Source organism: Fundulus heteroclitus, chromosome 22, assembly GCF_011125445.2.
Source record: "Fundulus heteroclitus isolate FHET01 chromosome 22, MU-UCD_Fhet_4.1, whole genome shotgun sequence".
Lineage (NCBI taxonomy): Eukaryota > Metazoa > Chordata > Actinopteri > Cyprinodontiformes > Fundulidae > Fundulus > Fundulus heteroclitus.
In genome coordinates, this window is record NC_046382.1 from 22,211,165 (window position 1) to 22,283,106 (window position 71,942).

The 71,942-nt window shown below is 40.4% G+C and overlaps 3 protein-coding genes across 3 annotated transcripts in view; all 3 read left to right on the forward strand.

Annotated features, from left to right (window-relative positions):
- Positions 1-15,998: 15,998 nt before the first annotated feature.
- Positions 15,999-25,632, forward strand: pyroxd2 (pyridine nucleotide-disulphide oxidoreductase domain 2). The gene is made up of 16 exons (XM_012880647.3): positions 15,999-16,247; positions 16,510-16,529; positions 16,655-16,748; positions 17,635-17,708; positions 18,236-18,391; positions 18,539-18,692; positions 18,791-18,852; positions 18,935-19,032; positions 19,129-19,270; positions 19,357-19,491; positions 19,562-19,634; positions 23,215-23,368; positions 24,201-24,352; positions 24,583-24,689; positions 25,035-25,155; positions 25,362-25,632. The coding sequence occupies exons 1-16, from the start codon at positions 16,019-16,021 to the stop codon at positions 25,439-25,441; spliced, it is 1,851 nt and encodes a 616-aa protein (XP_012736101.3). The 5' UTR covers positions 15,999-16,018; the 3' UTR covers positions 25,442-25,632.
- Positions 25,633-27,934: 2,302 nt separating this feature from the next.
- zgc:123010 (RRM_SF domain-containing protein) lies at positions 27,935-41,786 on the forward strand. The gene is made up of 16 exons (XM_012880560.3): positions 27,935-28,175; positions 32,597-32,676; positions 32,768-32,848; positions 32,922-32,978; positions 33,070-33,276; positions 34,039-34,152; positions 34,349-34,394; positions 34,592-34,682; positions 36,919-37,060; positions 37,169-37,273; positions 37,393-37,480; positions 37,603-37,636; positions 37,896-37,973; positions 38,108-38,210; positions 38,313-38,434; positions 39,677-41,786. Exons 1-16 carry the CDS (start codon positions 28,118-28,120, stop codon positions 39,810-39,812), a joined length of 1,542 nt encoding a protein of 513 aa, XP_012736014.2. The 5' UTR covers positions 27,935-28,117; the 3' UTR covers positions 39,813-41,786.
- Positions 41,787-48,177: 6,391 nt separating this feature from the next.
- The window catches only part of loxl4 (lysyl oxidase-like 4), a 34,431-nt gene continuing 10,666 nt past the window's right edge, over positions 48,178-71,942 (forward strand). The window contains exons 1-13 of the mRNA XM_021307591.2: positions 48,178-48,284; positions 49,268-49,600; positions 51,526-51,827; positions 51,913-52,127; positions 57,483-57,521; positions 58,626-58,839; positions 58,935-59,112; positions 64,516-64,670; positions 64,757-64,924; positions 65,226-65,388; positions 65,474-65,717; positions 67,898-68,013; positions 69,673-69,809. Of these exons, the coding sequence (XP_021163266.2) occupies positions 49,288-49,600; positions 51,526-51,827; positions 51,913-52,127; positions 57,483-57,521; positions 58,626-58,839; positions 58,935-59,112; positions 64,516-64,670; positions 64,757-64,924; positions 65,226-65,388; positions 65,474-65,717; positions 67,898-68,013; positions 69,673-69,809 (2,244 nt within the window). The 5' untranslated portion in view covers positions 48,178-48,284; positions 49,268-49,287. The remainder of the gene's footprint in view (positions 48,285-49,267; positions 49,601-51,525; positions 51,828-51,912; positions 52,128-57,482; positions 57,522-58,625; positions 58,840-58,934; positions 59,113-64,515; positions 64,671-64,756; positions 64,925-65,225; positions 65,389-65,473; positions 65,718-67,897; positions 68,014-69,672; positions 69,810-71,942) is intronic.

Below are 71,942 nucleotides of genomic sequence, written 5' to 3' on the forward strand. Positions count from 1 at the left end.
CTAAGCGCATCCGCCAATGTGTATGTTTCTAATGTGTGTTTCGTGTTTTAATTATGTGCAGGAAAATCTGATGTGAAATGCAGAAGGGGTGTCTGCCAACTCATCTTTGTTTCGTGTTGCGGTCCATTGAAGGCTATCCGATGCCTCTGTCTTTGCCCCCGCAATTAGTTGTCCATTTTCAGTCCTCATGTCTCAGTTCAACAGCACAACATCGTTCCAGGACAAGCGTTGTCCATGAATATTCTTTCTCCAATCGTTGTGTCTGAAACCACAAGGAATTCTGCCAGCATTTTGCCAATATGGATTTTGTCCAAAATCAAATTGTCCAATACAAGAATTGTCTATCTTCATCCGTAGTGTAGTGTAAATAAGTTGAAAAGAAAAAAATCAAAACAAAAATTACAAGAAAACTGTCTCAAAACAAAATCAACCACATCGTTCCCTCTAAAACAAAATTATTCTTGAAGTTTTTCACCTTTACCCCAGATCTTGATCCCTTAAAAATTTATCCAAGCAAAATATTTTACAGACAGTTCAACCTCTTTGTATAAGTTCATTAATAAAAAACATTTCTCTTAACCTTGTAGCATCACATTCCCCATTAAACCTCTATGCAGCTTCTGCAAAAATTACTGATTTTTTTTTTTTTTTTTTTTTTCTAAATTTGATTAAAAACTGGATTAGGCAGGAGTCAAGTACATCACCTTTTTCTCCGTCCTCTGGACCACTGTGGCACCGCTTGGTACTAACTTGTCTCTGAGAATGCCTAAAAAGAGACTAAAATCTCTCCGTTAGCACATTCCAATTATATATGACCAGGTTTCCTTGCAAGAAAAAAAGCAGAAAACAGGATAGAAATGTTAATGTGAGTCAGTAGAGAGGGCAGCAGGGGTACATGAACAATTTCCAAAGCCACCTTCTTACCTCTAGAAGGATACTGAATACTGAATTGTACTTTATAAATAAATTTGCCTTGCCTTGCCTAGAAGGTCTCGATATTACCTGCCATAAGTTTGTTAAAACTTAGCATAATTTAGTCACTTTTGTCAATCCCTGCACGTCCATTTTAGATCATGACTTCTTACCATACGGCCTGAAAGAGCTCACTTTCCAGAGACTTCTGTTGGAACAAGGTGGCTTTACAGTTTCATCTCACATCATCTGAAAGAAGTAACTCAGAGAAAAACAATTCTGTTAGTGTATTAGGTGACAAAAGAAAACCTGGTCTTTCTAGTGTCTTGGTTCTTAACGTGATGTGTCTAAGTTCTTGGTTGGTCCAGGGGAGGTAGGAATCTCTTGTTCCTTTTCTTTCAGCGTTTTTGTATTAATACTTCTCCTTTTCTTAAATTATCTGCCGAACAACCTTAAATATTGTCACTTTTTTGCCGCTGGTGATGTAAAAATTAAAGCAAAGGAATCATTTAACAAAGAAATAATCAAAATACACAAAACAATAAAAACCCGAAAGTAAAAAGTCTCCCAAAGCGTGCATTATGTGTGTTCCAATATCTTATAGCATTCTTTTGATTTCTTTCTAGCTCTTTCGATCATGCAAACTTAGTTATTAATGCTTTTCAATCTTAAATGGTCAAGGGTGAAACTTTAAAGCAACCATTTTCTCTTTCAGGCTTTTGAGCTTCTAGTGTTTTTCTATACATGATAAGAGTTTTCCCCGTAATTCAGCACATTGAGAAAGCTACCCAAAAACAAAGAGATTAGAAGTAGAATCTAACTCTTCACAAGCTGGCTTTATTTCATTCTTTCCCTCTGACATAGTTTTCGTGCCCCCAGGCTAGAACACACAGACCCAGCCTTGCCATAACATTCAGATGTTTACATCATGGTCAGATTTGTTTATCATATCTTTTGTCCTGCTTCAGGTTAAACTGACCCTCTGAGGCTTGCCTCAGCTCAGCATAACTAATAACATCAGATGCTTTTGTAACCGATGACATGCTTAATGTGGCCTTGTGATATCTTAACACTTCTCAAAATTTCTCATTAGCTGCATTCAAATCCCCAGTAAAAAGAAATAAAATAAATTAATACAGAACCCTTAGAAAAGCAACCATATTTAGTCCCATACAGTTTGTTTAAAGCACAGTTTGTCTCATCTATTTAAATCAAAAATCATGTATATCTTAATGCTCTTAAATTCTTCTTTTTAGGCAGCTGTAAAATCCTTAGTTAAAAATCTCCCCTTTAAACATATCCCATCCAGTTCCATTTCTCCCAAACATTCTCCCATATGCTCCCCATATGCTGTTTGCCATTTTATTAATGTTCCAAAATTACAATATAAAAGCTTTTACTCTGTTATTATTTCAGCTGTCATGAATTCATTGACAAACACAAGCCAAACGCAATCTAATAGCATAACTGAATACAGCCCTAACGCCTCTGGTTGCTGTACTGCATATTTAAGCTCCAAACAACAAAAAACTTTTATCCCCAGTCCCAAGTATTTCTTACAGCCCTGGGATATTTTCTGTTTAAGACACGTTAGCATATCTCAGTGTAACAATTTAATTTGGCCAGATATTTAATGTTAAAAAAACTTTGTTATTTAAATCTCTCTTTTACTTTTACCTTTTTGTTAACCTAGTCCATGCTTAAAATGTCATTTGAATTACGGAGCTGCAGTTCTCCCAAAACAAATGATCATCTTGAAACCATGAACAATAATTTTAACCGAATTAATTAATTCACACAGAAGAACGTTTAGTTACAAACGACACATACATACGTACAGTTACATACAGTCACATACATGCAGATACATAGAAACTGACGACATTCAGACAAACAAACACACGCAGGCCTTTACTTCTGACAGGGAGGAAGGGCTGGTCAGATCCTAACGACGGTTAGGGCAGCTTCTTTCAAAATGCCCTGGGTAACCACACGTCCAGCACAAGGGCACATCATAACCTTTGGTTGGTCCCTTTCTATGATTTCTGTACTGCTGTGTATCTCTGCTGGGAATTTGTCCCCATGGAGGATTCTGATACATCTGAAATGGGACTTCTGGATGGAGGGATCCCACAAACTGGTCTGAACCAAACACAGGTGTCGGGGCCATAACCATCTGAGCTTTTGCAACATTCTTCTTCTTCCTCCTCCTTTTACTTTGATTGTCTCTCAGCTGTTGTAGCTGTTCAGCTACGAGTTGTTTTTTTTAAGTTCTGTATATCACTGCTAAGTTGCTTCATGTTTTTATCATCTATATCCAGCTGATGAACCAAAGCTGCCATCCATTGATCTAAAGGCATATCATAACTCGCAACCATTCTATACATGTTCTGCTTAACATCCTGTACCTGGCCCTTTAACATTGCTTGTTTAAAGAGTTGCTGCAGCGTGACTGATAACGGGCAAGAGCCTGTGTGGTTTTCCCATACTTTCAACATCCTGTTCACATATGCTGAAGCCGACTCCCCTGCACAACGTGTAGTGTCGTTTAAAAGGGCAGAATCCGTACTTACCGGATAAAACGCCCTCAGTGTGCTCCAAAGTTGCCGTGCCACCGGGGCCAGAGGGGCAGCTGCTTCTAGTCCGTCAGTTCCAGCAAAAACTTCAACCGCATGTACCTCTTGTGGTTCCAGGTATGCTGATAAGCCAGTTCTCACATCACCAATAGCCAATACATACCCGCTTAAAGTCTCCACGAATGCTTGGATCCAAAGGTGCGCCCCTTTTCTGGGATCAGGGAACATGTGCCTCAGATGAACGTTGTCAGCACATGAAAGAGGGCTGTAAACAGCTGCATTCACCTGTCCTGTAGCACTGCGAGTCTGAAACAATGGCAGTTGCACACTTTGTTTTGTTGCAGGTAAAGAAAGATCAGTTTCGCTAGAATGCAGGTTACATCTGGGTCTTACGTCACAGCTTATCTGTCCCCCACATAACACCATACCAGGCACCTGCACCGAAGGGTCTGATGAAGTCACCACACTCCTGGCCTTGGATAACAGTTCTCCCTTATCACCATGCAGATTGTTTTGCATAGTTGTGTACTTACCTTCTTGTTTGAAAGAAGATGATTCCCTTACCCCTTGCAGATTTTCACTCTCTTGTTGTTTGTCGAGGCCTGAGAAGCACATGCTGAAATACAGTTCAGTTAGTTTTATCAAGCCTGCTATTTTGATTTCCTCTTTTTGGTATTTTTCTCGAGCAAACTCACCTGCATCACCCGTTTCTACTTGTGCTAGGGCTAATCTATTTTTTAACATCTGCAAATAGTAAGTGCACATTTGGGCCTCTGGTGGTGACCCTTCTGTATCACCAAAAACCCCGTCTCTCCTCATTTTTTCACACCACTCCTCAAATTGTTTTAAATGGTTTTCAGCATCTTTGTGTGGGAAGTTTGCCATTATGCTCCTTTTTCCTGTCTCCAGCAGTGTTCCTAAAGAACCCCCCTGGAGCTCATTTTCTGCCTGATTCTCAGCCATTCCAGCACTCACACGTCTTGGCCAACCTGCTGGGACAGCGTCCTGACCCCGGTCCAATGAGAGCTTATTTTTTATCTCTCAGACACCAAAACTTATTATGTTCCTATATGCCTTATTATTGTGTTTTTACACGGCAATTTCAATGAGCCAGTGTACTCAGGATGAGAAGGCCCTTACCCTTCACTTCACTTCCACGGCTCAATGACAATAACGTGTCTCACACACACACACACACACACACATACACTCACACTCTCTGGCCAATCTTTAGTTAACTCAGTACGTACCTCCGGTCTTGCTGGTTGTGTGTGCGTCCAGCTCACGGGTATATCTCGGCATTGCTGTCTCTACGACAGGTTCTCGGCTTCTCAAACTAGATATCTTGAACTCACTGGCTGATTTTCTATATTTGTCTGTAATCGGGGTTTTAACAGAGCCACCCTCCGTCAAACCTCCGCATTCATACTATTGTGTATTTGCCAGGTCTTGTTCTCAATCTCATACGCGCTCGTTTTTCGAAAAAGGCCGCTTTTATATTACCGCAAAAACGAAGATTTTTTTTTTTTTTTTTTTTTTTTTCTTCGTCCTTGCGGAAAATACGGGACTCTAAACCCACATTTTCTAGGCTACACGATGTTTTAGAAGCCACGCGTAATGGCGTGTCTTGTCAGAATGGCGGCTTTTATGTTACACACAGAGGAACACGTATTTTCCTCTGTGTCTAACACGAGGACCTCTAAACCCCAAATTCTCAAGGTTCACAATATTTTCAGAAGCCTGGCCAAGGCTTCCCGGACTCTCACCTCTGTGACCGCACGCAAATCCCAAGTTCTTATCGATTATCGACACGTTTGCAAACAATTATCCTCAACTTTTCTCTGCCTTTAGGAGTACAAAAAGTCGGCCCTCCAGGAAGAAAAAGACACTGGGAGATAAATGGAATCTCCTTACCTTTTGTGCGGCCGCACGCTGTGTGTTTTTCTTCCGGAATGGCGTCCTGACCGGAAAACGGAAGGTGGTACGTCGTCCTTTGGGTCCGGGCGGAAACACCAATTTGTTACTGTTTCACCGTGCCGTGTCTAAGGTGAAACACCCTCGGTGGACCCAGTTCGTTTTACCCAGTCAGGCGACCCCCACTTACTTATTACCTTGAATGTAGGAAGCATAAAACAGACAAGTATGCTTTTAGTTATATTTTATCTAGGTAAAGACAGAGAAATAGTTACAGTCACACCAGCGCTGATGGGCCCCTGATCGGCAGGAGGCCTCGAGTGCTCATCACACAAACATTATAAAGGGATCTCGGGACACACCCATACAAGGGCGGTACACATCCAAACTGTGACATCAGCAGGGAAGCTGTGTCACCTCCGGGGTGGTATCTGATAGATATGTGCCAATCTTTTGGGTCAGTGCCATCTAAGTGTGCCATGCAGTTCTGGGATAAACAGCTCGTTCCACTTGACCTTGTTGATATCCTAACATCACTATACATTGTTGGTTTAACGTTTGCTCAATTGCGCAAAATATTGTAATTGGTCTGGACAACTTACTAAAGTAATTATAGCGGGGTGTAGGTTTTATTCGAGAGCGGGATTGCGGCTTGTAAACGGACAATTTTACGAAGAAAATCGCCGTGGTCCCTGCGCCTCCCGATGACGTCACCAATTCTCCGTGGGCCTTGCGCCTCCCGATGACGTCACCTTATGGCAACACCACTCAAACAAACTACATAGAGCCCGCGGTCTGCATTTGTAACGAATCAATTTTATTAAGTTAATTTAGCGGTTTCTTTTTTCTCAAAAGCTTGAACAAATATTCAAGCCATTTTACAAATAAATAAAAAAAACAAAAACAAATATTTGACAATTGGCTCAATGTTTGGAAGAATATTGTTAACAAAAATGGAAGGGCTAGCCAGACTAATTTATCCAGCATATATCTTAAATGTACCAAATACCACAATAAAAAAATAATCAAATTCATCACAATTTCATCTGGAATAATAAAAAAACATGTGATCAGAAAGAACAACATCAGTACAAAAAGGAGGAATGAACGTTATTGATTTTACAGCGATGAATGCCGTGATAAAATGAAATGTGGCTGCTGACTTTTATTAAAAATGAAATGAGTTTATGGTTTAGTTTCCCTTTACAACTTAAAAAAAAATTGGAGGAATTAAATTTCTCTAAGGTTGTAACTTCTTTGATCCTGCAAAATTACCGATTAAATTGTCAGACTACCACACAAGTATTCCAAAATGATGTTAAAAGTTTTCATGCCTCGACTAATTTACAGGAAAATAACCGTAAATTAACAAAATAAAATTGATTTGTAACAAATGGAGACCGCGGGCGCATAATCTAGTTTGTTTGAGTTGAGTTGCCATATGTAGACGTCATCGGGTAGCACCCGAGCCAATCTGGCAGCCCGAGTCAATCTGGTACCTACACCGGGATTCACGTGGAGTCCCCCACGCGAGCTAGGCGCTTGCCCGGGAACAGACTCAAAGGCAGAGGTTTGGCAGGGCATTAGCAGGAAAAGTTTTAAATGGTTTAGTTTCAACGTATTTCACTGTGTTTTAAGGTTTAGTCGAGGTAATAGACCGAGCGTACAAGCTAAGCTCCCGCTGGCGTTCTCGAAACCAAGCTTTGCTGATGTGTTTTGAGTCTGTTTTTTATGGTTATAGCAAACTTTACCTTCATAAGGGTTTTATACACCGATGAGACATTAATGTTTGTGTTTTCTGCTCATTACGACAAAATAGAGATTAAAAGTCATTTTGAGTAGCACCAAATACCGCTAGCATTAGCAATATTAGCTTCGGCATTAGCTTCTTTGATAACTTACTGCTAATACATAACCATACCTCTCAACTTTTGACGACTGCTGAGAATGAGATTGTTGCGGGGGGGGGGGGGGGTTGCTGTTGTTCGATTCAACACTGTCCAACAGGGGGGGGGGGGGGGGGGGGGGTCTGTTGTTCGATTCAAGACGGTCACTATTTTAGACGGACTTTGCTTTTCATCAATAACACATGACGACTTAACATTTAATTCGCACACAACACGGACCGTACAAGTGTTTCACTTTGGATGAGGGAAACTTGTTTGCTCGGCGGCGGCATAGACATAATATAAGAGTAGACGCGTCATTGGGCGGGATCTGCCTATGCTGCGATGCGTCAGAGCGTCCGCCATCTTAAATGTGGCAAATCGGCAGTTACTCAGTCACTTAAACAGTATCAGAGGGACTTTAATCTCTGAATATACTTTGTATTCGTAGTATTTCTTTTTTGTAATATAACAAGTTTATTTTCGTATCCCTTTAGCTTCATTCTCCTGAATTTATTCTCCTAAAGAATAAAAATAATTAAAATAATCTAACCTGGCCCTATTACTCCAGGAGTGAAATAATTCTGCAAACTGTGATTATTCTGGAAATGTTCCCCCTTAATTCTCATAATATGATGTTTTTATCATAACATTATCACTTTTGTGTTTGTTAGTTTATTTTTACTTTAGGACTTTTTTTTCCTCATATTATTAATTTTACCTCTTTAATACTCACCCAAAAAGTCTGTTCCTAAAGGTTCACATGTGACACGGGTTTATGAAATAATGAAGACCACAATGTTTAGATTTAACAAATTTATCCTTATATTCATAACACATAAACACACACACATACATATATATATATATATATATATATATATATATATATATATATATATATATATATATATATATATATATATATATATATATATATATATATATACATATATATATATATATATATATATATATGCGTGTGTGTGTGTATTTATTGCAGCACAGGAGTGAGGCATCTTTTCTGATTCACGTTCACAATAACAGAACTCGACTTTTTTCTGCCACATACAATATGGCGGTGACGTTGACGTGCGAACCTGCGCCCTATGACGCGTCTACGTATATGATGTCTATGGGCGGCGGTCCTTGCAGCTGTGTTACCTCTACTACTGGACGTGCGGAAACCATTGTACCGCAAATTGGTTCCGCCATGACGCGAAGCGTCCGTACGCGTGCGTTTCAAGAGTGAGATTTTCATTGTAAGATTGAGATTTTCAAAGTAATGCGTGTGAGCGTGTGCAATTGATGAAATGCGTGTGTCACACGGTCAATGCGTGAGAGTTGAGAGCTATGTACATAACTATGGGTCGTTTTAAACATAATGTTTGTCTCGTTTAGCTCCGCCATTGTTCGACAGTGCTACAAGCGTTAGTACAGCATTAACAGGGAACATTAATGTCAATTTAATGGTTTTGTGTAACTTGTAATCCAGATAAACAGCATTCTATAGTGGTGTTCTCTGGATGTTCATTTATTTCTGTTAATACATTTTTGTACTTGAAGAGAAGTTGTCACTCGTTTATTCTGTGTGCAGAGTTTGTTGTTAAAAGAGTGCCAGGGCTCAAATCCACCTTTCAACTGTCTTAAGATCAGCTGTTTGGGCTGATATTCACCTGACAATACCTAACAGACTACAAGTGATTTATTAAACATTAAATAACTTAAAAACATGCATAATGACACAACACCGGCCTTACAGACAGCTGATTGGTATGAAGATAAATACCTTTGAATTGATGCCAAAATAAAAATGACCGTTGATGTGTTATCCTATTCATAAATACAAGTTAAAAAATGCTTTACTTGCTTAGAAGATATAGACACCAATCCTACAGGGATAAGTGGGTATAGACAGATGGATGGATAAATTATACATTTTTCAAGACTTTTTAAACACTGTAGTTATATGATTAAATGTGTGCTTGTACTAGTGATTATTGGTTGAATTAAGAAATTAACAAACATATAAACTGGTGAGATTGTATTTCAAATTTATCCGTAGCAGCCTGCTTATTTCCGAACTAACATCTCTGTTTCAACTCATTTTGACTGAAAATAGTCGATTCATAAGAATTTTTAGCAAAAGTATGTTACCAAACATCAAAATTAATTCATTAATTTTCTATACAAGTTTAATCCCTGTAGGATGCTAGGGGGCATGATGCCTATGCCTATCGCTAGCAGTAACAATGTCATTGACATTGACAAGCTGACATAAGATATTCCCTTATTGCACTTAAATCCATCACAGGGAAACACAGACACCCAAAGTACCAGGAATCATTCAAAGACATACTCCAACCTTAGAGGTACTCAGAGTGGCCAATCAAGCCTTTATATGTGGATTTGGTCAGTGGGAGGGACCTTGAGTTGTTCTCTGCAAGGTTCCCTGTGCCAAAGTTACATAGAGTATGCAACCTTCACATAGAAAGGCCACTGTTGAGATTCAAACCCTGGACCTTCTTTTTTAGAAGCAATGATGTTAAAAGCTTCAATACTGTGCTGCAGAAATTAATATAAATATTTTACAGTACAAATATAGTATTATCAGAATCAACATCTGCAATTGTTTATGAAATCATGATAGTACATTGATTCGTTTTGCACATTTACAGGTACAGGGTTGTACACAAGTGTTTCTTTCCACCAGAATTGAGCCTTTGCCTCCATTCATACAATGTTTCCCACTAATCAGAGGCCTTGTTGTGGAGGATAACCCAGACATTCTTTTCTACGCAGTAACATTCACAGTTGATTCTGGGAGGCCAGCATTTCTGGGCCAGAATGCAAATATAGTCCTTTCAGTGTGTCTTTTCCAGCAGATCCCCAGAAAACCCCAGGATCTCATATTTCTCATAATCATAGTTGAGGGGTGAAATGAGGACAGATTTTACTTTATTTGGCTCAGGTTTTCTTCTGCACATCAGACTAGAGCAGTACTTGCATTGTCTTTGTTAGTTAAATGTCTCAAGGTCCAATTTCAAATAATTTATATTCTAAATTCTCTATTATACATAAAACACTTTGAGCAAAACACTTGTTTCTCTCAAAAGTTCACAACAAGGCCCTTTATCTGTGATTCAGAGCGGAGGTATGTGGCAAAACAATAATAAAAGAAACAGCAGAAAAATGTACAGGTTCTGGATAGATGAGTGAAAAAGTCATCCATACACCAAAATGTCAGATAATCAGAAAGCCTATAGCAATATTTCCCAGGACCACTTCAAAAGCAAGTCTGGTTTTAAAGTGGTCCCAAGCATCCCTTCATTGGTTTCCTGTTAAATCAAGAATAGACTTTAAAATTCTACTTCTCATATATAATGCCATTAATAATCAAGCTCCATCATACATCAGATATCTGATTACCCAATATGTTCCTAACAGAGCACTTCGCTCTCAGACTGCAGGTCTACCGGTGGTTCCTAGAGGCAGACACCCTGTCTACTTTTAAGACTAAGTTTAAAACTTTCCCTTTTGACAAAGCTTATAGTTAGAGTAGCAGTAGTAGGTATTGCTGATCTATCTCTGTAGTTATGCTGCTATAGGCTTAGGCTGCTGGAGGACATCAGGGTCTATTTTTCTCACTCTGCTGAGTTCTCCTTACCTGACTCCGCCAGATAGATTTGCTCCGCATATCCATCTGGAAACCTTCCGTTGAAGTAATTTTGGGAAGGGGCGAAAATACTGGTCAGCTGATTGGCCTATGTCGGTGATAGACGGGCCAAATAAACCAATCAGATTCGTCGTCGCTCTGTTACGAGCGACGACGAAAACACAACCACAAGCCAAGCTACTCTTGCTGCTGCAAGTAAAGGCTCGTTAGCTCAGCAAATAAATACTCTGTAATTCCGATAAAACTTGCGCGATAGCCGCGCTAACGCTAGTTTCATCGGCTGAAGCCGCCATGTTCTTTAGACTGAACTGACGCGCTTCCCGTTGCGTCACACCTCAACCCGCCTCAAAGCCAACGCTGATTGGACGTTCGTTTGGTGAACGGCTCCAAATTTTCTTCAACGGAGGGTATCCAGACTGATCTGCGAGTGAAACCTTGAAACCTCGCGAGATCAGGATGGTCTCACGAGGCTAGAGTTCTCCTACTGTTCCCCAAATTTGCATAATCTGTTGTTGTTTAAACTTTTTGTTCTCTCTGGGGTTCTTTTTTCTTCTTGATAGTAGGTGCACCTGGTCTGGTCTATGAAGGAGAGTTTTCCTCTCCACTGTCGCTTCATGCATGCTCAGTATGAGGGATTGCTCTAAAGCCATCAACAATGCAGACGACTGTCCACTGTGGCTCTACGCTCTTTCAGGAGGAGTGAATGCTGCTTGTCAAGACTCGTTGCAATCTGCTGGGTTCCCTTAGATGGGAAACTTTTTGACAAATCTGTCTGTATGATTTTATTGAATTTGACTTTGTAAAGTGCCTCAAGTTGTGAATTGGCGCTATATAAATAAATTAAATTGAATTGAATTGAAGTGGTTCCCGGGATGCAAAATAGGGAGGGATGACTGAAGTCTTTAGTACACTTTGTCTGTATAGTAGTCTGCTGTTATATTCTTAGAGCTCTTTTTAGGAGTTGTCCATAAATGCAAGTTAGTATGCAGGAATTCTTGTGGTTCTGTTTTTAAAGGGTCAAATTGTTGCTGAGGGGTTTTTTTTTTTTTTTTTTTGCTCACTATCCACGCAAATCAACCCGGGAACTGAAGGCGGTCGACTTCCTTGACTTTTAGAGTTTAATCTACAGCTTTACAGACTCCTGAAAAAGTGTACTTTATGATTTCCGTTTCTAAATGCTGAGACATCTCCACCAATTAATGCATTTACCTAGAGGCACTTTTTTTTTTTTTTTTTTTACCAAAGAGGGATAATTGTGTTTTGGTGCGGAGCTGTTACAGCTTAATTAGATTTTGGCCCTTTATTGCCTGGGAGAGCCTTCAAGGGCTGCAGTGTTGAATTTCTGCCGACAAAGGGGAATGAAGTGTTAATTTCTGCTTACATGTACAAAATCTCCTGCCTGGATCATCTGATTCAGTTACGGTTGATTGGCCGCTGCCGCAGACGCTCCTTTAAGGAAAACCGAGCAGACACAATATCAGGTTCATTTCTCTTCCCTGAAACTAATGCCGGTCTAATACGCCAAGAGGGATGCATTTTAAGTCTTTCAGGAAACTCTAGATCACCACAGCGTCCCATTTAATTCTCTCATACCAAGAGAGTGCACAATCTATGCAAACCTCGGGAATTATTTTACACGGTCTAAGCAAAATACAGTCAAATTCCACACTATATGGACCAGATGAGACCCTAACTTGTTTATCTTCTGCTCTGTTTGGTTATTTTTGCCCCAGCTGAAGTATTTAGATCCTGCCTCAGACCTTATCAGGCAATCTCCAGCTTGACCCTCCAGACTGCAGCTTCTAGATGGACAACATTATCTATGGCCTCTTATCTCATTAATGTATAACAAATGAACCACTAGGCCAGGATGACACCTTAAACAGCAGCACTAGGAAACCATTTTGTGCTAAGAGCTCTTCTAAAAGTTCTTAAGGTGGGCTCTTATACCTTGACGTGACTCGAGCGTACTTCCAGACAAGCTGTGAAAGGATTGCCTTAGAGGACTTTCTTGTTTTAATACATAACTGCTTTTTTACTGTAGAGGAAAAAACTGAAAATGTATCACAAAGGCATTGCACAAACTTTGGGTAACCAGTGTTTTCCTTCCGTGTTAAACTTTCTAAAAGAATTTTTTATGAGAAATGTGATTACCAGTGCAGTCAATAACATATACAACACTACTATATCCATAAACAATTAGCCATTTTATTGCAAACTATTTGTTGAAATCTGTGAGTTGTTTGACTGACAAAAAAGCTTTGGCATAGTTTTAAGTTAGCGCTCAATGCTTTTATGGGTCAAATCTGCCCCCTTGTGGTCTTTTGCTTATTTACAGCATGTTTTGCTACTTTTTTGATTACTGAAGCTCTTTCTGTCTTGCAAAATGCTTCATACACCTTTAACATTTTCCCATTTTGTCACATTACAACCATGTGAAAACGGATAAAACGATCTGTGCTTGTATTCAACTCCCTGCATACTTTGTAGAGTCACCATTTTCTGCAATTAAAACTCTCTTTGCTTTTCACAAAGAGATGATATTCTCAAATCTAAGTTTAATTAAGTTTTTAAGGGACTTAAGTTGTTGTGTATTCTTTGCAAAAGATTTTAAACTCAGTCAGACTAGACTGAGACCATATGTTAATAGAGGGTTTTGCCAAAGATTCCTGATTAGATTTAGCACTCATTGACAAAGGGAAGAGAAAAAGAGAAAGAAGAACAGATGATCAGAAAGGTCATGGAAGGGTCACTGTTTTGGGAGTGAGTGGAGAGAGTTGAGGGGGGGGAAACGATCCTGGAGGGAGGTTTTGCAGCAAGGATTAATGTTCCACAGGGAATTTCCATAAAGTGGGGTAAATGGAGGTTGACAATCTTGACAGATAGCTGAACAGAGTGATGGGGAGCGGGTAGGTTAGTGACGGCGGAGCTGCAGACAGTTTTCCAAATGAGCACTGTCACTGAGAGGTTTCGCTGAAGACACCCTCAAGACAAAAACTCAACGAGTTACAAGAATGAGAATATTTGGGCTTGAATCTGCACAAAACACACTCATACAGGAAGATGACGACATTAGGCCACAAAGTTTAGTTTTTGTCTCATCTGACCAGAGCATGATCCTCCACGTGTGTGCGGTGTCCCCTGCAAACAGGGTTCTTTATTTCCTTCTTTCATCAGTGGATTTTGTGTTGCCACTGTCCTTCTGATCCTCCCACCCGAGCTCCGGATCTCTGCAGCTACTCCAGATTTTTCATGGGTCCTGTCTTCTGTAGGTCTGTGCTTGTCCCATACTGATTCCATTTTCAGGTAACTGCTGAACGGTGTTCCCTGACATGTTGAAATCTTGAGGTGTTGTTTTGTAACCAAACCGTGCTTTAAAGTTCTCCAGAACTTCACCCCTGACCTGTCTGCTGTGCTCCTTCAGAGATTCAGAGATTCTTCACTGTTGCAGCGTGTTACTGAGGTGAAATTCTTTTCAGGATGCTCTGGCTTAGAGTACAACATGCAATAAACAACGTGTACAGATTTTTTCCACATTAGATCGTGCAAAGATAAAGAAGGTAGAAAACATTAAAAAAAGAAAAGTTTGTATCAGAGTCCGAGGGTTTTGGTATCAGTTCATTCATAAGTGATATGAGCCATGTTACACAGGTTAGTTGTCCTTCATAAATCACAAATAATGAGTAAGTCACTTTTGTGCAATGATTTGAGGCTTCATTTACAGAAGTGTGCCATTAGATATTCCTGAGTATCAGTGCAATATCAGTACAGTGGTTGTAACATATGATGGGCTTTATCATATTTAACATTACGGTAGATGGATTGTAACATATGGTTGTAACATATTGTGAACATGTTGATGGACAGACTTTAGCAGGGGACTATCATGAGAAACCATGTCAATAACAATGGAGTAATTTAACAATGATGGACCACTGTCTCTCAACAGGGGTACAATAACCCTCACAGCTCTTGGAAAGAAGCTGTTTCTAAGTTTATTTGTTTTGGATTTAATGCTTCTGAAGCGTTTACCTGATGGGAGAGGGGCAAACAGTGCATTGCCTGGAGGGGTGGGATCGGTGTAGATGCGCTTGGCCCTTCTTTGGACTCTTTCTGCATAGATTCAGTCTAAATCCTGCAGACGGCATCCCACAATCCCCTGCGTTGTTCTCACCACCAGTGCTAAATCCTTCCACTCCTGAACTGTGCAGCTCCCATACCACACAGTTATGCTGAGACATAAAACACTTTCTATGGTTGCCTTGTAGAAGTTTTTTAGCAGCTTAGTGGAAAGTCTAGTCGTTTTCAGTTTCCTGAGGAAGAAAAGTCGTTGTTGGGCCTTCTTCACCAGGTGGGAGGTGTTTGCAGTCCAGGAGAGGTCAGAGGAGATGTGAATGCCCAGAAACCTAATGCTGTCCACGTGCTCCACCACCTCCTCCTGTATGCAGAGAGGAGCATGTTCAGTCTTCCTGGACCTCCTGTAGTCTATTATTACCTCCTTGGTCCTACTTGTGTTTTCCTGGAGCACCACTTTGTGAGATTGCTGACCTCATATTAGTATGAAAAATCAGTATTTTCCTTTTATTGTGCAATTAGGCACCAGTTTGTGTTAATTTATAAAATCCCATTACAACACTATAGTTTAAGACAAAATGTTGAGGAAAAAAATCAAAGGGGACAAATATTTAATTGCTAACATGTCTGCCTACCGAGTTAAACACTGGACTGGAGAGAAAGAGAGAGAGAGAGAGAGAGAGAGAGAGAAAACCCTAAGAACACGTTTGTGTGAATTTTAATGTTTCTGTAACCTGTAATCGTGCCTGTGCATGCCTACATTTAGTTTGTGTTCATATTTCTTTTTTTTCATATCTGAGTGAGCCTTTGAGCACACATTTGCAAATAGGCTACTCTAAGTTAAGCATAAAGTTATTTTTAAGGTTCGAAAATCATGTTTTACACACACACACACGCCTATTTTAAGTCAGTTTTCTCTCCATAAAGCTACAGGTTGCTGCAGCCCCCAACCTCTAGGACAAGCCTGGTACTCAGAAACCATGGATAGCTGCTGGTGCTGCTTGGGATCCGGTTGTTCCGAGCCCAGTGAGGGAAAAGAGGCGGGACCGATGTTAGATAACAGAAAGCTTCAAACTCCTGCCATGGCTGCAGCAGCGGTGTGGACGGATCGAGGACGCCGGGCCAAGGCTCTGCTGCGCGTACTGACCGGATCCAGGTCCCGTCACACCGCTTTACAACCCTTCTATGACGCGCTGATCATCGGAGGAGGTGAGAAGAGAAGCACCGAGGCGGTTTTGGAGAAGAAAAGTTGCGGTGCCATTCTCCTTGTACGCCGTGTGTGTGTGTGAGACATAAAAAGAAAGCGCCTTTAATCTCGCAGAACTCGTGAGTGGGGCTCTGCTAAACGCAGTATAGTAGCTAAATGTTTGATCTGACGTTTGCAACGCACTCTGCTGCAAGATGCACAACCAAAACTGCAGGTGTTCTTAAAGGTTATTTATCCGCAACAAAATAACTGTTTTCTTGGCAGGACACAACGGGCTGGTGGCAGTGAGTTCATGCATTTGCTTCCCCGACACCTGCTGTTCAGTCCGCACACCTACAAGGTCCAACAGGAGGGTAAAGGTGGTCCTGTGTGTGTTTGTGTGTGTGTGTGTGTGTGTGTGTGTGTGTAGGCCGCCTATCTTCAGAAGGGAGGGGTGAAGACAGCGGTGCTGGAGCGCAGACACGTGCTGGGAGGAGCTGCCGTTTCCGAGGAGATCTTCCCTGGTAGGATGGATCCGAACCGGTTCTCCATCACAGAAGAGGGATTCATCCAATTAAAACACACAGCAGATCAAGCCTATCCAAACAAGATTATTACCCTTAGAGACCAGCTGCAGAGCTACACCTTTATGAACTAGGTTGACTCAATAATAAGCCGACTCTGTGCAATTAATTATGGATGTATGCAATGACAAATCCTTAATATAGCTGCATGGCTATAATCATAACACAGATAGACTGTAGTTATCTTTAATTCAGGTAAACTCATCAAGAGTCAAACATGGGAAATAAATACAAGTCAGTCATGGATCATGGGTGCGAGCACAGTGCTGTTATATATATATATATATATATAGCTATATATATATATATATATATATATATATATATATATATATATATATATATATATATATATATATATATATATATATATATATATAAGATAAGATAAGATAGTCTTTATTGATATCACATTGGAGAAATCCACTTGTCACATCGGCTCAATAGTCAGTCAATAGTCAGGAGTAGGAAAGGGTGCATCAGTTATATACAGTGTATCTTCCTATGGAATCAGTGGATCAAAAAGAAAATGAGAAAAAAAAATGATATATATATATATATATATATATATATATATATATATATATATATATATATATATATATATATATGAGTAATTTATCTCATGTTTGTGTAAGTTCATGACATACATGTCTTTTTCATGCTGGATGCAAAAAAGGAGAAGCATATATGATACACCCAGATACTTTGTTTTTATTGTTCTTCATCTGTTCTTAGCTGTGTTCACTACACTGGTTTCATTCAGTTCAGAGAGGGAGAACAAAACCAAACAAACAAACAAAAAAAAAACAACTCTTGTCTGCAGGTTTCCTCTTCTCCAGGTGCTCATATTTGCTCAGTTTGTTGCGACCTCAGATATACAGAGATCTTGAGCTTGAGGTATAAACACACAGAACATTTTAAAACATTTTAATCACAGTCTGAACCAGATATTTACAGTGTATAAAAAAGGGCATTATTTCTCCAAATGCAGTTGTGGTTATTATGTCAAAACACATTATTTTTGTTTAATTAGACCAGATCCTTTCACCAAAAATGAAGGTGGCTTTGCTAGCTGTTACCTGACTTTTAATGACGCTTTTGGAGTATAGTGACTTTGCCCTTGTGGAGTGGCGTTTCTGTTATGTCTCATAGGCGCATGGTTCACAGTGGAGACTGCAGCCTTTCAGCCTTTCTGAAGATGCTGCATCATACAAAACACAAATTGTACGATGGCTGGATATTCCAATGCTCTTTATAATTACAGAGATAAAAAAAGGGATATGTCTTTTATACAGTTCATGTAAATATCTGGTTTCAACTACTTCTTTCTATTCTCAAATAGCAAGAAGTAGTATTATTCTCAAATTGATGATCCTTGTTTTTCTCCCATACTGTGTTTGTTTTTGGGTGTTATTTGCATTTAGAAACATGGGCTGAAGGTGTACATGAGAGACCCCCATTCTTTCACCCCTATGTTGGAGGAGGGGATAAAAGGGGCTCCACCAAGGTCCCTCACCCTCGGCTCAGATCTGGCTAAAAACCAGGATGAGATCGGCAAGTTTTCACAAAAGGATGCTAAGGTGATTTAAGCATAATGAAAAACAGAATAAAAAATGATAACATGTTGTGAATGACCTTGAGATTTGCTGCATTATTTTGAACTTTAAGTGTTGTTCATCATCAGTGCACTTGCCCACATCTTAAATCGTTTTCTGACATGTTCGTAGGCTTATCCAGAATTTGTTGCGCACCTTGAAAAGTTAGCCGGCGCGATCCACCCGCTGCTGGACTCTCCACCCGTAGATATACGAGGAGTTACTGCTGGATCACCAATGAAGAGGCTGGCTGCAGCTAAAACACTGATGCCTGTTGTCAAATGCGGTTGGTGGAGCAAAGCAGGGGTTGAGAATTATTATAATTTTTTTTTTTTGCATAGTCCTTTAACTGAGTCACAGCGTGCTTTCTTTGTGAATTTAAAGGTGTAAAACTTGGAGGCAATATTCCAGACTTTTATGAGATCCTAACTGCACCGCTAATGAAGGTTTGTTATAGCCGAGACAGAATAAAGCACGCACTGCTGTGTGTACGTTTGTATAATGAGTCTCCTACGTTCGGTGTCAAAGATTCTCATTCAGTGGTTCGATTCAGAGCCACTGAGAGCGACGTTGGCTACTGATGGCGTGATAGGTGCCATGACCAGTCCCAGCAACACCGGTAGTGGGTGAGAGACTTTTCTAGCTCACCGCTACAAATGTAGCAAAGCTGAATTCATGGCCAATCTTGCAAAGATCTGAAACGAAATCGTCTTGCCTTGAAGGTATGTGCTGTTGCACCACGTAATGGGAGAGCTGGAGAAGGAGAAGGGAGCATGGGGTTATGTGGAGGGAGGCATGGGAGGTGTGTCCAAGGCTATAGCAAAAGCTGCTCAGTCTTACGGAGTAGAGGTTTTTACAGAGAAGGTAAGGCGATCCTTAGAAATTCTTTGGTTTTTCTTACGTTTATTTGTGGAATCTGGCTGAATGTATTTCCTCTGCATCTTTGGTAGGATGTAGGACAGATCCTCGTGGGTTCAGATGGTGCAGCTAAAGGAGTAGTGCTAAAAGATGGCACAGAGATTCACAGTAAAGTGGTTCTCTCAAATGCCACCCCTTATGTTACTTTTAAGAATCTGACACCTAAGGTAATACTGAGAATCACCATCTCCTGTCTGCATTGATAACGTGCGGCTAATACTTCTGTTCTCCTTGTAGGGTGCTCTTTCTGAAGAGTTCACCAAAGCTGTAGATCAGATAGACTACACTTCACCTGTTACGAAGATTAACGGTAAGTCGCTCCTGGTTCTGGCAAAGCTTTTCTTCTACATACATGCATCAAATCCATCCTAACCTGTAAGTAAGGCAGAATCTGAGAGGGAGTTCATGCATGTTGCCAACAAGGCTCTGTGCTCGCTCTAAAGCTTCTTCTACTTGCATGTGGTTTGCAAACCTGATGAAAGTTCATTCGTTCTATAGGGAATCTCAGTAAATGTCTGCGTGAAAATGTGTTAGATGGATTTGAGAGAATCTACAATGTAAACAAAGAAGGAAGATGAACAGACTGTTAAACTGCTACCCAGGCAATCCAATTGATCACTGCTTTTAAACACATGGAGACAAAAAAATAAAATAAAAAAATAATCTCATCTTTTTTTTTTAATGCAGAGAGAGAATATCAACCAACATCCAGAACAAACATTACCTAAAAAATAAACAAACAGGTATTTAATTCAAAGTAAAAACATAATTTAGAATTTGGTGGAGAAAGCTTTATGGGCTGTGGTTAGCAAGGTTTACCAGGTGTGCACGCATCTCAGCAGGGATTATGACCCTCTGTCATAATCCAGGGGTTGTTGGCAGGACCAAAGTGCAAATAGGAACTTGAAGCGATAAACTTATAGCAGAAGACTGGAACATAGGCAGATAAACTTGGAACAAAGTAACAGTAGATTTAGCAAAAAAACAATGGCAACCAGCAGTATAAATGCTGGGAGAGAGGGCTGGGGAGGAGACATGACAAGCAGGTGTGGTACTCAGGTGCGACTGTGGAACAGCTGAGATCAGTGAGGACAGAAAGCTGAGGGACAGGGGAGAATAATCTACAAGGAGAGAGCCTGAGCAGATACACAAGGAACAATGACTAACTAAGGTAAAAAGAAGGTAAAACATAAACGAATGAACTTAGAAAAACACTAACAACAAAATAAAAGCAGGAAAAAAAGTACTAATCAAAACATAACACCAGTGGATCGTGACACCCTCTCATTTTTACAGAAATGCTCTAAATCTTTTAGATTTCTTGGCTTTTGCTGGGAAACTCAAAGCTTTAGCTCAGGTTAACGTCTTGGGTTGTTCTGTCAGGTCCTCATGCTTGAAGGCAATTGCAGGGATGGGGTTATTAAATATCCTATTCTTTAGTAGTTTATTCGGTTTAGTGTGAAGTTGGCTATCCTCTGCGGTACAGCTCAAACTCTCCTAGGTACATTGGCATCTATCTATCTATCTATCTATCTATCTATCTATCTATCTATCTATCTATCTATCTATCTATCTATCTATCTATCTATCTATCTATCTATCTATCTATCTATCTATCTATCTATCTATCTATCTATCTATCTATCTATCTATCTATCGTTTGCTGAACTAAGTGATGAAAGCAAATGTAAAGACGGATTCGATCATAGAACTGTAAAAGATGGTTATCAACTTTTTACACTGTCCAAATTGGGTTAATTTGCGGAGAAAGTGCAATCTTTGATGTGCTTTTTTTCCTGCTATTGCCAGAGTTTTCACTGACAGCTTGCTGTCGATGACAACACCCACATACTTATAACATGCTCCACTAGTTCTCGTTTAATGAGAACTAAAAATAGTAGACTGGACGATTTCCTAAAAGCAATACGCAAATCTTTGGTCTTGGTGACATTTACATTTAATTGGAGTTGTCACACCACATTGTAAAATCCTTTACTACCTTACCAGGTGAGTCATCCTCTCCCTGTGGCAGGCTGACAGTAACTGTGTCATCTGCAAACTTCAAAATATGCCATCATGTGGAAAACCAGTGGAGGAAAATGCCAAATCTGACACAAAGCTCTTTACTGGTGGAAACCCACAGTGTTCTTGAGTCAGTCTGAAGCTCACATGAGGTTTGGACATCTGTAGCTATTGACTAAGCAGAAAGTTGGTGACCTCTGCTCACTATACCCCTCTGCAGCTACTGACTCCACTCTTTGATTGCATGCTGAACACTTTGTGCTTAATCACATCCACTTTGTTATCATCTAAATGCAAAATGGTAGTGTGGACTCTAGTAAGGTGGTTGTGGATATGATGGGAACAATGCTGGGTCAGAAGGATTTGCAGCCACCTACAGAACGTAATACAATAGTTATCAAACTGACTGTAATCAGGGAGGAGGAAGGAGAATGAGGAGAGTGGTCATAAAGTACCTGGACCTTTATGCTGCGTTCTATTTGTCCTCGGCAGTCAGAATTATCAACCTCCATGTCGTAGATTTCAACTGGAACGGCCCCTAAAGTCGGAATTATGAGTCGGAAAATTGGTGCAACAGGATTATACCGACTCATATTCACGATGGCTGCTACGCTCAGTAACATTTAGTAAAATCTCATACTTTAATTGTTTTCAGTAGCCCTCCATTATTTATGTAACATTTAGTCAGTCATAGAGGTACTACTTGTCAGTAGTCCCAAGATGGGATGTTTCAGCGATGTTTAAGTCCACAAATTGTCGTTGTTATTGTTTTAACAACAGCAGCCAGAGTGGCTAAACAAGTAATTAAGAATCTCCACGTATTGTTGTTTAACGTTTCATGTTCAGTTGAACAATTCAGCACGTATTAAAAAGAAGACAGAGATTTAGCAATAGAATGTGACTTTATAACGCATTGTGAGGATCAGGTCGGCTTCATTTGTATGTTCAACAATGGCTTTTGTGCGAGGGTTCATGGTTTTGCCTACCCATGACAAAAGGGAAACTGGAAGGTAAAAAAGGCGGAGATGAAGTAATCTGCGACTTGTTAGTTTCAAGTTCCAAAGTAAATTAGAGCGCAGCATTAGGGACAAAGATGGGATTTGTTGTCATTGTTATAACGGTTATGACAGAAATGTAACGTGTATACCATTTTGTTTTGTTACATTAGTAAACAAAAAGTTCACGTGTTAGGTTGATTTGAATACTTTATCAACTAATTCTTTTCATTTATACATATAATATTATTTGGAAGGAAACAAAAATACTATTACATTACCCTGATCACATTTGTGAAGTGTGTGAAAAGACAAAAAAGAAAAGATTACTTACAAATATCTTTTTATAATAAAATAATGTGCAACAACAAAAACAACAACAAAATAAAAGTCCTTTTCTGTAGTGTCTCTTGGGTGCTGCGCCTAGAACGCTGTCATAATGTCGGCCATTGTGTGGCATGTCTCCCAATCAACATTTTCTTGGAGTTTAGTAGTGTTATTGTTAAGCACCACTCGAAGAAGCAGCTCGACCTCATCTTTAGACCAAGATTTACTGTATTTATCTCTTTGTGGATGGACTGAGGGAATATCATGGTTGGACTTAATGAATAGGAGGGATCCTATCACGGTACCACACTTGAATTCACTGAGCTCCTGTGAGCCAATCATTGTTTTACAAATGTTTGTAAAAGCAGTCGGCATGCCTCTGTACTGGAATTTTAACACCTGTCGCTACGGAGTTGGTTGAAATACCTGAATTTGATAATGTGTGTGGGTGAGCAATATAGTGTGTATTATTCCCCTTTCTTGATAAGATACCAAAAGTTGTCTCCTTCTTTTTTGTCCTTTCTTTGTCTTTATCTACTTTTGTAGTGGCAGTCGACAAATTACCAAACTTCCTGGCATCACCCACACCAGATAATATACCTGGACTCCACCATCAATGTTCAATACATCTAAACTGTGAAAATGTGGACTTACTGGAGGCTGCATTTAAGGATGCCAAGAATGGACGTCCCTCTGCAAGGTATATCTTTATTCTTCATTATCCTGCTTTAGACTTTTTCATATTCCTTACAAGTCTTTATATGTGTAAAACAGTAGGTGCTCTAAAACAGAAAAATACTCTGCTTGCCCATTGACTGCTTGAGGTAGGCAAGAACCCCCAAATTTGCAAGAAACTAGCAGGGATTGATGGATGGATGGATGGATGGATGGATGGATGGATGGATGGATTAAAGATGCAGTACTGTACTTTCAAGACCAGGGACCTGATCATTTTGGTTCTAGCCTGTAGTCTGAAATAAAGCTTGGAAAGTCCATGTTTACTGTAGCTACAAATCAGTTTTAAGTTAATGTGAGTGCCAGATCTTGTTATATCCCATCAAACATGGGCACTAAAGTTTAATTTTTTTTTAGATTTAGTTGAGTCAACCACTTTAGGTAACCAATAATTGTATTTGCGTTCCTTTTAAAGTATCTCTTTTCCGTTAAACTATGGCTCAGGATCAGAATATATGAGGAATTGTTTTTTTTGGAGGAGTACTTAGGACTAGGCATTGTCTTCTAGCAGGAACCAGGGTTGTCTCAAGGAGAGCTATTTGACATATTATATTATATTTTGTGCATACATTTGTATCAATCCATAATAGTCAGATCTGGGAACTATATGTTTTTTTAAAAAAAACGTCAAACGTGTCACTTTACTTTCAAACTGCTCTTGATGCAACAGTTTATATGGAGGCTGTTTAGCATATGAAATATTAGTTACTTGGTCAACTGCTTGTCAAATGTAATCTGCATGTTGCTCCAACAAAAAAAATCCAACCCTGGAGGTATGATCTTCTCTTTTTCTATAGACCTATGCTGGAGATGACAATCCCATCCGTTTTGGACCCCACGTTAGCGCCCCCTGGCTGCCATGTAGTGTCACTGTTCACCCAGTTTACCCCCTACCTTATCGAAGGCAGGGAGTGGACCGACCAGGACCGAGAGGCCTTTGGAGACACTGGTTAGGAACCCCAATTACATCTATGCTAAAAAAAAAAATGCATTGCTACTAACTTTTTTCTTCTTCCAGACTGTGTTCAAAGCTGAACAATACATGGCCACAGACCATGTTCATTTTAAGGACCCCTTCCTTCCTAAAACAGAAAATATGTTTAGGGATGGGTAATCTTTCGATGTGTACTGATTAACCTGTTTCAGTAATCAAAAATCTGTGTTTCTCTGCTTTCGTAGTTTTTGACTGGGTGGAACAGTACGCCCCTGGGTTTAAAACGTCTGTCGTGGGCAGAGACATCCTGACTCCCCCGGACCTGGAGAGGATCTTTGGACTCACCGGAGGGGTACGGACTGTGCACTGCACCTATTCTAGAAATCAAGAGGCCATTTCAATGTTGACACGCAGCTCATTTGCTTGACACGGTCAGCTCTTGCCTGAGGGGGGAAGTAATTTGCGTCCGTCATAGGGCCTGTTGTGTGAGTGGTTAATGGTTACGGGCGCTTTTGCACAAACCTATAAATCAGAATCAAAGTTCACATCAGCTTTTTTTTTACTTCGCTGAGAAGTGTTTGCTCAGTGCACGTGTGTATTGTTGGGTTTTAATGCAGATGCAATCAATCAAAAGACTTTGAATTTGGTTATGTCAAGATATCAAAGGAAAACAAACATTTTGAGCTTGTTTTCACAGAATATCTTCCATGGATCGATGTCGCTGGACCAGCTCTACCTAGCACGACCTTTGCCTTCACTCTCAGACTACCGCTCACCAATTAAAGGGCTCTATCTCTGTGGCAGTGGCTGTCATCCAGGTTTGCTTTTTCTGTTTAACTGGATTATAAAATGCAGTTGTTATGGTTGTTTACAGTGCAGTAACCGGCATTATAATCATTTATGAGGTTAGCATGGAAGAATATCTAATGAATCTTTGAGTTAGAAGGGACATTTTCACGATCGCTTTGTTTGTCTGCTCGCTGGGTAAACCGTGAGTGATTTTCATGTGTCTGCTGCTTCTCAGGTGGCGGTGTGATGGGCTCTCCGGGCTGGAACGCAGCGCTCACTGTTTTATCTGATATGAAGCGTCGCAGAGAAATATGACAGCATTGTCGCTGGGTTCACTAACCACTCCTTTACTGTGCATCTATTTTAGTGAAAGTGACAGTTTTATTAAACTGCAACCCCCAACTCCAGTCTTGCATTAGTATTCACACCCCTGACATACATTTAATGTATGTCAGGGGTGTGAACCACAACATTTAATGTATTTTCTGGGATGTTATGCGAAATACCAACACAAAGTAGCACATAATTGTAAAGCTCCGTCCATCTTCCCATCGACTTTGACCAGCTGAAGTGAAGAAGACCCACAGCACGATGCTCCTGCCATTATGTGTCACAGTCCAGATGATGCGTTCAGAATGATGCTAGCTTAACATTTTGCATATAGGCCTAAATGTTTGATTTTAGTGTCATATGACCAGAGCACCTTCTTCCCTCTACATGGCGTGTGGCAAACTGCAGCTACTTCCTATAGCCTTCTTCTTACCCTTCTTCCTTCCTTCCTTCCTTCCTTCCTTCCTTCCTTCCTTCCTTCCTTCCTTCCTTCCTTCCTTCCTTCCTTCCTTCCTTCCTTCCTTCCTTCCTTCCTTCCTTCCTTCCTTCCTTCCTTCCTTCCTTCCTTCCTTCCTTCCTTCCTTCCTTCCTTCCTTCCTTCCTTCCTTCCTTCCTTCCTTCCTTCCTTCCTTCCTTCCTTCCTTCCTTCCTTAGGATTACAGACAAGCCGCCATAATCTTGGCGGCTTGTCTGATTAATGCTCCCTTTGCCTAACCTATCAGTTTAGCTGGAGGCCATGTCTTCATTTTGAGGGGTATGAATACTTTTGCAAAGTAATGTATTTGATTATTTGTCTTTCCTTCTGCAGCTCTGCTCAGAGGAATATAAATCTTAGGATCCGATAGACATGTAATGAAGGAGACAATGAAATGGTCTGTGTGATAGGTTTTGCTGTGTCGAGTTTATATATAATTGCATATCTGAAAATGCTCGCTCTAACGAAAACACATCTACTCAAGTGGAAATTATGTTATACAGATATTGCAATCAAAGATGGGTGGTGCAAAACCATGCATGGTCCTCTAAAGTAACATTTTAAAGTGATCTTTAACAAAATTATCCAAGATTTTTACAAAATGATGCACAAGCCAAACTTTTTAAATAAATAATAATTTTTGAAATAAATTCCGTTAACCCTGTTTTGTTATAGTATAGTTACAACTGGTGTTTTTTTTCTCTTGTGTGTTTGTGTGTAGCTTCACTCTACAAGAATTCTTATAATTATTACTTGTGTTTTTCATGGAAAAGGCCACGTATAATGACAGAGCTCAGTTTAAGTTATTTGGTAAAAAAAAAAAAAAAAAAAAATCCATTTAGTGCTGCACAAGCCCTGCATGGCAATTATACTTTTGACCACCTGGAAGGATGTAAATGTACAAAGTTACATAGAATTTAATTATCCAGGCCCTCAAGTTCAAAAAGTAAAAGAATGATGATGGAAAAGAAATAAGATTAAAGGAAAGGTTAAAGAATATACTTAAGAGGCAGCTGTAACCAACATTGTTGCAAAATTTATTTATAAATTGCTTGCAATTGCAGGCATTCCTTATAATGTGTAATAATATTAAATGATATTGCAGTATCTGCTTATGAAACTAAGTGAACCAATACTTTCAGTCCATCCATTGTGGATACCCTCTTGTATTTCACATGGGGGGGCTGGTGCCTAACTCCAGCAGTAATTGGACTGAAGGCGGGTACATCCTGGACAGGTCGCCAGTCAATCACGGCAACAAAGAGACACACAGAACCATGCAGGCACATAATCATACCTAAGGGCAATTTAGAGAGATCAGCTAACCGAACATGTATAACTGCATACTTTTGGAAGCCAGAGGACCTGGAGAAAATGTACGCATGCACAGAGAGAGAATTAAAACTCCATACAAAAAGTCCCCAGGCCTAGGATTCACACCCAGGTCCTTGGTGCAAAGGAATCCAGCTGACAATCAGCATTGACGTTTAACTATAAATGAATATGCAAATGCATGTTTTCCTGACGGCATGTGGCTCCATATCATTTTAAAATCAAATATGAATGATATATAAGATTAGTAGTCATATAATTCTTCATATATAAAAAAAAAACTTATGACAAACACATCCAGTTTTTGTCTCAAGATCTTACTTGGAAAACACCGTTGCTGTTCTCAAGCTTTACAAACCCTTTGCAAAATACACATGTTTTAACACATGTTGCAAAAGCTTATTCAGGGAAGTCAGTTAATCTTGAGATCAAAACCTAATGCATTCTAGGGGGGAAATGAATCGTATTGATCTGAAGGTCAACAATTTGAGCATTTAATCAGGTGTGTGGGTACATTTGTTTATTATTATTACTTTTTTTCCTTTAGCACAATTATGCAGGACTGGTATATCTGCTGACTTATTTCTTGGTGAATAGCTTCATCCCCTTCTCGCTCTCAGGCCGGCAGGTGTTTGTGTCCTGCGCCTTTAAGACGCTGGCTCAGGGTGGAGGACCCAGCAGCGTCGGCCGTTTGACGCTCAGGAAGTGGATTGAACCACCGAAGATCCCCCGCAGCAGATAGCGATAGTCCCGATGTGTGAAAAGAGTATCCAGGCCGACTGAAACCGCAGTTTAAAAAAAGAAAAAAAAAATCCATTCGGGGGTTTGTTTTATTTTTGAGAGGATAATGCTGGATGGTTGCGCTCATGAAATTCACCAGAGACATATGCCGGCTGTTGGGACTCGGGAGCGGTAAGAAAACGTCCCTCTCTTTGGGAAACTTTCATTAAACTGGCCACAACTTTTCACAGCGACAGCGGTAATGGCTTTAACAAAAGTCGGGAGCTAGGCTGACGTGCGGAGAGGTTGCCTTTGTACTTGTTGCTGCTCTGCGTCTCCCTTGTTTTCGTCGAAAGGGCAATGGAGTTGGCGTGAGCACCGAAAAGTTCCCGTGTTGCCAGTTCCACCCTTTCCCCACTACTTGTTACTTCGCCTCTGGTCGGTCGAGAATGTATTACTTTCGCCTAAAAAACGCTTCAAACCGAGGGTTTTCTTCCCGAGGCAGGGTGCCGTCATGGTAAATGTGCCTAAAGGGGGATAAATGTTAGCTTTAAAGGCCAAAACAAACAGACTCCGCTCCTTGTTCGCCTTGGTATGAAAACAATGCCTCAAGATAGGTGGCAAAATCACGCCTGTATTTATATAAGCCAGAGTGTCTATTGTCTCTCTGAAGTTAGCAAAAAAGAAAAAAAGAAGAAGCTATTTTTCGTTTTCTTTTTCTTTTTAAACTGCGAAATCACTTTTTAGTACGACAGGATCTCGTATGTTAGAGAGAGAGAGAGAGATTAGAGGCAGCCGAGCATCCAGAAATGACTCTTTGGGCTCTCCTGGCCTCAGCACACAGATGTTATTGATTATGTGATCAGATTTCAGGCTTTTCTGTACATCTGCAAACTGCTCAACTTCTTTATTTGAGACAGAAGGTCTTGAAGGTTTTCCCTTTTTTTTTGTTTTGTTCTTAAAGGGCTCCACCACCCCCACCACACAGTCCTGTCTTCCAGGTGCACTTTGTTATAGCAACATGCACATGTATAAGGCATATTGACATTTTTGTCAAAAGACAAACACGGAACGGGGCTTATTTCCTCCCTCCCCACTTTTTTTCTTTCTTTCTTTTTTTTTTTTTTTTTTGGTCCAGCCCACCAGTTCCTGATGATGCACTGTTATTTTGCATTCCTGTGGAAAGAGCTCACCTTTCAACTGCACTCTGATTTGGGACGTTTCCCTGAACAGAAGAGACAGAGGCTCTTTTGTTGCCTTTGTCCACCAATCTTGTATCCCTAAAGTGTTCGGAGAGCATTCCACCTTTGGTAATCCTCGAACGGAAAGTCCGATTTGGCGACATTTGAGACTTTAGTCATAGGAGAAGTGGGGCAGACGTGAACAGCTGACTTTTATTTCCTCCTGCTCACGACACTATGTTTGTTTCAGATGCATTCCAGGGCTGGATTCCTTACTTAAGCACATGAACATTTTTGGAGAAAAGACAAGGGAAGAAAAAAAAAAAAAAAAAAAAGTCTGGATTCCTTCAGCAAGCTTTATGGTGACTCCTTTATTACCTTCTGCATTGGTGACCAGAGCTGTTACGCCCAGGGGAATACACACAAACACTGAGAGAATGAGGAAGCCCAGAGGCCCTGTCTTTTTTTTTTTTTTTTTTTTTTTCCTCTTCCTCCAGCAGAAATTGCATATGCAGTATGGATGAATTTGAAAGGCAAAACTGTCCATCACTGCTTCACGAGTCACAACATGAGTCAGAGACCAGGTATGGATTTGTCATTCTCCGCAATACTTTGCTGAGCCAATGGAAATCTGACACTGCACCGTTTCCTTCAAGCCCATTCGTTTCTGCTCCGTCTTTGTCGTGTGATTCATCTCCAGCCTTAGATAAACTGATTCCGTTTGCTCCAAGTCCTAACAATAAACAGCATGTTAAAACGCTGCGCCCCCTTCTGCAGGTCGCCTTCAGCCAGGTTTCCGAGAAACGGCGTTCCACGGAGCGACTCTCTGCGGTGTGCGATGGCCAAACTGTTCCTCTTGCTTAAGACCAAAGAGAGACGGCATGAATCAATGTCGCTGAGCGGTTCTCTGCTCCGTATTGTTAAGCATTCCTGGTGCTCACAAAGCTTGAGGAATAATTTGTCTCCACCCACGGGTCGTTTTTAAATGTTTCTTGCTTTGTTGATAAAAGCCTAAAGTGGCTAAGCCTGAATGTGACTGAGGAACATGCTCACTTCTCCAGCCGTTTAACACAAGATCCATCTGGGGACTCATGGAGATCGCCAAGCGCTGAGTTACGATAATAAAAGTGATTAAAGTTTGGAATGGCCTGATTTTCTTGAGCTGTATTTTGTTAATACGTTGTAAAAAGTGCAACACTGACCTTTTTAAGTGAGGTGGAAACAACCGGCTGTTTTCATTTTCCACTGTACAGGGATGTTTTCAGTCAGTGCAGGTTGTTGGTCCCTGTGGGCTAAGCGTGGATTTAGGTGAGATTCAGTATGACAGCCAGGAGTAAAAATAGCACGGGATCATAGTATTTACACAGTAAATAGTATAAAACGAACTGTGACATCATCTCTTGTTGTTATTCCCACTGCCGCTAAAACCAATATAACTGATTATTCCAAGTATAATGTTATCCGTTACATTTAGTTACTTGCTTTATTGCCATGACACTGAATAAAAACCTACTGAACCTTGTAAGTGCTTTTTGTAAAACTGCAAATCTAATAATTATAATTTAGCTTGTTTTTCTGAGGACGGTGCACATAAAGCAATAGTTAAAAAAAAAAAAAAGAAGTAGTTAGCCAGAAGTCTATTTTTATTTTACCACTGTACATGTGTAGCAGAAGAGCCTGAAGATTAAACAATAGTTTAATCCTTACGCCTCAAGATGACAAGAATATCACATTTAAAATCATTCACATGAAACACTGTAATTAGCAAAGAAAAATCCCACAGAAGAATTACATAAACTCATGATAGCAACAGGTTGCTATCATGTTAAATGTGCAATGGGTTAGTGTTGACAAGCTTCTCTAACAGCGATGCCTTCACAACAATCAACCTTGTCACGCTGTTTTTTTAAATAAATGATGCTATTACTGCTACTGCATATTATTACTATTATTATTATTTTGTTGTTGTTATTATTATTATTATTATTATTATTATTATTATTATTATTATCTCACATGTGAATTTCTCCAATGTGAGATCAATGAAGCCTATCTTATCTTATGACCTGGGGACTACCCACATCCTCAGGAGAGAACAATCTATTCACTGCAAAAACAGATCTAAAAATAAGTGAAATGTTCTTGAAATTTGTGTTTTTGTCCTAGATTTGAGCCGCTAAATAATATCTGCCAATGGAATGAGTATTTTGACCCCTAAAATAAGGTAATTAGATATCCTGCACTTTAAATAAGATGATGGAGATGAGTTGTTCCTATTTTAAGTGCAAAAATCTTCCATTGGCAGATCATCTTATTTACCTGCTCAAATCAAGGTCAAATGCAGTCATTTTAAGAAAATATTATTTATTTTTGTTTACGTTTTTGCAGAGTTGGAGTTTGATAAAGAAGTCACTGGACTGTCTTTCAAAATTGTCAATATTTAAGCCTTCAGGCTCAGGTAAAAAAACATGAAAGGGGGAAAAAAATGACTTTAGTCTGGAAGCATCCATTGAGATATCTCATCTCATCTTCAAAGACGTTTTTGGTCAATGGTTGCTTTCAAGTCGAGGAATGATTAGGGAAGTTGGGGCTTTCTGCTTAGGTCACAGACGTGGCTGTTACAGCTTGCCAACGTTGTCCTAAAGCTGGGTTCATTTGACAAAAGGGATGTGCGGCACAGTTTCTGTGCCATGGCGGTCTGCGTTTTTCAAAACCAGAAATATGTTTCAACAGTCTTGTGTTGTGATACAGAAGTGTAGTAACCTTGATATGAGGCAACTGTCTCTCTCCCCCGTTCAGGACTCACAAGCTTCTGCGTTACACTGACGCACAGTCTGCTGAGTGTATACAGCTTCCGTGTATATATCCTTTTTACTCCTTATTTTACTGTATTCTTATTTTTTGTCTGCCCCATCAACACCAAATCAAATTCCTTGTAAGTGCAAACCTACTTGGCGATTAAACTTGATTCTGATTCTGAACTCACCAGCAGCAGATGTGAACGGGCTACTTCTACTTTTCTATGTGCTACACAGCTGACATCATGTTAAAAGGACAGTAAACCTTAAGAGCCTTTCACAAACTTTAGCATACCTTGATAACATGTAGCCAGGCCATACCTGTGGTGGAACAGGAAGTGATTATACTGCAAACATGAGTGGTGTGGGTTGCTTTTTATTTATTTATTTTCCCAAAAGAAGCAACTGCGATTAAAAAAAAAAATGAAAGAAATGTATGTCGAAGCACTTAAAACCTTTTTATTTTACCAGGAATAATCCCATTGAGATTCAAAGAGACCAAAAAAAAAAACCTGCAAAATAGTTCCACATAAAAACAGAGATTAGAGGTCAAAAGTTAGATAACAAACACGATTTAAACAATTTCCGTTTGACATCAAGGTCCAATGAGCCGTGTTCTCTGCTTCCCCAAAAGGCCCTGCTGTGCTGCAGGAGGAGCCGATGGACTGTGTTGCTGCGACCTCTGACCCATGTCACGATGCCACTTTATCACAGGTACGGTGTCATCCTGACCCAAACGGCTTTGGCAGCAAAAGCAACGCTGTGATGTGCACAGCTGAGCGGCTCTCTCTGTGTGTCTGCCCAGAACGCGTTAAACGGAGATGCGGATCTGAGCGAGGGCGAAAAGGTCCGGCGGAAAGCGGAGCGACGGCGAGCCAAGAGGAAGGTAACGCGGTTAATGATTATTAATCTGCGGTTTGTTTTTGCCGCATATAACTGATGCCCCGGACATTTTCTAGCGTCGCCGGAAACGCAAGAAGCAAGAGCAGGTCAAGCAAAGCGACAACGCTGAACAGGTAGCCCTACTTTATCCCTTCATAAAGATGTTCTCCATCTTCCTGTTGCTTTTGGAAGGTGATTGTATGTGTGGTCCCCCGCATATGTTAGGACGACGAAGAGGACGCCGGTGCCGAGTCTGAGCTGGACGAGAGCGAGTCGGAAGCAGACGCGGCCGAAGAGGAAAAACAGAGAGAAACAACAGAGGAGATCGAGGAAAGAGAATCTGCTGCTTCTGACGACCTGGTTGCCCCTCCTGTCATGACGCCTGCAGGACTCAAAGGACAGCAGAAGACAAAAGCCAAGTCCGCCGAAGAGGTACCGAGCATGTCTAAGTGTATCACACATCCTCTAATGCTGTTAGCATTGTCGTGAATCCACAAGACTTGGATTATGAATCGTTAAGTAGTTATTTTTTTTTTTTTTTTTTTTTTAAGCAAGAAGGCATGTGGTGGCTCATGATCTAACGGCAGTGATTTGGGCTTTTTAGGCGCGTAACCTAATACTATCCACCTAATAAGGGTCCATCACTGTTAATACAGGCCGAACCGTAGGGTGTACCCCCACATACTATACATCAAAATGTTCGTCTCGACGCCGTGAAGCGGGCTTTTTGTACTTGACGCCATTTCCAGTTACCCTGGTGACAAAATTTACCAAAAACCACTTCTTCAACCACATAGTTGACCTCTCCATAATTCAGAGCTGTGCATGGCATTGGTCTTTGGTACAGTGGGTTAGGTGTTTGGCTGCCAATCAAGAGATTGCAGGATCGAAATGAAGCCTTTAACATTTTTATTCACATATTTCATTTTTTCTTGCTACATTGAAGTATTTAATCGTGTTTTAATAACACCAGTTTTCCATGCTGCTTCGATGCAGACCTTCTCCTGCCGGCTGGTTTTGAGGAAGACAAATCCTTTTCACTCAGATTTGATTTAAAATCCCCGAGCGATAAAAGCCTACAACCAAGGAACTCGAAAGCTTTGCCTTTGACGGTTACGCATACCACCAGGCGGGCGCCTTCTTCAATTTCTTCAGAAATTGAACGTTTCTAGTTGTTTTGTTTTTGTTTTACAGGAGCCAGAGTGGGATGTGAGCAGTGCCTTCTTTGCTAATGCTGCTAGCCATATCAAACCCAAAGGATCAAGTCGCAAGTCCAAAGAAAACAAGGAAAACGAGGCCAGAAAAGAGGTGAATGAAGTAATCAGTGGCTCAGCAGCACAACAACAACGATCTGTTTACTTCCCCCCGATGCTTTATTGTGTTCCTCTGACCGGTCCAAAGTTTGTTGGGGTGGAGGGTTTGACGGGACCACGACCGCCTTTTAACGCGCCGCTGTGTCTGTCGTCATGCACGTAACATGATGAAAGTGTTATTCTGTTTTCAGACAAACGGAACTGACAACATGACTAAGAAAAGCGCATCACTGACAGGTAGAGAATGATTTCCTTTCTTTTGGCAAAACCATTTTGCTAGATTATTTATTTTTAATTTAAATGTTAACAAAAGCTTTAAGCAGATTATTGATTCCACATTCCTTTCTCCGAACATGTCCTCTGTGTTACAGTGGTCGAGCCTTCAGGCTCTGTGTCTTAACTGGACGTTATTTACGGTTGTTTGTGTCCTGCAGAAAAAGGTATTAAGCTGGTGCAGGAGGGGCAGTATGCACAAGCAGTCTGTATGTTTACGGAAGCCATAAAGTATGATCCAAAGGACTACAGGTACATTCCTCTGCCGCCGTGAGAAGTGACTGTGTCTTGTAAAATATTCTTACTCAAACATTTTCAGCTTTTGTCATGTCACAACCACAGACTTTTTTTTATTTTCTTTCAAAATGAGAGGCTAAGTGTGATGTGTATTTGCATGAATCTCCCCTGTCTATATCCACCTTTTGTTGCCGTTAAATCTGCACTTGTTATGGGACGTGTCTCTACCAGCTTTCAGCACCTAGAAAGCGATTTTTTTTTTTTTTTTTTTTTTTTTTTTGTCCATTTCTCTCTGCAAAGTTGCTCAGACTCAGTCTAGATGCTGATTGTGGACAGCAATTTAAGTCTTGCCACAGGTTCCTTTAGTCTGGGTTTGGATTTTAACTGGGCCTTTCACACACATTGATCTAAACAATTTAAGTGTAGCTTTGTCTTTATGTTTAATACTGTTGTCTTAAAAATAAGGTTTCTGGTTGTATTTGTGTCCTGTATTTAGTTCAATCCTGTATCTTGAGTCACTCCTTATCACGCTTTAATCATTGGTCAAATTTACCATCGCCGTTCTAAACTGCGGTGTTACTGGTGAGCCATAACTACACACGAAGACCTTTCGAATAAATAAAAAAGGCCCATAAGTCAACTTAAATCTTAAATTAAAGTGGGCTCAACATTTTATCAGGGTTTATGTCTACCATCACACTCCTTCCAGCGGTGATCTCTGAGGTGGTGTGTATATCCACAGATTGACACATAAATTGTGACAAGGTGTGAGGCAATCACACTGATTGCTGTAAACATGTGAATGTCGTGGTGACACTTATGCGTAAGGCTGCATGGTGGACGTGGCACTGCAGGACTACGTTACAAAGGAGAATTAGGAGGGGCCATTGTTTTCGGGGGTCAAAGATTTCCTGACCCAGGATGATGACTGAGTCAGAGTCCCTACAGCATTCTGCCCCCGCCTCCAGATGCTGACTCCTAACCCCAGACCACAGAGGTCTTCATACCGCTCCAACCCATGCTCTCTTAACTGTGGAGCATGCCACCGGCTTCTTAAAATGTTAGTTCACTTCAGATTGACAATCCGGACTTTCAACATGGAGCACGGCTCCGCGATGTCCTCCAACCTTTAAGACGGCAATAAGATTCACTTTTAAACAAGTTCTCATGTGAACCGCATGTGTTTTTACCTCTGATTTACACACCTTGCTGTAAATATTTTGCTTTTTTTGCTTTTTCTCCATGACTGCCATAGTTAACCATGAAACAACAGTGATCAGCTGGCTCATTTATCTTATCTTATCTTATTTAAACTCAGTGCCATCTGTTAGGGGTTTTGCACTGACTATGGTTGAATCTGAGTGTTTAGAAGGCAGAACACGTTCAGGTGAAGCTGTAATTTATATAGGATGCTGGTGAGCGTGCGCATAAACCAGAATTTATTTATTTTCCCCCCATAAACCATTTTCGGCTTTTGAACATAGAAAACACTTTATGGACTTTACTCAATATGGCCCCAGATCTGTGGAGTGTCCAACAGATAGTTTTGTTGATGGCGTTCCCCTGACCCGTGGATCTCTGCACCACCTCCAGAATTAACGGGCCTCTTAGCGTTTCTAATTTAATGCTTTCCTTGGCCAGCATGTCGCTTTAGGTGGATGGATATCAATTTCCATTTCGCAGCGATGGATTGAACAGTTTTTCTGTCAGATGTTCAAAACCTGCGATATTGTTTTATGAGCTAACTCTGCTTTAAACTTCTCCACAACTTTACATATGACCCGTCTGCTGTGTTCCTTGGTCTCCATGATGCTCTTTGTCCACTAATGTTCTCTAACAAACCTCACTGGCCTTCACAGAACAGCCGCTTTTACGCTGAGATGAAATTACACACAAATATATGCTATTTTCTAATTAGGTGACTTCTGAAGGCAACTGGTTGCTCAGCTTCATGGTATTGAATTAAAGCGGGCTGGACACAAATGATGCCATACTTCAGATGGTTATATGTTGAAAACCGTGTATCCTTTGTATTCCCCTTTTTATATTTATGCAGCACTTTGTGTTTTTTCTATAGCATACCGTCCCAGTATAATACACAGAAGTTTGTGATTGTGATGTGACAAAATGTGGAAGGTTTCTAAGGGCTATGAATACTTTTGCAAAGCAGAAGCCATGCACTAAGGTGTGTTTTTGTACAGTTCAAATAATTTATTTAAAAAAAATTTTTTTTTGAATCCCAATCCTGCAGGTTCTTTGGAAACCGCTCCTATTGCTATTACTGTCTGGAGCAGTATCCTCAGGCGCTGGGAGATGCAGAACGCTCCATCGAGCTGGCTCCAGAGTGGGCCAAAGGATACTTTCGCAAAGGCAGAGCACTCATTGGTATGAAGGTGAGCACAGAGAACTGTAATTATGAATATGCATAGAAGGATCTCTGCTGAACGTCCAAATCTGTGAGCCTGTGTGGTTCGTTTTGCTAAATCCTTGTGTGCTTGTAGCATTACAGTGAGGCAGAGAAGGCTATGGAGCAGGTGTTAAAACTGGACAAAGACTGCGAGGAGGCAGTCAATGACCTCTTCAGCTGCAAAGTCCTCCAGCTAATGGTACATAAAACCAGTTTAGTTTTTTTTTTTTTTTTTTGTCCCATTAGTTTCCCTGCTAGATGTCACATTCGGAGTCGTTTCCTCACTCACTGTGGCTTATTTTCATGTTGTTTTCGTAGGAGTTTGGATTTGAAGAGATGCAAAGTGTTCTACTGCTGGAGAGATTTTCATCTGTGCAGGCTGTCCTGTCGTCAGATGCAGCTAGAGGTAAAAAAATAAATCAGCGTTTTCTGTAGTTGAGGTGTTTCGATGTATAGAATCCCACAGGCCTTCCTGTATGGCTTGCAGCTAAATTTCAATGTATTTCCGCAATGTTTTTGTTTCTGCAGCGGGAGGCCCTGATACATCAGTTGTGCAACCAGGGTAGGTGACCTTTGTTCAGGCATACTAAGGTGTCACAAGAGTGTAAATATGATTTTTGAGCCATTATTTTATTTTCAATTAGTTTATTATATGTAATCTCTTTTTTTTTTTTTTTTTTTTTTTTTTTTTTTTTTTTTTTTTTTTTTTTAAACCAGGTCAGGTGATTAAGAACTACTTATTCATATTACTGACCTGGGATTGCATTGTATATCCAGTTCCGGTATTATATTTAGCCAAAATATTTTTCCTTTTCTTTTAGAAGCCCTTGCTCATCTCTCTGGGTGGGAAATGTGACGACGGAGATAACGGAGAAGCATTTATGGGACCTTTTTAAAATGTATGGCTTTAGAGTGGTGCAGTATTAAAAGCTTCCTCATGTATAGCTTTAATTCCGGCCGCATAAGCAAATGCCTCTTGTATAGAAAAAGTATAAAATCTGATGTCTGAATGTTGCTTTGCTTTCCATTGCAGGTATGGTGACATAGAAAGCATCCGTGTGCTGCATGAGAGATTCTGTGCCTTTGTGAATTTTAGGAATGCAAACATGGCAGCCCAAGCCATGGAAAAACTAAACGTCAGTGCTTGTCTGTTTACTTTACCACATTTAAGGCCTCTATTAATCCTGCTTTTTCAAAGATTAAGGTGTCATATGAAAGTATATATTTTGTTTTTGCAGGGTTATTGCATTGAAAACACGCGTTTAGTTGTAAGGTATCCTGACCGCCGCACTCAGAGGGTCCTTCCCATTCCTCTTAGGACTTTTCTCCCCGTCACGCAGCAGGCAGGGGCAGGAACTGGGTAAGAGACATGTTTGAAACTTTCGTTTTTTTAGTCTGGGTGCGATACAATGCCTTGGCAAAGTTTTCATATCCCTTTTTAAATGTTCTGCATTTAACACCACAACCAAAAGCTTCTTTTTCCTTTGGCTTTTATACGTGATTAACCTACAGAAAGTAGTGTATAATCAAATGATGATAGATGACTTTCATTTTTTTTTTTTTTGCAAAAAATAATATGAAAAATGGGATGTGCATTTTGTATTCGCCCCTTTTTTACTTTGATTTCCCCTAAAAGCAATTAGCTGCGATCAGCTGCAGTAATAACCTGTGTGGAGGCCTCTGAGGTTTGTTAAACAGCATCAGTGAACAAACGGCCTTCATAAAGACCAAGGAACACACTAGCCTGCTTCTGGATAACATTTGGAGATGTTTGTTAGAGCTTTTATGCTTTTGTTAAACCTCATTCCAAGCTTTGAGCATTACACAGAGCACTGTTTAAATCAATCTACCCAAAAATCGAGAGCATGAGCTGGATGGACCTTGCCAACCATCTGAAGTGACGTACTGGTCGGGGAGAGGATTAATCGGGGTGCAAATACCACGGGACAAGAGTGGAAAAGCAGTGGCAGCATCATGCATCAGGCTGGTCAGAGTCCATGGGGAGAGGGATGACACTTTAAACGGGGAAATCACTGGGAGAAAAGCTGTTGGAGGCTGCAAAAGACTGGAGACTGGGACGGTGTTTAACCTTCCAGTAGAACAATGACCCAAAACATGAAGCCACAGCTGGAAAAACATGGTAATTCATCAGGATCCAGACCTGAATCCATTTGAGAATCTTTAGCAAGGCTTGGAAACTGCTGCTCCAGATACTGTCTATCCAATCTGACAGAGCTTGAGCTATTTTATAAAGAATGAAGGGCCTTTAGATGGTCTATAGAGTATTGACATTGGGGGCTGAGTACATATGCACATCATACTGATTAGTCTTCTATGTGTAAACAAAGTTGAAAACCATTTATTATTTCTACTTCCACTCCAAAATTGTACGTTTTTTCATGTTGGTATATCAAATAAAATCCCAAAATACATAGAACTTTGGCTGTAATATGAAAAAATGTCCAAACAGAAGAAGCCATTGTCCACCTTGTCCTTATGTCCTCCACTAAGTCAACCGAGTGTTTTTCATCAGTTTACTCAGCAGTTGACGCGTCTTCTTGCTCTCTTTTCCTCTGCGTTTTTTTCATCTCTCACTCCTCAGTCCTCGGAGACGTGGTCCAGTTAACGGAGACGAGTGTTACTTCTGGAGAACCACCGGCTGCCATTTCGGGGACAAATGTCGCTACAAGCACTTCCCTGACCAGAAAGGCAAGGACAGGAAACCCTGGCAGCCTTGAACGGCGGCGGTCAGTGCTCCGCCTCGGCGGCGCTCGGGGGAACCGGTGTTGCTCCGAAATCCGCCCGCGAAGCTCGAACTCAACCGCATCGGGATCTCTGGACTGAAAATATTTTGGTAACTAAATAAATAAATCAGAAGCAGATAGAGGAGTAGGGGATAGTTGCACCTTAGCCCTACAAGACTTAGAGCATGAAATTGGTTCTGTTACCCAAAGATCCAAATGAATGCCGTTTCTCAGAAGTGCAAAGTTAACCAGGGAGGAAGAAAATACCATCACACTGGCAGCCCTGCGTTTCTCCCTGAAAGCAACACTAAAGTCGAGATGAGTTGATGGAAGTGAAATTCACTCGGCCTACCGTTGATGTTGTTGAAAACCATGACTCTGTCTTGGTTATGAAGCAGGAAGCGGGTTATGAAAGGCATCATTACGGATTCACCGGGGACTTTTTTTTTTAGAGAAAACCATTTAACCTCTGGGTTACAGTCTAGGTGTACTCATTTCCCACATTTGCCTTTGTTTCACACGGATGTGCTGGAAATATTTGGAGTTGAAGTTGTTTCTGTGCTATTATCAGCACCTGACCAAAGACATTTCACTACTTCCCCCGCGCAACAGAATATCGCAGCCTTAGTTAAGATCAGATCAGGGTAAGTAAATAACTGGATTAAGGGAAATCAAACAGCCGTACGGATAACAGGTGGATAATTCATGCAGGGGTTCTGTTCAGACTGAGCGTCCTCATAATGCCTGTAAGACATAAACTCACAATGCAATCCGGTGAAATGTTCTCGTTATTTAAAGGCTGGGATGCCTCATTTGTGGAGGCTGAGAAGTTTCGACTCCTGTATTTTGGCTGTTTGTTTTCTTTTTATGTTGGACTGGATTGCATGACATGAGGTATAATGTGCTTCAGTTCGGCAGGGTTAATAGCTTGATACAAAATGTTTTTGCCGTATCGAAATGATATTTAGGTTGGCGATCGGTCGATTATTCCTTAAGCGTTGTTTTGATATCTGTTTTAGATCTATGCAAAAAAACAAACAAAAAAAAAGTGTCAGGGAAACACGTTTGCCCACCTGTGGGAGGACTAGGCATAAAACAACAGTAATATGTCATTTCTGAACCTTTTTAAAAAGCAGTGTTCATGACCTTGGGGCCTCCACGTCAGTATTTGACTAAGCTGAAGAATCTGATGGCTTTGCATAGAGTCTCATACCAGACAGTGAATTACACAACCGCTGGCACGTGTTTTGTCACCCGCTTGACAACTACAGCTGAAGTTCACACTACATTCACAAGTAAACTATGCACTGCGTAGGAAGAGTATTTATTTTCCTATTTATACACACATATTATATATATATATATATATATAAACTTCCTTTTTTAACACAGAATACTTTACAAACTAAATCCAGGGTCTTATCCACCTCCCATCTAGACTTTGTCATAAACTGTCCAAACGCCCCCCAGTCGGTTTATTTCTGGCCCAGATGAACAGCGGTTCGTAGGGAGCCGTGTCACATGCTGAACTTCTGCTTTTCTTCTTTTGCTTTTTCGTTTTGTGGTCAGAGCTTGTGATAAAGGAATTGGAGAGCAAAATTTAAGATTGCGCTTGTTTTTTAACTTGTGCATATATGGTTTCCCATCTAATTGGCGGTGTTCAGTATTTTGAATGCTATTCTCGCAGTGCATTAAATTATTTACACCCACTAAAACATTTGATTTAGTATGTTATATTTTAACTTTAATTGTATAAACCTTTCCATCTGGACTTTTAATGTTTCCTGCTCTGTGTACTTTTATTGTACCTTTTTATTTAGAATAATTTTATTAATGTATTTCAAGCTATATATGTATGCGTTCAACCAGAGCACTGCGATTCTGTTAATCTACCAAAAACTTTGTATTTTTTTTCTGTAAGAAAATAAGAGTTTTATATTTAATAAACATTTTTGTCCCATCTCCTGAGTTCTTGCTCTCCCTCCATTTTTTCCCATGTCGTTTTTATGCCCTCCACAAGGTGGCAGGGTTGCACTGAAATGTCTAACTTGGCCAACCCTCCACATTCTTTAAACACACATTTTTCATTTTTAATTATGAGAAACTGAGCTGCTTTCTGTTGCTAACATGCTTGCTGGTGTGGGGACAGCATGGTAACCCTCTCATCACTTGGAAGACACACTTGTGTGGCCGACACGAAGCAATAAGGAGTTGCGCAAACCGCCCAGACCAAAGGGAGATGCAGGCAGCCCTGAGAATCTGGGAAAAGGCAACCAAAGGGGCCACAGATTACATTTTAAATAGAGGAACTGTGACCTGATGCCAGCTGATGTAAGTGTGAGAATGCCCAAAATTAAAAGGATAATGCCACATTTGGGTTACTCTGAATACGAACTGCTTAACATGTGAAAACCTTTACACATCAGGATTCTCCTTTTCTAGGCACATTCTGAAAGTCAAAAAACAAAAGTGCTACAAACATACAGTATGCATATGCCTAATTTATTTTTTATATGTTGTGGATTCTGCGTAAAATTTACAAAATGGTGTCACTTAGGAGTTCTTTGCACTCTGATATGTTTGTATTTACTGATCAGATGGTCCCTTCACATAATGCCACTGTAACACCAAACACACAAGTGAAGGCCATTACCCTGCCTGATTTAGCTGTAAAGATATGAGACATTTTTTTAAGCTCAAATACTGGTTTTGCATATTTAATACATCCGTTGACTGATTCTTAAAGGGGAAAAAACAAAACAATACATTGAGTCTAGGGTTTAGACTGTATTAAACAATCTCAGGAGGGAAACTCAGGGCTGCGTCTATCCCATCAACCATTTCACTTCTACCCACAATGCATTTACTGCAAAAATCCACCTAAAATTCACAATTTCATGTTAGAGTGGAACTTTTGATGAGTGAAGAGAGTCTATGACCTGTAATTTTTGCCTGACTAAAGAACAGAAAGCGGTATCCAGATTTAGATTGGAATAAACGTTCCCTTTGCCAGTCAAAAAAGGGGTAAAATAAAATAAAAAACAGGCTTTGAATAAAACGAGTAGAAAAGTCATAATTTCAGTAAAGACTGACTGCAGATGATTTTTTTTTTTTTTTCAAATGCCTTATAATTAAATCTTCCAAAGCACGATATTTCTTAAAACATGGCGGACACACATTTACAATGTGTTTGATACAGTTTGATTCATGCTTTTTTTTTTATGATCTTAGAATGTAAAAAAACGACCCTTTCTCTGCAGGTACATTTTTGGGACAGACAAAAAACAAAAACAAGATTTGATTACTACATGTGACAAACAAGACATCATAAGGTAATTCACACTGAGAAGTGAGGTTCTGTTGAATTCTAGGTGCAAAGTGGCGTCAGACTCCCAGATCCACACCAGGCCAAAGCAGCTCGTATCAGTGAAGGTTTAAACAAAGGAAATGGATTTATTTATTTTTTCTTGTTGGGATTAGGATCAGAAAGGTTTAGGGTCCACACTGGCTTGCAAAATGCATTTTTCCCTGTTACAACGACAAACTTCAATCTACTTTATTAGGATTCTACCTGATGCACAAAGTAGTCGATCATTTTAAAGTGGGAGGAAAATAAACATTGTTTTCAAAATAATTTAAAGTAAGATCTTAAAATGATGCTTTCCTTGTTCAACCTCCTTTTCTCAGAAACTCCAAAATACAACCCAGTAAAACTAGTTGCCTTCAGAAGGGACCCGTTATCAAATAGTGTCCACGTGTGTGAGATTTAGTCTCATTATAAATATGTTAGAGAACATTAGTAAACTTATTTTTAGTTGACAGCCAGGAACAAAGCAGACAAGTCGTGCGTAAATATGTTTAGGAGAAGTTTAAAACAGGGTTAGGTTAGAAAACAAATATCCTAACCTTTTAAAATTTCACAGAGCACTGTTCAATCCATCATCAGGAACTGGAAAGAAAATGGTAAAACCGCAAATCTACCAAGACACGGCCGCCCACCTTAACTGACAAAATATTATTACAGTAAAAGGAGGTGACGGCTTGATGCTTTAGGCTTGCATTTTTTAAGCAGAGCTAAATACGAGCCCTGGAAGACAACCTGTTGGATGCTGCAAACGATTTGAGGCTGCGGTGGAGCTTCACCTATGAGCAAGTCAACGAGTCTTATCAACAGTAGCTACAGGGGAAAACATTTAAATGTTAGAATGATCCAAACTTACGACTTACTGTAAATTCAGTGAAGAATCAGTGGTGAGTTATCTGATGTACAAAGATGTTCTCCACATAAGCAGTCGGATAAATGCGACCTGGTCGTATAGACACAGGTCGCATTTGAAAAGATCAGATACATATCGGTATTAGGACCACTTATCCAAGGCTACGTTCACACTGCAGACTGAAGTGACCCAATTCCGATTTCTTTGCCCATATGCGACCTGGATCTGATATTTTTATGACAGTCTGAACAACACAGATCGGATTTTTTCAAATGCGACCCAGGCGACTTGGATATAATTCAGATACATATCTGATCTTTTCAAATGCGACCTGTGTCTGTACGGCCGGGTCGCATTTATCCGACCTGAACGTCACCGATACTCGACAACCGTCACTATTCTGCGTCCTGCTATGCAGAAGCAAGAAGAAAAACGACACCCATGGTGAACAACAATGAGAAGAGCGGTCAATGGAGAGAAAGCTCCGGTTACAAAAGAGATTAAAGATTGCAAAATGTGCGCCGGCATTATAATCCATGTTTACTTCCGCAAACACTGAGGACGCTTGCTACGTCTAACGTCATCGCATCCTCAACTGCGCATGCGGGACACTTAAGTTGTATGAATTCAGTTCACACAGGAGTCACATATTTTTGGAAATGTGAACGACCACGCAAATAAAATCGGAATCGAGTATTAAGGCCTGCAGTGTGAACGTAGCCCAAGTGGCCTGGGTCGCATTTTAAAAAATCCGATCTGTGTTGTTCAGACTGTCATGAGAAGATCAGATACTAGTCGCATATGGGCCAAAAAATCAGAATTGGGTCACTTCAGGCTGCAGTGTGAACGTAGCCTTAGAGTTGTTGTTGTGGTGGGAGGCGGGGGGTGGCGGGATGCGTTGCATGAAGCGGCTCGAAAGAGGGTAGCAGCCTATTAACCAGGTACCGTAGTGTGTGTAGTGCTAATAACAGCTAGCGTTAACTTATGTTGACTGGGAGGTTTTCTCCCAGACGCTAAGTCTGGTGTGGAGAAGGTTATAAGCCAGGCAGCCCGGTACCCTGACATATGACACTTACCTGAACAGACATATTTTTGGTTCTCTGATGAAGGATTTAATCTAGAAGGGTGAATCCGGCCTTGTCTTCACAAGTAACTCCATGACTTCTCAGTCTACTGATCCAAAGTGGTCTGCTATCAAATTCCAAAACACGAAGGGAGACTGTTTGATTTGGCAACAGTGCAGTGTTGCCAGTGGCCTTCAGGGGCACGAAACGTTGGAAGTTACAAGTCTAGGTACCCTTCTGACTAAAAGTTGTAAGGTGCTGCTTTAAGGCATTTATATCGTTTGTGGGATAGTACTGAGAAAGAAATACTGCACTATATACCATCTATCCGTCTTCTAACACACTTATCCCTATTGGGGTTGCGAGGGGCCTATATCCAGCTGTCAATGGGCGAGAGGTGGAGTACACCCTTGACAGGTCGCCAGTCTATCGCAGGGTAACAGAGACAGACAACCCTTCACACACACACCTAAGGAGAATTTAGAAAGGCCTATTACCCTAACAGTCATGTTTTTGGACTGTGGGAGGAAGCCAGAGTACCCAGAGAGAACCCATGCATGCATGCAGAAAGACTTGGGGCTAGGGTAGGACTTGAACCCAGGACCTTCTTGCTGCAAGGCAACAGCACTACCCACTGCACCACTGTGTAGCCTGCACTATAGATATTTAAGCAAAATTAACCATTAACAATTATAGAAAGATTGCATCACTTTTGCTGAAATCCTGATTCACAGAACCTTTCAGTCCTCCAAATATCTCCGGCACAAAGTCACTGAAGTAAGGCTTTAAATAACCATACATGTCTATGCACGTGATATTTCAATATCAGGATAAAAAGAAGGTTTAAATCATACTTATTCGTTGGATTTTTTTAGTTTTTTTGTTTAATATCTCTTATCCTTTTGATGTCACATAAAACCTAACATAATTAACCTCTCTCTGCGTGCTCCGCTTTACGGTAGCAACCCAAATTCCTGCACAGCCAGTTAAGGCGCATTATGAAAGCCCGGGGAGACGGCAGTGGGGGTGACCATGTCATTTGAAAAGGCACTTGTTTATTGTTGGAGAGCATGTATTTATTTCATGCCTCCACAGATTGTGGCTAAGGGCAGAGCTGGCTTGGTTTGTGTAATTAGAGAGGTGGAGAGAGAAAGCGTTCTGCCGCAGAGACCTGCTTTCTCAGATAGTCCTTTGATTTCTCTGGGAGCCCCGAAGAGCACTCTCACTGTAGCCCACACCCCGCTGAACTGTAAAGCATCTGCTCACAAGCCGGGACACCTGTCCAGTCTCGCTTCTTCAGTCTGATATGTTTAGTCTGTACCATAAGCTAAACCGAGTGCACTTCACTCACTGGGATAGTTTAAACCCCGGCATCCGTGTTTCCCCGCTCTTGTCCTTCTTCCCCCGTCGGCCTCGGCGATCCCTCTGATTTGGCCGCACTAATGAGGGGGTCTGCTCTTCCTGTTCGGGGTTTAACAGTGAGGGAGGGACCACCACATTGCCACCCAGTGGCACCATCTCCAGCATACCCAAACATGTCTGCTGCAGCTTCAAAGGGCGCGCAGCACACCGTTTCGCTTGATGTTTAATTACTTTACACACTGGCTGGAAATCTGCATACAGCTAAGTGTTTATAATGGCCGTGTCGCATGTTTAAGTTCCCACCTCCGCTGTCCTAATTGCCATTTTTCATGTCTATGAATAAACCTCGCTGCCTCAGGAAGGTGCCCACTGAGGTTTACTCGAAAACAGAAATACAGCTTGTCAAAACAACAGTCCGACGCCAACTTTTTCCACGCTGCTAAATTTGTCCAAAATCTTCTAAAAAAGACCCAATAAACAAACAAACATGCTTCCAGCACCTCCGGGAGAAACCTTAGACAGGTCACAAGACCTTTAGGTCCAGGTAAGAAAAAAAAAAAAAAGAGTTGTGTTTGCAGACAAATCAATCTGGACCTGCACCGATGTGTTTCATCCTTATGCTCCTTACACAACAATGTGAGGTTATAGAACTGCTGCGTACTCCTGGGCCGGGGTAATGCACATTCTCATCGGTCACGTTCCCCATGGCTACGGTGAGGCTGGTCCTATTTTAGAGTTGGTGGTTTGCGGCCGTCCCAACAAGGAAATATCTACCCTGTGGCATAGGGAGCTTCTTTAAGACACTTGCAAGCGTAGAATTTAAAACTATTCTGGAAGCAAGAGGCCTTCCTCTCGGTTTAATTCACACACGTTTCCCCCTAAAGTTGTGCAACACTACGAGGGTGAAGTTGTGTAAAGCGTCGTTTTTAGCCTATAGGAGGAGAGAGGTGTAAGTGGCTTGCACGTGAGAGAGAAAGAAAAAAAAAGTGAAGAAATGCCTTTAGAATACATTTAAGTTTTATGCAAGCCGTAAGCATTCCTATATAAAAAAAAAGAATAAAAATTAATGCTGGAAATTAATTTCTGGAACGCTACATTTTAAACGGCAAAGATTGACCATTAATTTTATGAGTCACACTGCGTATAATGCTACAGTCCACTGTCAGAATAAATGCTGAGGCCAGACGTTTGCTTAAAGTGTTGCAAAAGCACTTTTGGCTAATTTTATCCACAAACCTTAATGTATTTAATTTGGTTGTTATATTACAGAACGACACAAAGTACTGCACCAATGTCAAGTGGAAGGAAAAATAATATAATAATTTTTTTTCTCAGCTAACAAATAAGATCTGAAAACTGTGGGTCAGACTCTGACACCCCAAAATAAAATAAAATCCAGCGTAACCACGCTATATTCGTGTTGGTCAAGTGACAACTCTCAGAAACAATTTAAATCAAGACATTTTAAAGCCACAGAAATATTAGCAAACATGGAAAACAACATTAACCACCACGATACCAAACGTATGACAGCCGGTGCTTTTATTTTGTTGGTTGTTACACAAAATCTGCGCACGAAGATGGTTTAATGTCTGCAATCAGCTTCATGTTTTAGTGTGTAAACCACGGCAGTCCGTATATGACTCAAAGAAATCTAGAGAAAGAGGAGGGAGGTAGTGAAAGGAGCAGGGAGGGATATATGGAGAAGGAGGGAAGAGTGGGGGAGAGACTGAGGGGAGCATTTAGTAGGCACGCTCATTCACACAGTCACTTTCCCACTTGCTTGTGACTTTCACCACTGCAACCTCCTTGCTGCCTACCAGGTGAGTGAACGTTCACGCTGACCTCCTTGGGTCTAATATCTCAGCTTCGTCTTTCTTTACAAGTTCGTTGTAGTTGTTGTGCACGCGTAACAGGTGCTTTAAAGGATGAGTTGTAGTGACAAGGGATGCTTTTATACTCACTGCTGTCCTGTTTCGTTTTCTTTCATTAAGAACGCTGCAGCGGTTGCAGAAAGGTCGCACACTGGTATTTGATTTTATAGCTTTCTGTAATAGCATCCGAGCTTCATGGATGGTTGTGCACATGGTTAGCGTTGCACAAGTTGCTTTGTTGACAGTTTTTTCTTTTGTCATGTTTATCCTGAAATCACACGCACGCACATATTTCTGGGCATTTTTTGGGCACTCCTGTGGCCTGCATTGTTTTAAAGTCTCTCTCTCTCTCTCTTGTCTCTCTCTCTCTCACTTGTGTTTGTGCTGAAACACTTGTTCAGCACCGGGTTAAAACCTGCCTGATGTATTTCTGTCTGGTTAGTTTGCCTTGAGGGATGTTTATTCACGTGAATTGCCTCACAAAATTGTGCTCCTGTACCTTAAATTATACGCCTGTGTTTGACACGAGCGGGGAAGGTGCTCATTTGATACCTAATGGCTCCCACTGCATCACTTGCAGCAGCAGCGAATAAAGTCAGTAACGTGGAAAAAGAAAACAAGGGAAGCCCTATCTCACCGGTTATCACCTGATAAGAGTTATGTCTGAGAAGCATATATCTCCATAACTCAAAAAAAATAAAAATAAATAAATCACAGCAGTGATGTACTGACTGCTTTATTTTCATATTTTCTTTACCTATAGCAAGGGCCCTCATACACTATTGTGGGCCATTTCTATGTCAGGTTATTCACCTTGCAGCTATAATGAAAGCTGGTACCTAAACCTATAAGATATATTGTTTAATTTATTTAAGAAAAAACAAGCAAGAATTCGCTGAGCCAAGCTCTGTGTCAACCCTCTCATCCCCCAGGATTCCCTTTTCCACCCGCCATGACCCACTGCCTCGGCCTGAGCGTCCAGCTCCTTCTGCTGCTGTCCCTTAGCTTCGCCGCGCGCGCGGAACCTCGACGGACCACGACCCCTCAGCGCAGAACGCCTCGCGCGCCGGCCGCCAAGGTGCGTCTCGCGGGCAACTTTGCGCGCGAAGCAAACGAAGGCCGCGTGGAGGTTCTGCACGACAACACCTGGGGGACCATCTGCGACGACGAGGTGGACATAAACTTGGCCAACGTGGTGTGCCGCGAGCTGGGGTATCGAGGAGCGGTGACGTGGGCTCACAGCGCCAAATATGGAGAGGGGACAGGTGAGAGAGCTCTTAAAGCCAAGTTCAGACCAAAGCCGTACCAAAGTTGTCTTGGACGCGAAACAGAAGCATCTTTTAAATGAGACCAAGATTATTTGCATTGTTTAAAAAAAAAATTTAGTTATACTATTTTTAAAATTATAGTTTTACTTATGTCAGACCATTTACATAAAAAAAGTGTAAAAACAAATGTCAAAACACTTAACGTTGGCCTCATTTCTATATATTTTTAAATACTGTTATCACATTTTCACTTAATGGTCTCCTATCATGTATCATTTTTGTCAATGGCTGAAATTAATATTTAAGGTTACCTTACCTTGGTTACAGCAGGAAATTGGATAATTTCACAATTATTAACAGCAGTTAACAAACGTTGTGGCAATAAACAAAATGGCATTCTCTTTTAATCCTTTTTCGAAGCTTAAAAGGGAAATAAGAATAAGGGATGTAGAACAACATTAAATTGATGAAAAGCCTAATATTTATTACGTTAAAGTTTCAAAAGTGTTCTAAAATCACTCAAAGCATAGTGTGCAACCAGTTTGAGCCCTTCTTAACATGGACACAAAGAAAAGCAAGAATCGAATTATCAGATGAATCAAACAACTATGTTGCACCAAAGGCCTAATGTCATATTCTTCTCAGGAAGTAACTAATTAGATGGAGACCTGAATTCTGACTTTGTGTACTTCCTAGACCCACAATAGCAAGTCAGCTGTGATTTTATAGGGGAAGGTGCAGTTGCAGAATTGGAAATCGAGCGTTTGGACCAAAATACCAGCCACAAACTTACTGATAGCGACCACTTGATATTGATTTGTTAACACCCATAGTTACATGTTTTACCTGTATACTAATGATACAGTTGACGAAATTAGGAACAATTAACAATAGCTATTTGATCATATCAACTATTTTGTGCATTTAATGTTATTCATTAAGTAATTCATTCATTAAATAATGTGAGGGTTTGCAGATTGTTTTTTTTTTCTATCAAACAAGAACCCTAGAGCAAATAATGTTCAGATATTCACAGGGGATTTTTTTCCCTATTTAACAGACATCTGAAATAGAATTCCCAAAATTAACATATTTTAAATGTACTTGACTGTGACAGAGTAGCGACCTGTCCAACGTGTGCCCCGCCTCTCACCCAAGGATCACTGGAGACAGACACCAGCCCATCAGCAGGGAGAGTAACGCTCACACCTGCCTGCATGATGTTCACTGAGATACCTGACGTGTTGACTGTGGACAGAAAGAACGGCATTCTGGAAACTTGAATAGTTTATTTTGGACTAGGAAGAACTGCTTTTTTTTAATATCTGCTTCCGAAGACCCTGCCTGTAATATGATATTATGACGTGCCACGATATTTCATCCTATTAACGTAAAAAGAATAAATGCTTTTTTTTCCTGATAGCCAAGTTTTGACAGGAATCCTCGTCGGACCAGTTTGCGACCAATCAGACTTTTAAAATAACATTTTGAAGCAACAAAGAAAACGTTTAAAGAAAAAGTTTAAAGCTAAGGTTGACTGGCAGGCCAGCAGAGAAACATTAAGGGAAGAAAACGGGCATTCGTACAAGAAGAATCTCTCTATTTGCTTGCCAGTGTTTGGAACACTTGCTGTGGTTTATGGACGTTCTTTAGCGGCGCTTTTAAATCCAAATTAAAGAGAAGGTTGAGTGAATTCAGGAAGCTGAGTCTACACCCCCTCTGCTGCCTCGTAAAATACTGTGTATCCACTGCTGAACGCACTGCTAAGGTGTAACCCTAAATCAGCCCGGCCCATAAACGACAAGCGCTAGATGTTAAGGGAACTGATTTAAGTTGTTGTGTAGGGATGCACTGCGAGGCAACGCACGGGGCCATCACTTACGGTCCTAATGAATCATGTTGTGAATTTATTGTTTCGTAAGGTCCTATTTGGATGGATAATGTGCGGTGTGACGGCTCAGAGAAGTCCTTGAAGGACTGCAAACACAACGGTTGGGGGGTAAATGACTGCAAGCACTCCGAAGACTTGGGGGTTGTATGCACCCCCGAGCAGAGACTGGATCAATCTGCCAGCCGAGGCTACACCACACCTGTCAGGCCTTCTGGCAACACCGCCTCTCAGTGGAGGGGTAACGCGGCAACACAGAGGCATCCGGGGTACGGATACTATGGGAATGGACACCCGTATGAGATCCCGAGGTTCCAAAGGCACCAGCACCACCAGGTACTGCATTTCACAGCCGAAGCCCTTTTATTCTAAGAACGACGCGCGTTTATCGACGGGAATGCGCTTTTTTTTTTCTCGGCAGGGTCACGGGAAAGTGCGAATCGAAGAGGTCCGCCTGCGCGCCATCCTCTCCGCCACAAAGAAGAAGAGCCTCATCACGGAGGGCGTCGTGGAAGTGAGGCATGCTGGGAGATGGAGACAGGTCTGCGACCTAGGATGGAGTCTCAACAGCAGCCGGGTGGTGTGCGGGATGCTCGGCTTTCCAGAGGCAGCTCAGCACAATGTCAAAACATATAAGTGAGTATGAGTGTCTGTCAGCAAGCGTTTAGAAGGGCAACCTGCTGTGTAACTGAGCTTTGTTCCCCCCCCCCCCTCATGAATACAAACCTTTTCCTGCAAAATAAAAACGTAGCACCAGCACCTCGTTCAGAGCTGCTTTGAGTAAATGACTCGCTTTGGGCTTATCTTCCCCAACCAGCCTCTTCTCCCCGTGTCACCATTTACACCTCCCCTTATTCAGCCTTAGGATGATGATAAAGGGAGCCCTGTCCCCTCCCCGTTGCCCTTTCTCTGCACCTCTCTCTTGGCAAATCACCGCTGCACACCTCATTGCCTTTCTCTCACATCTTCACGTCCTCGCCTTCAGATGTTATCTTCCCGCGGAAGCTCTCAGACAAAAAGCAGCACTTTAACTTTTAGATTCCCATGCTGAGCTGTAATATTAGTGCTGATTGCGGTGTAACTGTGCCATCAATACCAATGCGTGACCGAGATAACTATTGGAAAGTGAAATAAGGGTTTGTACAGAAGGACTTGTTTTATTGTCAGGGCATCTTTCTAAGTGTGGCTCAGCTTGCATGTGCTATTACACCCAGCCCCATCATGCTTCCAGACGAAACACTTATGTGCAACAGCATGTACCCATCATTATATATATATATATATATATATATATATATATATATATATATATATATATATATATATATATATATATATATATATATATATATATGTGTCCCACTATGTGTTGAATTGTCTTGAGTGTGTACATTTTAGAGCTCTGGCACGGAAGTGGCCATGGCTGGTTGCTTTTTGGTCAGCCTGGCCTGCGTATAACCCAGTGTTTTGCTGAGGTCTAAGACTGTACACTGGTCTGAATCATGATTATGTGTTTGCTTCCAAATCTGTACCTGGTTGCAGTCTCTACAGATGCTTATTTGCTCTCTCTTAATTTGTGTTTTCAACTTTAGATTGGTTCTCAGCGTACAGAGGTCCCTGTGTTTCGGCTGTTTGTTGTATACACAAGCCTATGTTCAAAATATATTTTTTTCCAGTAATTTTATTTTCTAAATAAAAATGGATTTCTAGAAATGATAAATCCAGACGTGTTGGTTGATCAGAGCAAGAAGAATTTGTGCAAAACCTTCCTATTTAGCTATGACATCGTCCGCTAACGCTCCTCCTAACTCAGCTTTCCAGTCCATTCTTAGAAATTCTCGACCCTGTTTCTCAGCGCCGTGTGTCTTTTGGATGGAACTCTGAAGATGCTGTAATTACAAGTTGGTCAGGACCAAAAGCTCTTCTGGGTGCCTGCTGAGAGTGAAAAAACACCCCCAATTATAGCCGTGTGTGTGAGAGAGTGAAACAGAGCTGGCAGAAGTGAGTAACATGAGCGAGAGGCAGCGTAGAGAAGGAACGAGTGCAGGAGTCTGACATGTGAGCTTTTCGCTTGCTCCTGTGAAATATGGCCAATTACAACTGAGCTCTGCTGCACTGTCCGCTGCGTCAGCGGCTGTCTGTCTTGCTCTGACACCATAGTGATTTGGGGACTTAGCCAGCATTTGTTTAATTACCTTTCAGCTTAAATTTTCTTATGATAAGGGTATCATTTTCAGGCTTTTCGGTGACATTTTTGTGTCCAAATGTGGTTTTCCTGTCTGGTGTCTGTGTGATCCTCCTCAATGACCTCTCTAATTTACTTTCCCACCGTTTAATTACCGTATGCATTCCAGTGGCTGCACTTCTGGTGCTCCTCTTCTTCATTTGTGCTTTCCAAGCACGAATGAAGAAGAGGAGTCATTTGAGTCATCTTACTTTGATCCATTGTTTCAACAGCAAGATCCAATCTATGGACACTCAGATGAGTTTCAAAATGTTTATTACTAGAATATTTCATTTAGCATCAATTTGCACTAATTGAGGTTGATGGGTTTGTCTAGCAGTTCTTTTATTACAAAGGAACTGCACTATGAATAGGAGCTCAATTTTTGTTTAACATTGTTAAAAAAAATCCATCTCTGATTACAGAGGCATCTGAATACATTAGATTATTTTCAAAAAGTAAATTTATTTAAGTAATTTATCGAAAAAGGTGATGCTCTTACATAGATTTATCTTACATAGGTAGGTATTTCTTATTTAAATCACTTATTTCTGTACAGTAGCTTTTAGCTAATTCAAGCTACATTTTTTTCTCCTAAAATCTGAATATTGTACAAGCCCAATAAAAAGGATCTTCATACAGAAATGCCATGCTATTGCCATTTTCTGGCACGCACAATGTGAAAACTGTTGATGCTACAGTTTCCTTGTTGATATTCCTCGAGACTTTTCAAAATTAAATAAATAAACTGAAGCACCTGACTGTTCACAGATACCTCCAAGCTTATTAATGGAACACTGAGTGGAAGGAAAAACTTTGGTAAAGAAATGTGCTCAAGCAACAGTGATAACTTCTGCCTTGAGAGCATTGTGATGCAAAGGTCATTTAAGAGTTTCGGAGGAGATTAACAAGGTGTGAACTGTGATTGGAGTCAGTGCTTTAAGGACCACAACATACAGATGTATCTAGGACATGGGCTACAACTGCCACATTCCTCATATTAAGCCACTTGTGGACCACATATACCCAAATACTTTTTCCTTAGCTAAGACAAAAAAGGCATTGTTGCTCAAAGGTCATCTCCTTAGAAAAAAAAATATAAAACTAATTTTGTTTGGAACTCATTGTTTCAGATCCTAGAAGAAGAGTGGAGAGACTTAGATTCCTATACTTTCTTGAGGTCCAGTATGAAGTTTTGACAATCTGCAGGTGTTGGTTGTTTTTTTTTCTAGTCCAAAGTCAGCACAGCTGTCTACCAGTACATGTTACAGCACCTCAAGTTTTATGAAGATGCTGACCTCTTTTTTTTTTTTCCAACAAAGCTTGGCACCTGCTCACATTGCCAAAGGGTACTAATACCTTCCTTAATGACCATGGTATCGCTGTTCCTGCCTGACCTAAACTCCACAGAGAACCTGTGGTGTATCGTTATGAGAAAGATGAAAGACACAAGACCCAATAAAGCAGACTAACTGAAAGTTGCTATGAAAGAAGCCTGGCCTAACACCTCAACACAGCCACAAGGTGACTGCCTCCACGTCACATTGCATAGATGCAACAATTTATTGCAAGAGGAGCCTCGAAAATATATTGACCGCATACACTGTACAATCCTTGGAGAAACATTTTTGAGAAGGCTGACATTTCTGTATCAAACTTTTTTCACCAATTTGACAGAAAACCCATTTTGTGTTTTCATTAGCTATAAGGTCACAACTGCAATAATACCTTAAATATCACACTTTGTGTAGGGAATGTCAATTTTAACCGACTACTTGGAATATATTAGTTTTCCAGTGATGTTCTAGTCCAGAGATGACCACGCAAAACTGACAGGAAACATAATTAAAAAAAAAAGTACATCACAAAAAAGTTGGTAAGCAGTGAGAGTTATTCAACCTGAACTATGTTGAAATACTTATCATTCAGTTGTCTTATCAAAAGCTTCTAGTATTAACTTTTGTTCATCTGTTTCACAACCAGTGCTGGAGACAGTTTGCTTAAACAAGGCACAGACAGTCATCACTGTCTGTTCAGTAAGTTGATGTGAGAAATGTTCTCACACAGGCCGTACTCCCCGTTACAGCTACATGTTCATATGTGCGAAATGAATGAAATTCAACACGTATGTTATTCATTCAAATGAAAGACCAGAAGGAATCATGTACAGCCTGCTCTCTGAAGAGGAAGAATGGTTATCTGATTTGTCTGTGGTGAGGTCACAGACACACGCTCATGAGAAGACGTGTACATGTGCACTCCCAAGTTCTCTATTTACCACTGCTGCTGCAAAGCCACATCGCAGACACATTTAAAATATTTTACAAGAGTAATTTAAGGCGCTGTAAAGAATAAGTCCAAAGCTCCAAAACAGTTAGCCAGACATAATTTGCTGCAGGTTTATCTGGCCTCATGCTATCCCCTCAAAGGGTTATATGCCAAGTGTTGTTTTTGGCTGTTTCAGTGGTTTTAATTTGGACATATTCCCAATTTTAGCCTGCATGTATGCCCCTAAAAACTGAATTAATTCTTTAAATGGACCAGAAAAATGTATTCCACTGCATATCAATACTCACAATGAATGTGTGTTAAGCTCTGATGATTGTGAAACGATAGTACGCTAAATTTAACAATCCTGAAATAACCTTTTTGACGAGCGATATGTTTAGGACAGCACAGAAACCGTCAGGACACGGGTCACGATTGTGGAAAGTGTACATTCGTCAGGGCATTACTTCATGCAACTGTCAAACATAACATTATGTCATGGACAACGAGCCTCTTGATCCCAACATCCTCAGTTTGTTTTACAAGGTTTACGCTTAGACACTTTACTGGAGTGTGTGGAGTTTCATGTCAGGAATGCAAATATTGACCTTAGTTCGCTTTCATTCAGATACACATAGATGTGTTTGTTTCTCCAAAAATGGAATAGTCACTGAAAACAGCATGCCAGGATGTTTGAGGGAACATTTCTTTCAAGTGTTCTCCACTGAAATATCTTAACACACGTGACACCATGCAGATGAAAAGGCAAGTTGTAAAAATATAGCCTATGTGTTCCAATGACATCTAGGACAAAATGTGCTCTTTTTATGGCGAATAAGATTTTTGACCATAATGAAGTTTTGAACGTCCCCATGTAAAAGTATTGGCAGATGCTTGAGCCCAGTAATGCTAGTATGCCTCTAAATGTGTGCATCCGTTTATAGTTCAGCCCATTTTTTTTTGTTGCAGAAGGAATATGGCCTTTGCAGTGGTCTGTGGACGAAAAGCCATGGGGAGAGCGGCATGTACTCTTTGTTGCTTTGCGTCCTTGCCAAGTAAACAGAGGCTTTCCTCGTCAACGCTCTCCAAAGTTAGCCAGCTTAGCCGGTCCATAAATCATTGTTTAGTTCCTGCATGGTACCACAGCTTTTGTTTATGTATTGTGGTTGGTTGAAATTAAGCTTTTCTTTAAATGCACTGTGTCACTGAAGCTGCACGCGACATTTTTTGTTGAAGTTACATGGGATTTTTGAGTGATACAGTTCTGAATAACTTGTGCAATGTGTTTTTAGTCATGTATACTTGGTATGACCGTATCATGGGCCTCACGTAAAGTATAAATCATTGTTAAAGTCCTAGTATAAATGGGTGTTGATTTTTGCCCTCATTGCACAGACTTGTGCACCACTACTTTTTATTCAACCAGAGCCCGTGCACATCACTGTACAAAAACACATAACTGTAAAATAACACATAATTCTTGTCTCATTTCTTTGCAGGAAAATATGGGATGCCAAGGTTAAAGATCCATCTACCAGGTAATAAACACACAATTACATGTCTATAGTTGATAAGTGTGCGATACATGAAGTCCGAATGCAATTTTGCTTCAATAATTTAGTTCAAATATGCTTTTTAATTTTTAAAAAAAATTGGTGCTGTTTCTGGAAACCCTTTGAAAGGAAGTACCTATGTTATCTGCTATTATCTGATATCCGTCTGTCATGAACCATATGGCACTGCCATACAATGACTGTAAGAAAGCAATATTTTATTTTATTTGCTCTTTATTTGCTTTTATTTGCTCATCAGAGGTTTTGGCCAGGTCAGAAGTTTTGGCCAGTCTCTTTCTCCTTGTTGAATCATAAACACTGACCTTAACCAAGGCAAGTGTGGTGTGCATTTCCTCAGATGTCGTTCTGCACGCTATTGTGTCCTACTGCAGTGATTCTGTCCACTGCCCTACCACTGTTCCATGTTTTCTACATTTGTGAGGAATTACTCTCACCGGGGTTTTCTAGAGTCCCAAAGCCTTGTAGATGGCTTTGTAACCCTTTTCAGATGCATTGATTCCAGTGACTTTGTTTCTAATTGGTTTTTGAATTACTTGAATTACTGGTATGTTGCTTTTTGAGATCTTGGTAGTCTTTTTCCAGACAGCATTGACTCTTGATCCTACAGATCTAGTAGTGATCAGGCCAGGTTGTGGCTAGAAAACTGAGCTTAGAAAATGTGGTGGTTAATCATCATTACAAGAAATTCATGATTTAACAAGTAGGCTGATCAGTTTTTAATACAGGGCCATGTTAGTTTGGATAATCTGCCCTTGAATGAAATCCTAATTTGAAAACAGCTTTTTGTATTTATCCTAATTATCTTTTTCTAATGTTAACATTTATTTGAGGGTCATTTAACATGTAAATTTGTCAGAAATAGAACAAAAGAAGAATCTTTAATAAGCTATTGCCATGATTGTAGACAAACATTAACATTACTGAGAAATATTAACAATCCAATATCATGTTGCGCAGAACTTGAATATATATATATATATATATATATATATATATATATATATATATATATATATATATATATATATATATATATATCACCAAAGCCTTCTTTTTTTGTCTTTTTAGAGTAAGCCTCATGGCAAAAAAGAAGGGATTCTGGGTAGAGAAGGTGCATTGTCTGGGCACGGAGAATACGCTATCAGAGTGCCACGCTCAGTTGTCAATCCCCCGAAGTCCGACTCCTTGTAAGAATGGGCAATTTGCAGTGGCCAAGTGCATACCAGGACCTCAGTTTGCTCGCATCTCTTCAGGAAGACCCCAGGCTCCTTACCCAGTGGTGGTAAGATTTATAAAGCTATGTCCCTGTTACCACTATCATACTCTATTTCTTTGTGGAAAAAAGGAATCTTAAAATATATTTTCCACTCTGTACAGCCTGTGCGTCTCAAGGCAGGTCCCAGGCTGGGTGAAGGCCGTGTGGAGGTTCTGCGAAATGGAAAATGGGGGACGATTGTCGATCACTTGTGGGACCGAACTGCAGCCAGTGTTGTGTGCAGAGAGCTCGGTTTTGGTACAGCCAAGGATGCCCTGCATGGAGCCTTTATGGGCCAAGGTAAGAGGCAGACCAGCTCAAAGCAAAGCAAAGGAAATGTCTGAAAAGTTCAAATGTAACTCAGATATTTTAAGTCAGCAGTTTGGTTGTTTGAATGTGTTTATGGTGCGTCATGGTATTCCACAGAAGACAGGAAGACTTGCTTATCTTATACTTATCACAGACACCGCACCCGTCTGCCCTGACAGATTAGATAATGTGCAGGCATGTGTGTTTGCCTTTTTGTCGATGTGTGTTACCTCGTGAGCTGCAAATGTGTTGATTGTCGTATCTCCAGCTGTGATTATATGAGTCCTGTGCCAGTGGTACCAGCTGCCCAAACACCATATGCCTGTGCGTGCATACACTCACACAAAAAGGCCATGGTGGTTTATTTTAGTATTTGGCAACTCAACCCAGAGACAAAATCTTGCAAGATCCAAGCTAGCTTTTCATTTACTCACTCAGCGCCTGTTTTTTTTTTTTTCTTTTCAACTGGAAATGTCCAGCTCCTGTATCACCCACAGTTACAGTCAGTATCCAGCTGTTCCAGTGGTGTCCCCACCCTTACGACATGTGAGGGAGAACGGCTTCCCCATGTCTCAGGTTACCAGGGTGTAGTCTGAAAACCTTCTGAAGGGGCTGAAATGTGGGATGATGTTCCACTGCTTTAGCTCTTCAGACGATCAAAGCAAATGTAATTTTATATGTTATTTCTGTAGATGTAATTTATGCTGGCTTTCTTTTTGACGACCCAGCAGACCTAAAGTTAAATCTGCCAAACATTTAACACATTTTTCATTGTGACATTTGGTTCTGATGAGTCCTGTAGTGCATGTCTAGACATTAAGGGGATAGTTAAGTATTTTTGAAGTGATATTCAGTGTGAAGAGTTATAAGTAGTAGATAACCGCCCCAAATTCTCCCTCTAGTATTATGTTCAGATTATGATGTCCAAGGTCCTGAAGCTACAAATTATTCTGTGATGGTATAAGACCAAAGCACACTTCTAATTAAAACATCTCTCATCCGAAAAATGTTATATCAGTTTATGCAAACACTTTTTTTTATGAATTTTTGAACAGTCTTCATGTGTGCATTGGATGATTATGTACTAGGGGTAACAGTACAGATATTCATCCCATAAATTATCAATAAAGCTTTTTGATTTGGAACAGACGTACCAAATGAATACAACATTGTTTGAAACCTGAAGACGTGCAGAATGCTTACATACAGAACTTAAAGGTAGAGTTGTCATTTTTTAAGGAAGCTTCCCCAAGTCCCTTTTTGAATAACTGTGCATGTGCAAAATCGTCTTACATGCTCTTCCACTCCTTAGGGGTTTGCGTGAAAAAGATCTTCCAAATCTGCTCTGGTCTTATTACTTTCTACTGAAATCTTCCTCTTCTTCTCACAAACTTGTACGAGGTTAGCTTCTTGTGACTCTCACCCATGTTGAGAGCATATGGTTAGAGGGGCGGAGCTACAATGAACGGCTAACACCAAAGCTAACCGCTAAGCTGACCACTAAGCTAACCGCTAAGGTAAACAGATACATAAACACTAGAAATGCACATGCGCATCCAGCAAGCAGAAACTAACAAGGAACGTGCGCGCACACTGTCGTTGCATGAGTATGTTAGAATAATTCGCATGTGGGACAACCAATAGTTGAGGCGATACTCCCAGAACTTGAGGGACAGAGGGGGGTGAGGGCAGGAACAAAACTCTGACAAATCCCTTTCCTTTGGTGGGAAATGCATTAATTTTTATTATAGTATTATTATTTAATTTAATACATTAGGATCTAAATATTTAGTTTAATTAAAATGGTATATGGTTTTAATATTTAATTTGCAGCCATTATGTACGGAGTTTGCATGCTCATATCCTTTTTTGTAAAGACCCAGATTGCATCCTAAAGTATTTGCGATTCTTTCAGCCAGCTGACTGGCAATGTGGGGCAAAATGGGGGAAAGAAAAGAGCTGCTGTGCTTCATTCAGCTTGAAAAATCTCCAGTCACTATACCATTTTTTCTGGCATCTCATTAAAATAACTTAAAACAGTAGAAAGAGCATTATGATGGAAGGCTTCGGTAGCTTTGAAACTGTAACTTTTTAACACCTTGCTTGACTTGAAGTATCGCGCAATTGCTAAACAGTCAGCTATTTTCTAAAGCTGATGAAACCTTACATACACCTCAGAAAAAATTGTTTAGATTATATTGCTCTACGAATGGCTCTTCTATCATAGAATGATGAGGGCAGTGAACACCCACATTTCCATACTTAGTTAAAACTACAAACTGAGCTACTTGTTTGCTTTTCTTTAGAGAGCTCGCACTCTCTCCCTCGGTCTCTGTCTAACATATACAGTGCTATTTCAAGGTCGCTCTAACTTCAAAGTCTTCTTCCAGCTTCCTCTCTATAACACGTGGCTGTAAATATACATTATTACTGGCATTCATAAAGTTCCATGAAAGCAGGCCAAGGTGTTGCTGAAGAACCCAAACTAAGGTCTTCGATGGAATTGAGAAAAATAGAAAAAATATTTGTGTGTGTGTATAACTTTATTCAGTCTTTGGTCAGTGTTTTAGTAAAACAATTCCTCAGAATGATTTCACATTTTCAAATGCACTTGAGGTTGCAAGCATATCATAGTTTGTATGGATCTTTAAATAATTTTAACTTCACTTCACATTTCTCTAGTCAGAGCTCATCAGGATTCCAACCCAGTCCTGAACAAGCTAGAAAAATGATTCATTCGACTTGATCATTTTCCAAGTCTGGATAAGTATGCCGATTTAAGAGTCTGGATAAGGGATTTGGTTTCCAGGCTAGACTAGTTTTACAAACTTGTCCATGCTCTATTATCTAAATGGTACAAAAATCTGAATTTCTGAAAAAAGTAGGGTTTTTCTTGATTTCTGTTTAGTGGACTTTTTTGTGTTTGCTGCATCAACACTTAAACCTTTATCCAACTCCACTGGCCATCTCCATCAAAATTGCAGTAAAAGCGTGTAGACACGGCAAGCATAAATTATGAAATAAACATTAATGAACACATCTGTTCACTTGTGTCTGACATTTGTTTTTTTCAGCATTCCCATTTCATTTTGGGTTTATTTAAGATCTAATATGCCTTAATCATATTGTTATATGGCGTGTAATGCTGGAAATATGAGTGTGTGTGTATGTTTTTTAATTTGTGGCTTCTGTGTGACATCATGCTAGTCTCTAATTGGTTACTTAAAGGCTTAAAGGAAAATTTTAAACTGGGAATTAAGGATTTGGTATTAAATATTAGCACTACACAGGAAGAGCAAAACTTGTAACGTGCAGTGATATTGGTGAATATCGGCTATGTCTTGACATAAGTGAAGAAGTAATTAACAAGTTTTACTGTCTTTATGCTTTGAGTTCCTAAATATATATACCTCAGACAATTAGTTAAGATAACCTAATTCTGGTCAGTGTCAAATGTTTTAGCATTGAAACAACTCATTTATAGTTTCTTGATAAGGTCAATATCTCTTTATCTTCTAAAACTGTTTATGCTGCATTAAACAACAAGTGTCATCAAGTATATTAAAGGCACAGATAGCTAAAAAACTTGTTATTAAAAATAATTTTCTAACATTTGTTGCTATCCAGGCAGTTCTTTGGCAAGTGCACATTGCTTTTAGTTGATAATGTGACAACAATCAAATTATGATTGATTAGATATCAAGTCAAGTTTTAAAAGTCCAGGTGATTTTGAAATAGACTACATTAAAGCTATCCAGATGTCAAAAACAAGCTGTGAATTAGTCCTTTACCACACTGCCTAACAGGAAGTCAACCTGAAGATCATGTTAATGCTTGATTTGGAGAACATACATATAATAAAACTGAACTTGGTCAACATTTTCTACTCAAATGTTCAGAATGTCATAAATATCCATTTGAGTCTGGAATACCATAGAGTTTTTATTAGAAAATTCATACTAACCCTGTCTGATGAGCACTTGAGCAATTGGAGTAGAAAATGTCAGCTTCCAACTCATCATTCACAGATTTAATATTTAACTATGTTGTTAAAATCCTGGTTGGGTTTGATCACGCTTATGTCAGGAGGCCGATGGGTTTATTCAAATGCTTAATTAATGCAATTCTTTAAGACCCAGAGCTGATAATGTCTAGGGAAAGAATATGGAGACGAAATGACACACACACTTTACTGGATGTAAAACCAAGCCAAAACAGAGTATATTTCATAATGAAAAATGTTCTAATCTAGGATGCTTAATGATTTCACCACAAATGTTGATTTTCCATCCTCTACCTTTTTATTTTAACAATGTCTAAATAACCAAGCAAAACCTGCTTCAGTAAATTTAGGATCATCATCATTCCTGAATATAATTATAGGGACTACGTTACTGTTTCCTTTTTGACCAACTGTGTTATCTTTACTGTGTAATTTTGCCATTGAGGTACACAGCTATAAGGTCCCATGGATAAAGATGGGACCAAAGCACCGTTACGCCTGTGAGTGTTTGTTTGTATATCGAAGCATGTGTGGCTGGTTGTTCCTGGGGATTTATTTTGGGGTGAGGTTTAAACAGACCCTGTCACAGTTCATTCTGAGGATCTCTTTCATGAGCGTTTGCCTCAACAAGTTAAACATTGGGAGATTAGATCAAGTTTGCGGCAGATAGATGTGGAAGTGGGGAAGATCTGTACTTTTTATACATATGGTGTGAACCAATGCATGATGACCACTGTGCAAGGTACCCTACAATTTGGTAAAACCAGTACAGGAACAGATCAAGTTAGGCTGCAATCTAATCCCCACTATCTTTCTATACTTCCCATTTCTTGTAGTGTATCTTTTTGCTTTTGTTTGTGGGATTTCCGCTGCGTTTGCTTCCACACAGGCTTTTGCTGTTAGCACCTTTTAACGAAACAGTAAAGCCACTGTTCGTTCTATGTTTTCGTGCCCTGTAGCTGCTTTTTTTTTCAAGCATCTTCTGCATTTTTAAGAGATTATCTGGTTGTTAGCATATACGAGTCAGCCTTTTGTTTTGCTACACTCATTTGGTCTTGTTTGCCCACTCAGGGCGGCAGACTACACACAATGTGATTGTTGTCGTTGTTGTGCTCGAAGAGAAAAGAATGGTGGTAATGAGCTATGACAGATGCCTAAAGTAGATGTTTTTGCTGCTATGTTTGGCTCGCAGGACTGTTTTGTCATGACAGATAGAAAGTTTTCATTGATGGTTTGATGCTTGAGCAGAGAAAAGGGTTTACTTTGGTGTGCTCCTTTATTCTACCCGCATTGGGTGGCACAAAACACAAAACAATGTTACCCTTGACTTGCTTGAATGCTTTTTCCTTACATCCATTCCTTAAATTTTATATCTGTTCCTTTTCCTGCAGGTACTGGACCTATTCATATGAACAATGTGCAGTGTATGGGGTCAGAACGCTCCATCCTGGACTGCTACTTCCAGGAAGTCCAACCATGGACATTCAAACACACCCAGGATGCTTCAGTACGCTGTAACGTTCCCAAGACCGGCATAGAGAAAACGGTACAGAAATGTGGTTATCATTGCTGTTGGTGGCTCTCTATAATTATGCATGACCCATCACAATCGTCTATCTCATGGTTTTCCAGGTGCGTCTTGCTGGTGGTAGAGCCTCTTCAGAAGGACGTGTGGAGGTTTTGATGGAGATTGGGGGACGTAAGCGCTGGGGATCTGTCTGCAGTGAAAACTGGGGTATAAATGAAGCTATGGTGGTGTGCAGACAGCTCGGTCTGGGTTTTGCTGCGAGTGCTCATCAGGTAACTAAGATTCAATTACAGCTTGTTTGCCCCCACCTTTTCTCAAATATTTAAAGGATTATTGTCTGAGACTTACAAAGCAGCACTCCCTCTTAAAATAATTATTTTCATTTTTTTTAAAAAACGAGAATCTAATCTCTTGGAGTTGTCAAAATCTCATTAACCCTGTAAATTATTGACAAGAGACTGAAATTAACTCCTGCAGGAAGATCTATGATTGCTGTATTTGTGCTAAGTTCCCTAAATAATGAACTCTAGTGGTGATCTTCTTAATTGTCTTGACACTCTCTTCCTGTGGCAGGAGACATGGTACTGGCCTGGTAACGCAAATGCAAGTGAAGTAATTCTTACTGGGACTCACTGTGTTGGAACAGAGCTTTCCATCCAACAGTGTCGTCGCAACAACCATGTCCACTGCCCTCGTGGTGGAGGAGCTAAGGCTGCTGGGGTCAGATGCTCAGAGAGTAAGTTGAGCCTTTGTTTAGAACCCTTCAGGTCTTTTCTTCTGCTGTGATAACTTTAACATATCTCACATCCAACGTCTTTTAGCTGCTCCAGACCTTGTTTTGGATGCCCAGTTGGTCCAGGAGACTACCTACCTGGAAGACCGACCTCTCCACTTGCTGACTTGTGCACATGAAGAGAACTGCTTGTCGTCCTCTGCTGCCAGAATGAACTGGCCATATGGCCACCGACGCCTGCTGCGCTTCTCTTCCCGTATCATGAACCTAGGTCGATCCGATTTTAGACCAAAGGCATCGAAAGATAGTTGGACATGGCATCAGTGTCACAGGTAGGAGATTAGATCTGCAGAGAAGTAAATGGAGGTGTTGAAGTTTGGCAAAATCTTCTGCCTTTGTTATTCTAGGAAGTAGACTGAACAGGCCAAAACACCACCTGTTCTCAAATCATCAATATGTCCTGCTGGATTAACTAGTTCTGTGGGTTAGTTCCAGATGGAGCATCAATTAAAAATATTACACGGCTAACAGTGCCAGTGAATCATATGCAGTTTCCAGTTGTACATGAATTGTATAGATGTTTACAATCAAGTGCCTGAAATTCTGAAATTATGTAACTAACTGCTTTATTCTGCTAACAAAGGCAGCTTAATTCTCTCAGGTATTGAAATACATGCTTTGGCTAATATTATATTAGCCAATATTTATTAATATCTCTTAATAAATATAGCATATTTCTTCACATAGTGTCTTGAAAAGGCATTCATAGATCTAGAATGTTTTCCATTTACTCACATTAAAACCATCTGTCCAGCAAACCATTTATGTACCCGTTTATCTTTCTAAAGGGGGCTGGTGCCTATCTTTAACAGCCATTGGGCAAGAGGCAGGCTACATCCTGAATATATTATCAGTCTATCATAGGGCAACACAAGGACAAATAACCATGCACACTTCCTAGGAGCAGGCCATCCTTACTAGCTCTGGTTTTATAGAAAGGGCCATTGTCCCTGACTCAGTGAAGGAACGCATCACCACAGTATGATGCTGCCACTACCATGTTTCGTAGCGGTGATGGTGTTTTTAAGGTCATCTACCACATTCATTTTCTGGCACACATGGAGTTTTGAATGTGCACCAAAAATATCAGTACTGGTCTCATTTGACTAGAGCCCATTCCTCATCATGTGTGCTGCGTTCTCTGCATGGCTTGTGGCAAACTAGTAATTGGACTTCTTATAGATTTCTCCCAACAACTTATTTCTTCTTGCCACTTTTCCACGAAGGCCTTACTGGTTCAGAGCATAAGTAATTGTTGTCTTGATGAGAGATTCTCCCGTCTCAGCCGCTCTTCTTGCCTGGGCAGTCAACTTTGTTGGATAGCCACATCTTGGTAGGATTACATTTGTCCTATGCACTTCACAATTAGAGAACTAGGCTTAATAAGATGTCCAAACCTGATCCTGTCTGGTGCGTTCCTTGGTCTTCATAATGTTGTTTAGTTACTCATGTTTTCTTCTGAGACCTTCACTGAACAACCTTGTTTGTGGTTGTAATGGATTTTATTTATTTTTATCAGTGTAAAGGGGGATGAATACAAATGCATGCCTTCAGATTTTAAATTTGCAGAATATTTTGGAAACCATCTACATGTTTCGTTTCACTTCACTAGTTTTTGGGGCGCTATTTTTTGTTGGTCTATCACATATACTCACAATAAGGGGTCTGACTGTATCGTGACAAATGTGGACAATTTCAAAGGATAAGAATGTTTTTGCAAGGCACTTTACCATCTAATCCCCAACCAGCAACTACTGTATTGACACTACTTAGGCTCTAATTAAGCACTGCATATAAAATAAATAAATAAATAAATAAATCTTCCAGTCACAGGTTTTTGCAAAAGCTCAAGATGTTACAGGCCAAACGTTTTGGTAATTTTTCCCCAAAGTCTTCTGGGAGGAAGAAAGTAAATATTTTCTTAATGTAATGATAAATTCCTCCCTGTCTAGTAATTAGATTTATGCAAATTAAATTGAAATGAATTGCTACCAGGAAAACAAAAAATGCTGAAGGTTTGCTGAAACAGCAAACTATATGTTAGACACTTTAAAGCAGTTGTCTCTTTGGAAGTTGGAAATCTTGTCAACTCTCCTGATTTGTGTGCTCGTCTGTGGCAGTGATAGATGAACAAGAAAAGTCCCCCATAGTTGCAAGTTATCCAAGGGACAAGCTGCTTTTGGTAAAAATCAAGTCTCCCTCAGTTTGCTATAGCATAACATACTAATGGATGGTAGTTTCAAAGCACCCTATTCACTTAGAAAGAGTAAATAGCCCAACAGAGCAGACCCTTAAACAAGCCTCTGTTAATAGTGTTATGGTGACACCCTGCTCATGTTCAGGCAGTGAGGTCATAGGGATAGCAGCTATAGGAAGCCAGTGTTTGGTCAGGTAAATGCACACACTCAGCAGACTCAGACTCTCACCTGGACTTTCCCCTCTGACATCACAGGCACTACCACAGCATCGAGGTGTTCACCCATTACGACCTGCTGACGCTAAACGGTACAAGGGTTGCAGAGGGACACAAGGCCAGTTTCTGTCTGGAGGACACGTACTGCCCTGATGGTAATGTTCTTGAAGTCATGCTGTTTCCCATTACTGACAGGAAATTCATTTAAATATGTCTGCTACCAGCAATCAACGTTTACTGTTACTTTTAGATTTTCTCACAGAGTCCAGTAGGTTCGTGCAAACGGACACGTCTAGTTCCAGGCTTTGGAGTTCAGGCTTATCACAAGGTTGTGTGCTGCCCCCTTGCTTTCTGTAATGTACACAAATAGCTGCTGAACGTCTCAGGATAGCAGTGATGTCCTGTCCCTTCTTCAGGATTCAGAACCTAGTCATGGTTAGGCCTTAACTGTCTGTGTTAAAGGCTACATATCATGCTTTTAAGTTCTTCCTTTTCACATTTAAAGCTGTAGTAGGGAGTTCTGAGAAAACTGTGGACGTAGCCTAAAAACTTGAGCAAGCACACCTTCCTTTTTTTCACAGATCACCTGTCTCATATTTTATTGTCAGGATATGGTGACAGTTTTTACAAATACGTAAAAAGTACATAAAATGTAGCACTACAAGTTATCTACTTCGCCTTTAAATTGTTTAGTTGTGGTCTATATTAAGTGGAACTGCATTGTTTTGGTCTGAATTCCTCATCAATACAGCTCCACACGTCAATTCTGAAATCCGTCTGAGAGCAACTCGTTTTGCTTTAAAAGCAAATGAGGCACTTCACAGTACACAACAAAATGTATTTAAGGGCTAAAAAGTGGAGTTTGCATAATACGTCCCCTTTAAATGTTGTGGAAATAACTTTCTGTATCATAATGTGTCAAAAACAAAGTAGCTTATTATTAATTTTTTACAGGGTCAGAGAGTGCTGCAAACGAGTAGCATTTGCCATAGGAAGCTTGAGATTGTGGACTCCTATAAGTATCTTGACATTGTTTGAGTATAGGTAAAGTTTTACGTTAACACAGATCTTATTGTCAAAAGGGGTAACGGAGTAAATATTTACTGTGAAGGCTAAACACCTTTCTTGTTTGTAATACGATTCAAAAAAATTTAACCAATCTTTCATTGAAAGTCTCTTAACCCTTTCCGTTATCTATTGGCTTAATTGGCAGCACATACAAAGACAGCTCGCATAGTCTTGCGAATGTGTGGTCCAAGATTGTTGGACTATAGAAGAGACTTTGGAAATCTTTGTAAGAAACAGATCAATAGAAAAAGAAAGAAAAGTATCTGCCAGCTTGACCACATCCTTAAAGCAGAATTTCTGCTGTTGCCTTCAGGCCATCTTTATATTGCACCCAAGTCCAGAACTAATCACTACTCTAGGGCCTTCATTCCCTCTGCTATCAAAAATTTTAAACATGGAAAATATGTAGAGGTTTTGTGTTTAACTTTTTGGTACTTATACTTTGTTTAATTGATTAAACATTCTGGTTACTGGATGTATGATCAAGGTAAATGTGTGAACTGGTAGGCTACAAATGATTTGTACATTGGGATCAATGAATTTGAACTAAACTGAACATCATTGCAGTTTGTACTTGTTCATTCTCCTTTTACTTGTGGTCTCTCAAATAAAATATCTTACATTAAAAAAACAAGTAATGTATTACAAATAAAGTCAAAGACTCCTAAAAATAAAACAATGTTCAAGCATTAATTAATCTTCAATATTGTCTTTAATAAATTAGTTTGTATATGTGTGTGCCATAGGAGTCCAGAAGAGGTTCTCCTGCTACAACATGGGTGATCAAGGCATTTCTGTGGGCTGCTGGGACACTTACCGTCATGACATTGACTGTCAGTGGGTTGACGTCACAGATGTACGACCAGGGGACTACATTTTCCAGGTTTGAAGTGGTTTTAAACTCTCCCCAATATTATTTCTTCCTGTTTTGGGCTGATAACAAATCTGAGGCCATAGTACTCAACCAGAAAAAGGTTGATTGATCCATCTGGGTTGGGAGTCGGTCTCTGCCTCAAGTAGAGAAATTTAAGTATCTTGGTGTCTCATTCATGAGTGACGATAGGATGGAACGACTGACGGATGGGGGCTGCATATGCAGTAATGCAGGATCTGCTCTGGTCTGTCGTGGTAAAGAAAGAGCTGAGCCAAAAAGCAAAGCTCTCGATTTACAGATCCATCTACATTCCGACCCTTACCCATGGTCAGGAAGAATAGATCATGCACACAAGCAGCCAAAATAAGCTTCCTCTGGAGAGCAGCCAGGCTCAGCCTTAGAGGTAGGGTAAGAAGCTAGATTATACGGGGGAGCTCAAAGTAGACCTGCTGCTTCTCTGCAGCAAAAGGGGGCACTTTATATACCCCCCCCCCCACCCCGCGTTTTTATACATCAACAACAGTGATACCAAAGATGGTATGTAGAATATACTATATAGCTGTGACACCATCCATGGGAGCATATCATCTACCATGACCATATAACGTAGAAGGTATTCCTGGATCAATGTGTGCTTCTGTGCTTTTTTTGTGTCTCTGCTCTGTCTTCTCTAACTGCCAGTCTGTCGAGGCAGATGACCTTTGACACACTGAGACTGGTTCTGCTGGAGGTTTTCCTTCCCGCTAAAGGGGAGATTTTCTCTCCACTGTCGCTTCATGCTTGCTCGGTACGTGGGATTGCTGCAAAGCCATGGACAATGCAGACGACTGTCTACTGTGGCTCTACGCTCTTTTATGAGGAGTGAATGCTGCTTGTCAAGACTTGATGCAATCTGCTGGGTTTCCTTAGATAGGAAACTTTTTGACCAATCTGTCTGTATGATTTGATTGAATCTGACTTTACAAAATGCCTTGAGATGACATGTGTTGTGAATTAGCGTTATATAAATAAAATAGAAGCGAATTGAACATACTAGAATTGTCAAAATAGTCAATGTCTCTATATAATCAACACTAAAAACATAGTTATTTAAAGATACAGATTTCCACCCATCCATTGTCTTCCGCTTATCCGGGGTCGGGTCGCGGAAGACGGATTTGTACTCAAATACAGATTTGAATAATCTGTATAACTTGACCCATATACATTCTTCCCACAGCAGCGCACAGAGACTCTCACATCTCTTCCCTGCCACTGCACAATTACACCTGTCCCAAATAATGAGCTGCTGGTGGAAGTTTAAAAGTCTGCTAACATGTGGAGAACAGCCAGCAGAAAACATGCAACCCTCTTAAAAGATAAGATAAATACAGAGCTGTTCAGAGAAACTTTCCCAGGCAGACAGACTAGAAAAATTAAATGCCGAACGATGCTACATGCAAAGTTATCATTAGCACCCACTTTGAGCTTGCAGAGCTGCATCTTGACATGCAACCCTTCATTGTTAAATGTCAATCACCCCCCAACTGTAATTTCTGCCAGGCCTTTTGAGTTTTCTGGGGGGAAAACTGCAGTGCATCTTTGCCAAAGACTATAGATTCTATAAAGAAAATTCATTTCATGGGTTTCCAAAGACTTATGCCTTGGTGGGATTTCTCTTTTTAGTCTTATGAATGCTGCAAACCACTTTTATTGCATTCTTTACCTTTGCCATTTATACCCTTTTTTTTACTTCAAGTCTTGCAACTTGCAGAAGTGAACAGATCAAACACTCCGACCCCCATTATCATCAATTTCCATGTCAGAACCTTGAGCCCGCTGCGGTATGTGGTGTTCTTCAGATCTTAGCATGCTTCCAATTACCTCCAAGCTGTGGAAGACATGTTACAGTGACACTCACCATTTGAACCCCCCGTTAATTATCACTGTCGCCCAGTCAGTTAGCGGGTTATTTTGCTCTTGCACACCCAGTATTTGTCAGTTGACACATATTTAATCTATTCTCAGACTGGTTTGTATAATTTGCCCAGGGCTGATGTGTCACACATGTGATGGCTTGTTCCAACTGGATGTGTTTTAAGCATCTTGAAAAGGGTTTATTTATACAGTTTTATTTTGGTGTAGTGCAGTGTGAAGACCCAT

Coding starts and splice junctions, on each gene's coding strand:
- pyroxd2 (XM_012880647.3), top strand. CDS start 16,019: ATGGATAGCTGCTGGTGCTGCTTGGGATCCGGTTGTTCCGAGCCCAGT. Junction 16,530..16,654: donor GACACAACGGGCTGGTGGCA/GTGAGTTCATGC, acceptor GTGTGTGTGTAG/GCCGCCTATCTTCAGAAGGG. Junction 24,353..24,582: donor AGAGGCCTTTGGAGACACTG/GTTAGGAACCCC, acceptor CTGCTTTCGTAG/TTTTTGACTGGGTGGAACAG.
- zgc:123010 (XM_012880560.3), top strand. CDS start 28,118: ATGGTTGCGCTCATGAAATTCACCAGAGACATATGCCGGCTGTTGGGA. Junction 37,274..37,392: donor GCAAAGTCCTCCAGCTAATG/GTACATAAAACC, acceptor TTGTTTTCGTAG/GAGTTTGGATTTGAAGAGAT. Junction 37,481..37,602: donor GTCGTCAGATGCAGCTAGAG/GTAAAAAAATAA, acceptor TTGTTTCTGCAG/CGGGAGGCCCTGATACATCA.